The 72,089-nt window shown below is 42.0% G+C and overlaps 2 protein-coding genes and 1 long non-coding RNA gene across 4 annotated transcripts in view; 2 read left to right on the top strand and 1 right to left on the bottom strand.

Annotated features, from left to right (window-relative positions):
- LOC111962087 (neuronal acetylcholine receptor subunit alpha-7) overlaps nt 1-11,907 on the top strand; it is a 26,275-nt gene extending 14,368 nt beyond the window's left edge. For both annotated transcript variants that reach the window (XM_023984906.2, XM_023984905.3), the window contains 4 exons: nt 1,273-1,467; nt 6,991-7,077; nt 8,670-8,779; nt 11,265-11,907. In XM_023984906.2, coding sequence (XP_023840674.1) covers nt 1,273-1,467; nt 6,991-7,077; nt 8,670-8,779; nt 11,265-11,831 — 959 coding nt within the window. In that variant the 3' untranslated portion in view covers nt 11,832-11,907. The remainder of the gene's footprint in view (nt 1-1,272; nt 1,468-6,990; nt 7,078-8,669; nt 8,780-11,264) is intronic.
- Nucleotides 11,908-16,005: 4,098 nt separating this feature from the next.
- LOC111961143 (uncharacterized) lies at nt 16,006-19,902 on the top strand. Its single transcript, XR_002876950.1, has 4 exons — nt 16,006-16,092; nt 16,467-16,569; nt 19,007-19,124; nt 19,567-19,902. It is a non-coding gene; the product is annotated as an uncharacterized lncRNA (long non-coding RNA).
- si:ch211-284k5.2 (sperm axonemal maintenance protein CFAP97D1) lies at nt 16,299-36,813 on the bottom strand. The gene is made up of 5 exons (XM_023983246.2): nt 36,705-36,813; nt 36,350-36,430; nt 34,835-34,953; nt 32,442-32,625; nt 16,299-16,554 (listed from the first exon to the last, which is right to left on the bottom strand). The coding sequence occupies exons 1-5, from the start codon at nt 36,795-36,797 to the stop codon at nt 16,411-16,413; spliced, it is 621 nt and encodes a 206-aa protein (XP_023839014.1). The 5' UTR covers nt 36,798-36,813; the 3' UTR covers nt 16,299-16,410.
- Between the last annotated feature and the right edge of the window lie 35,276 nt (nt 36,814-72,089).

Raw genomic sequence — 72,089 nt, forward strand, 5'->3', positions numbered from 1 at the left:
ATCAAGCGCAACAAAGTGTGACGGGCAAGTGGCATTTCGYTTTCCCTGACTGCTGTAAGGAGCCTTACCCTGATGTTTCTTTCGCATGCAGAGCTCTATTCAGAWTGGGAATGACACGAAAACACATGAGGCTTTACCACCCCTGATGGAATGGTTCTATTAGGTTATGTTTGCCCCCGCCCTCACCCTCCYTAAATGGAATGTCTCCATTTTACATAGACGGAGGAGTCATGTTGGGGGCTAATGATTAACAAAGGCCTGTTCATCGCTCCCTGGGGAGCCAAAACATATCCATGTGCTTCCAAGAGACGGAAATGAAGAAATGGAGAGGGAGAGATAGAGAAACAAAGAGATGATGGAGAAAGAGAGTGAGGAATGTGTCCTTAGGAGACCAACCAATGGAGCATTGAGGCCCCACGTAATAGAAATCGCAGGAAGTAATCTGCCCATTTCACCATCAACATGCTCTATGATTCCCTCCTATATGGGCATATACACAATCCAAACCAATGTTCTAAAGATCATAAGAGTAGTGAAGCATGTAAGAGGAKTGTTCACAATATTCACTCCCTGATGTACTTTCTTGATAACAAGAGGCTAGTCGTTGAAGCCTGTTATTGGTGTGTTCTGGCAGTGATTATGTAAGAAATAATCTACGAGGGGCTATACGTTCTCTGGAAAATAATGCATGAGGTAGAAGGTGTGTTCCACGATGTGCTAGCGGAGTGGAATAAACCTTCCACGGAGTTGCATTATTTTCCAGAGAAAGCATAGAGCCCTGAGTTGATTATAACCCTTTCATACCATGGCTATAATTTATCATATTTGCCGCTATAAATATATTGCCAGTAGAAGTGTGGCAACATCCACTGAAGTAGCTAGCAAGTTTAATAGCTAGTTGGACAGCTAAAGTAGTTTATTTGGAAACCAAACAGACTTGCTACCTTAGCTAACCAAACCTTCATCCTGGCTTGCTATTATAAAAATCGAATTCAACAATGCCAGTAATGTTTTCAGCTCGACTTTTGCTTTCAAAGCAGCTCAAACATAGAACGTGTAAGAATGAACTTCATAGCTATTAAATTATACCGTGCAATTGTACCGTGCGTAATAGGGAAATAATGCACACTCTAGAATGCCCTTTAAGCCAATCAGAAACAAGTATTCAACAATGCCATGGTATAAGATAGTATAACAGTAAACATCTGTGTATACAATAAGGATGCATATGTGTGCATGTACTGTAATTCTCTGTCTGTGTGTGTGATGCAGAGGTCCCCGGACGGAGGAACGAGCGTTTCTATGACTGCTGTAAGGAGCCTTACCCTGACGTGACCTTCACGGTGGTGATGCGTAGACGCACCCTCTACTACGGCCTCAACCTGCTCATCCCCTGTGTCCTCATCTCCACCCTGGCCCTGCTCGTCTTCCTGCTGCCCGCGGACTCTGGAGAGAAGATCTCACTGGGTGAGACTGGGGAGGGTGTGTGTGCGTGAAACGGTTGTGTGTCTGTGTGTGTGTGAGCGATGTTTTTAAGGTACATGACTAAATACCATGAGGCAGAGCACAAAGGTATGCTTTTCTTCTTGTGATGAAATGGGGCATGTTAGACAGCAGTYTACCCTACTATTATGGTCCGCTCTGTTGCTTTCTATCACAAATGCGTGAATAACATACGGAACGTTTGTGTGCCGAATGTGTGGTGTCGCTGAATATTCATGTGTGTTTGTGTCCGTGGGTTTGTAAAGTGCACACTCTTGACTGGCATTCAATCTAGGCTAGCAGGACTGACACTCAGCCCAAAGGCCGTCTGTTGAATTCTAGGGCAACTAAACGCCATCCCTTCACTCACCGGACAAGCCACTCCGTCTACATGTCAGAAGAAAAATATTTATTTCACCCATAATTTATTATCTTTCTCTCTGCATGAATATACTGTTATTACAGAACCAAACTTTATATACATTAGAGATGTTTATGTATGTGAAGGTTTTTACATAAATGGCTCTGTATAATTCATCCTATGCCATTTTGACTGATGGGCATGTCTGCAGTTGACCTAAAACAAAAGCAAAAAGCAATTTTGAAAAGGTATGCCTAAATACATTATTCATGCCAGTTGACTTGGCTGCATCTGATTTCATTCATCCACTTTGATTCATTTAGGTGGACTGGCTTTACACAGAGCCCTACCTACAGTAATACACACACACAGGCATACACACGCTGCCAAGCTGAGTTAAAAGAGCATATGTTAACATCACACACATAGCTTGTGACATGCTTAAGCTGCATCTATAGGCTATAGGTAGTTACAGTACAGTACCTAGCCTGTAACCCCCCAAAAACGACAGTGCATAAAACACAACACATTTAGCCACTGCCTARGGGCACTGCCCAGACTAGCGCCCAATCTTCCCAGTGATGGTAGAGGGGGCCAGATATTTGCGGGGTGCATCTGTTAGAGCAGCGCTGCAGGGGCCAGTCCCCCAAGCCCTCTATGCTTCTGGCCTGCTTGCTTGCCTGTCTGCCTGTCTGCGTGCATGACTGGGCTTGAGCTTTGGCTGGAGCCTCAGACCAGATGAACTGGAAATGCCCTCTTGCCTGCCCAGAGAGACCTGGAGATGATTTTGTGTTTTGTTTTTTTGTGAGTCCGTGTGTGTGTATGAAGCAGCCTACTGCCAGAATGAGTTCAACTACGTAGGACCATAATAATATAATTAATATTCAAATMTCTATGCGTAGGATATAGGTGTTTAACATGGGTGTGTTTTTTTTCTTGTTGTATGCAACYAACCACATCTACAGTATGTTATCGTACAATTGATGACAGATACTTTTAGATGCTTCTAGTTTTCAGAGTAAGAAACGTGGCTGAGCAAACAATAMAAATGTTAGAAATTAGAAATGTTTGCTAATTTATTGAAAATGAAATCTAATTTACTTAAGTATTCACACCCCTAAATCAATACATTGTAGAAGCACCTTTGGCAGCGATTACATTTGTGAGACTTTCTGAGGTAYGTCTCTAAGAGCMTTCCAKACCTGGATTGTYCAACATTTGCCCATTAMTCTTTTCAAAATTCTTCAAGCTCTGTCAAATTGGTTGTTGATCATTGTTAGATAATCATTTTCATACATTTTCAAGAAGACTTAAGTCAAAACTGTAACTAGGAAATCATACTGAAACAGGTTTTCCTCTAGGATTTTGCCTCTCCTTAGCTCTATTCTATTTATTTTTTTAATCCTGAAAACACCCCAGTCATTAACGATTACAACCATACCCATAACATGATACAGCCACCACTATGCTTGAAAATATGGAGAGTGGTACTCCGTAATGTGTTGAYTTGGATTTTCCCCAAACATAACACTTTGTATTCAGGACAAAAAATGTTTTGCAGTATTACTTTAGTGCCTTGTTGACAACAGGATACATGTTTTGGAGAAATTGTTTTATTATAAACAGGCTTCCTTCTTTTCGCTCTGTCAATTATTGTGGAGTAAGTACAATGTTGATCCATCCTCCGTTTTCTCCTATCACAGCCATTAAATTACGTAACTTAAGCACATTTTTACTCCTGAACTTACTTGCCTTAACTCAGGCTCCCGGGTGGCGCAGGGGTCTAAGGCACTACATCTCAGTGCAAGAGCCGTCATTACAGTCCCTGGTTCGGGTCCAGGCTGTATCACATCCGGCCGTGATTGGGAGTCCCACTGGGCGGCGTACACATTGCTTTCCCCTAAACAATTTATTATGCTCATAGTTAATGTAGAGCATATTGAGACAGTATAATAGAAAACTACATTTTCAAGATACTTCAATTAACTACTTTCGCCACGTCTGCCCACTCTCCTCCTCCCACCTCCTGATTCACTGGATGGCTTATGGTCTGAAATCAATATCTGCTGGCAATGAACTGACTTGAAACTCGGAGTCAAACTGCAAGTAACATTTTCCCAAGTGATACCACAAGATAGTGTGTGTGTGTGTGTGTGCGTCTCTGTGTGTGTGCGTGCTGTGTGTGTTTCTGTGTGTCTGCATGCATGTGTGTGTTTCCATTTGTGTCTGTATAAAATGTATCGACTGGGTGCATTGAAGAATACAGTAGTGGTTAATGAGAGGAAAGCGCTCTATCCATCTTGATCCTTGGATCGCCTGGCTTTATTGATCCTCCGAGTTCATTAGAAAACTTTGGGAAGTGTGCTGCTGGTGAGTCATAGCCCACTGTACACTGAAAACAATAAGGTTCTTAAATGGTTCTTCTTCAGCTCTTAAGGTTCCTTGGAGAACTCTTGTCCAATAAAGAACCTTTGAGCTAAGTGGGGGGGGTTCTTAATGGTGCATCTACAGTCTTCAGAATTCAAAAAAGGTTCTTGAAATGTATGGAAGCCTGCAGATGTGTCCCTTTCATAGAACACAGAAAATTGGCCATTGTCAACTTGTGTTGAATTTCAGTGTAACATTTCTAGTGTTGATTCAGGAGTTAAATTAACACTCAGTGATGTAAAAGAACCCCAGTGTTGGTGTTAATAACCAGAGCTGAACCAAAACCATGCCCTTCATTATCTTATTTCCCAGCATGTTCTTTTGCAGGTTTGATTTTTGAATTGTTTGTTTCAATATCTATGTTTTTGCATGTGCATTGATTGATTAATTGATTTTAGACTACTGAAATATAAATAACATAAATTGTTCTAAAATATTCAAATCTGTTACTTGGACTTGTTACAAAAGTTACTGAAATGATTGTTCCAGTTTAGATGCTTTAGGTAGTCTGATATCTTAGTCTTCCCTACCCTGGCAATCATTCTGAATGCAGGTTGTGGGTGAATAAAAATGAAAATGTTGCATATCCCCACACTGGCTGGATTTCAACAGAKATTACACATCACTTTGCACGCCAACATAATGTAACTTGCAGGCCTAATGTGGCCTGTAAACCATGAGTTTCAGGCCACTGCGTTAGGGTAAAACTAGCCACTCAAAATAAGCCCTTGTGAAATGTGTATTGTATTGTKRTAAAGAATGTAATTMTAATGATAACATATTCATTTAGGATCTAATGGTGAAGGCCACAGGACTGAAAATGAATGAATYCAATAGCTATATCTCTGTCACTAGCAAACACAGTCATGGGTGGTACTGGTAACTCTAAAATTCAATTGAAAGGCACCCTGGGAAAGATGCAAAAATGGCTTAAAAACATACAGCAGGGCTACTCAATCCCGGACCTAGAGGGCTGAAACATTTCTGGTTCTTCAGAGACCCTAAAATGGTTCCATTATGACATCGCTCTCAATAACCTTATTTGGTTCCAACTTGCACCMTTTATTTTTAAGAGTGTTGGTTGAAGGGGTTTGCTTCTCTAGCTCTAGAACAGCGGTCACTAACCGGTCGATCATGAARTGGTTGATCTCCAAGGCATGCCTAGTCGATCGCCAAACATTTTTGTAATTTCTGTTTTTTATCTTTTATTCGCCACACGCTGTTGGCGGTAGTTGCACCCGATTCAGCTGCCCTACGTGCCGGGTAGGCAGCGTGTTCCAATGTTGAACCATTTCATATGTCTGAAGATGCAAACGATTTCATATGTCTGAAGATGCAAACGTCTTTCCCATTGGGCCCGGGAGAAGCAAATCAAGTACACTATAGGCCTACCACTTGCCAATCGGATGGCTCTGATTACCGTGTCTGCAATAAGGCAGCAGGTGTAAAATAAATCTACAGTAAAGTTGAGACTGTGAGATTTCGAAACTTTGAAAACCATGACTAGAGAGAGAATCTGTCAACGAATACAGCAAAGAGCTGCTGTTTTTACGAGTGAGTTCATGTTTAAGTTTTTACTCTAGCATTGTCAACACTTTATATTCAACACTTMTATAAGCCATAAAGTGTGTGTTCTCTCAACTTCCACTCAAGCTACAACCAACACTACAGCTGTAATGAATGAGTAGGAAKGTGTATCGATAGGCTTGCATTGTTATTATTAGCGGCTTGGGTCTTTTTTAATATTGAGGAATGTTTCACTTTCTCTGGTCATAGGACTAACAACATGAATTTGTGCATGAGGCAGAAATAATGTAGTGTGACTCGAGTTTCGCCATCAGCTGGAAGATGGTGTCCCTTTTTGGTCTGTGTCAGTGGAAGGACACTGAGAGGCAGACCCTCAGTCTGCTGCTCTCTCCCTCTGCTGAGACTGACCATCTGATGCAGGCTCCATCAGCCCAGTAAATTAAAAATTAAAAAGGAAATTATTTCAATATATGTTCACTCAGATTTATTACCGTTGTGAATATATAGTCTACCTCAAATGTTGAAATATAATTTTAAAACATATTCTGAGAAGAACAACAATGCATTGGCAGGGCAATTCAAGCAAGAGGCGTCATTACAGTCCATGGTTCGGATCCAGGCTGTATCACGTCCAGCTCTGATTGSGAGTCCCATCGGGCGGCGTACAATTGGCCCATCGTCGTCCGAGTTTGACCGGGGTAGGSCGTCATTGTAAATAAGACTTTGTTCTTAACTGATTTMCCTCGTTAAATAAATAAATTGTCTACAACAGAAGTTTCGGGAGATCAGGGAAGAGAAGTTGTTCGCTCGTGCATCTTTAACCGCAACAAGTTCTCATCAGATCCTTCATTATCTCGTAGAACACTTGAAGTTTACAGGCCTTCCATTTACATTCAGCCTTTCTAAGTTCACGTCTAATGAATGAGCTACCCTCTTCTTCTAATTTGTACATTGGTTGCKAAATGGTTGAAAATAACATTTCTCTCTCTTTTACAAAAACCACAATCATGACCATGATAACATGATAATAACTATAATACAGATAAGCACTATGATACCATGATAATCACTATGATACCATGATGATAGCACGATACGATAACATGATGACAGCATGCCTGGTGATGTACAGTAGYTTCTGTCTTCTAATGGTCGGTCTGTCTGTCTCTCCCTCGTTTTCTTCCTTTCTCCAGGTATCACTGTGCTGCTCTCTCTAACTGTCTTCATGCTCCTGGTAGCTGAAATCATGCCGGCCACCTCTGACTCTGTTCCTCTCATAGGTAGGTGCTCAGGGAGACCTTCATCCTCACCCTACTCCATCTATCCATTTTCTCATCTGTCCGTTTCTCCAGCCATCTGTTCTTCCCAGTCATCCATTCATGCCTTCCATCTATCCATCTGTCCCCTCTGTGTCACCACATTCGTAAGARGAACCGGCCCTCAATGACTGAGGTAGAAAGAGCTGATGAAACAGAAAAAGTGACACACGCTCCTTTTTAAAGCGAAAACTGGGTGGCACCTCCGAGCTCATTTGTCACATACAGTGACGCTACAGTATACAGTAGGTCATTAATCGGTTGGACTGATGAGATATAAGTGCAATCACTCACCCATGAAACCTGGGGTGTATTTATATGCACCAAATGGAGGGAAAACATACTGAAACAGCAAGGGACTACCTGAACTTGGTCATTAATAAATGATCGTTTTTGTTATCCGTTGCAAAATGTTTTACTACGCTGTGCCCTAATGAATAGAACAACCCTGACTACGTAGCATCTGAGACCTCCGCGCTCAAGTGGCAGGCAGTCAGTCTGGCAAGCAAATGGGTCAATGGATTAATTTGACAAGCAAATTAAAAAATAGAGACTTGGCGTTGATTGCAGACTTGGGAGTATAGTTTGCAGTTTCTTTTTATAATTTGATGAATATATATTGATATTGATATTGAGCAATGCTCAAAGCAATGGATGTTCGTGTGTAATCTTTTCCGCTAATGAATCTGCAGTTCAAGCCCAATTACTGTCATATTTTTACCAATGGCAGATATTTATATTCTTAAACATATTGATATCCTCATCTCAGCTATTTCCCTGCGTGCCACCCAGTTGCTTCCACAGTATCTTCAAGCTATCCAATAAAGAGAGGCCAGACCCCCCCCCCCTAACATGATATGATGGCCCATTTGGTCTCTGCCTTGAGGAACATATTCAGCTTGCCAGGGCTGGTTCTAACCATATCATACTATGTCTGTCATTGACTGACATATTTGAGGAAAATTTGCACTACCAAATTTCGAAATTGCACCCTGTGTTGCATAGTCTGCGTATAGGGCAAGTCGGCCCTGCAGCTTGCCGTAGCGTTAAGAGAGATTAGAGATAGACATGTTGTATTTTCTGCAGACATCCTTTATTAGCGACATTTTTATCTTCGACATTCTGAACATTGCGACCGACTGAACACCAGGCACGGTTCAGATGCTCATCTCTGAGAGGCTCTTTTTCGGGGCATATATCAGTATGCAGGACAGTATACCTCCTGCTGTGTGGCTCAGTCGGTAACAGCATGGCACAAGTAATGCCAGGGTGGCGGGTCCAATTCCCAAAGGGATCACATACACATACTATGTATGCACTCACTGTACTGTAAGTCGCTTTGGATAAAAGCATCTGCTCTGTGGCATATATTAACTGAATGTGCCCTTGGTCTCCAGCCATAGTATATAATCCCCTATGATTCCTCTGAGTTATGCCGTGCCTCTCTCTCTCTCTCTCTCTCTCGCTCTCGCTCTCGCTCTTGCTCTTGCTCTCGCTCTCGCTCTCGCTCTCGCTCTCGCTCTCTCTCGCTCTCTCTCTCTCTCTTTGTATTCCAGCCCAGTACTTTGCCACCACCATGGTCATCGTGGGCCTGTCCGTCATCGCCACTGTCCTGGTCCTCCAGTACCACCATCATGACCCGGACGGAGCCAAAATGCCAAAGTGGGTGAGTCCGTGTCCGTCTTTCCATTCCCGCGTTCTGCATTCACTTGGAACGCCGGATACACTCGGAATTCCGAATACTGACATTCCATTAAGGTAGAATTGGACCTGAAGGTTAAGGGTTCTACATCAGCGAACCAGCGGCTGCTCCTTGCTCTGAGGTGTGTGTGTGTGTGTGTTAGTCAGGGTTAGTGGGCAGTTTGAGCATTGGCGTGAGAGGAATGCCAATGTAGTTTGAAGAAGAGGGGAGGGGAGGAGAGACTGCTGGCCAGGCTTGAAGGGCAGATGGAAGTGAGTGGAGAGGGCACAGAACTTTGGAAACTGCCAAAAATGTGGATGATGCAATTATAAGCCATATTAAACTAGATAAAGATTCATACATGCTAATAACAAGATGTAAGCCATTATATCGGCAGGCTACCAGAGGTTATTACAACACTTTTTCTAGAGCAGGAATGTTAATTTATTATGTACTGTGTGTGTACAGTATGTGTGTCGTCATATGTTTTCTGTGATCTGAACTTGTGCTTGACATAGTAATCTGGTTCATTACGGAATAAGACTTATATACAGTTGAAGTCGGAAGTTTACATACACTTAGGTTGGAGTCATTAAAACCTGTTTTTCAACCCCTCCACAAATTTCTTGTTAACAAACTATAGTTTTGGCAAGTCGGTTAGGACATCTACTTTGTGCATGACACAAGTAGTTTTTCCAACAATTGTTTACAGACAGATTATTTCACTTATAATTCACTGTATCAGTCTCAGACCGCCACAACTCTGGTTCATCCTTCGGAGCAATTTCCAAACGCCTGAAGATACCACTTTCAACTGTACAAACAATAGTATGCAAGTATAAACACCATGGGACCACGCAGCCGTCATACCGCTCAGGAAGGAGACGTGTTCTGTCTCCTAGAGATGAATGTACTTTGGTGCGAAAAGTGCAAATCAATCCCAGAACAACAGCAAAGGACCTTGTGAAGATGCTGGAGGAAACAGGTACAAAAGTATCTATATCCACAGTAAAACGAGTCCTATATCGACATAACCTGAAAGGCCGCTCAGCAAGGAAGAAGCCACTGCTCCAAAACCGCCATAAAAAAGCCAGACTACGGTTTGCAACTGCACATGGGGACAAAGATCGTACTTTTTGGAGAAATGTCCTCTGGTCTGATGAAACAAAAATATAACTATTTGGCCATAATGACCATCGTTATGTTTGGAGGAAAAAGGGGGAGGCTTGCAAGCCGAAGAACACCATCCCCTGTCTCTTATACACATCTAGATGTGTATAAGAGACAGGTACAAAAGTATCTATATCCACAGTAAAACGAGTCGTATATCGAAATAACCTGAAAGGCTGCTCAGCAAGGAAGAAGCCACTGCTCCAAAACCGCATAAAAAAGCCAGACTATGGTTTGCAACTGCACATGGGGACAAAGATCGTACTTTTTGGAGAAATGTCCTCTGGTCTGATGAAACAAAAATAGAACTGTTTGGCCATAATGACCATCGTTATGTTTGGAGGAAAAAGGGGGAGGCTTGCAAGCCGAAGAACACCATCCCAACCGTGAAGCACAGGGGTGGCAGCATCATGTTGTGGGGGTGCTTTGCTGCAGGAGGATCTGGTGCACTTCACAAAATAGATGGCATCACGAGGTAGGAAAATTATGTGGATATATTGAAGCAACAAAGTCAAGGTATTGGAGTGGCCATCACAAAGCTCTGACCTCAATCCTATAGAAAATGTGTGGGCAGAACTGAAAAAGCGTGTGTGAGCAAGGAGGCCTACAAACCTGACTCAGTTACACCAGCTCTGTCAGGAGGAATGGGCCAAAATTCATCCAACTTATTGTGGGAAGCTTGTGGAAGGCTACCCGAAACGTTTGACCCAAGTTAAATAATTTAAAGGAAATGCAATCAAATACTAATTGAGTGTATGTAAACTTCTGACCCACTGGGAATGTGATGAAAGAAATAAAAGCTGAAATAAATAATTCTCTCTTCTATTATTATGAAATTTCACATTCTTAAAATATAGTGGTGTTAAAGACAGGGAATTTTTACTAGGATTAAATGTCAGGAATTGTGAAAACTGAGTTWAAATGTATTTGGCTGAGGTGTACGTAAACTTCCGACTTAAACTGTATTTTWTGGAGCAGATATGAAATTAAATCTATATGATTTGAAAGATTTTGTAAACTGATATTTTTTCTCTAAAACATGTATAGCTACAGRATACCAAGAGAACATAATCAGAGTGAAAAGCCATGTTAAAATTGTCAGCGTCTGTGTTAGAATTGGGAGCTAATGCACAATGCTTGCCTAGTGATCATCTCCTGTTCATGTTTCTCTCCTCTGGTGTTGATATTCTATTCTTGTCTCTCCTCCCCCTGGTGTACATAAACACACAAACACTGACACGCTTACACACACACACTTTCTCTCTCTCTCACTCTCTCACTCCCACACATRCCCACAAAGACACGTGTGGTGCTCCTGAACTGGTGCGCATGGTTCCTGCGTATGAAGCGGCCCGGCGAGGAGCGTGTGCGTCTGGCCTGCCACAACAAGCATCCGCGCAACAGCCTCTCCAGTGTGGAGCTCAGTATGAGCCAGGGGACCCTCCAGCCCACCAATGGCAACATGCTCTACATCGGCTTCCGGGGCATGGAGGGCATGCACTACACCACCACCCCCGACTCAGGCGTCATCTGCTCCAGGCTGGTGGGGGCAGGGGACGAGGAGGTGCTGCTACCCGGGGCCGGGCTGCCCAACTTGGGCAGCGTGGCAGGCGGCACCGGGGTGGGGGTGGCGAGCCCCGTGGACTCCGACATGTCCAAGATCCTGGAGGAGGTGCGCTACATCGCCAAGCGCTTCCGGGGCCAGGACGAGGACGAGTCGCTGTGCAATGAGTGGAAGTTTGCGGCGTCTGTGATTGACCGGCTGTGCCTGATGGCGTTCTCTGTGTTCACCATCCTCTGCACCATCGGCATCCTCATGTCAGCGCCAAACTTCGTGGAGGCCATCTCCAAAGACTTCTTCACCTGAGCGGGCTGTGTTGTGTTGGAGGATGGGAGGGATGGGGGTGTGTGTGGTGTGTGTGTGGTGTGTGTGTGTGTGTGTGTGTGTGTGTGTGTGTGTGTGTGTGTGTGTGTGTGGTGTGTGTGTGGTGTGTGTGTGTGTGTGTGTGTGTGTGGGGGAGGGGGTGTAGCAATATAACACCACACACACACACACACACAAAAGCACACACACGTACAGTCTCACACACAAGCTCACATATACACACACACACACACATTCCCACCTGCACTCACACACATGTATTGTACACTGTTTATATCCCAAACACATCTTTACCTATGACTTATATAAGCTGACTACCCCACTCTTCAGTATTTTCACATTTTTCATATACGTTACTGTATTTAGAGTGGCTATTATAATGGCACAACTTATAGCAATACAAATGTGTTCATCCTATGTGGTGTGAATCTGTGATCAATTGAGGTCTTCATCAACAATGACTGTGTATATATTAAGTAGCACATTGGGGATGTTCCAGAAAGCAGGATCATTGAGTTAACCATCTAGCTAACTGAAATCCATATTTTTGAGAAATATACACTTGAAATTGGCATAGTATATATTAATCAACAATCAAAAAACGCATATTCAAGCTGAGCTAAATTAAACAGAAATTCAAGAGATATATACGATTGTTAATATGTTAGCTAGATAACTTAAGGATTTATGTTATTTTATCACAGGCTATTGGAAGAATACATGGGTCAAAATGTTTGTTCCAAAAAAGATTGGTGTTTGTAGTGTTCATTCATGTACAGTACATGTAAAATGGAAAAAGTAGTTTCCATTGTTTATGCCTTTCAAAGGAAATCTCTGTAACGTTCATGCTGAGTTTCTCTCAATCTAAAGCTCGTTCCATAGATTTGCTCGAGTGAATTGAAGAGACTTTTTGCAATTGCAAAATGTAGATCATTTCTGTTTTCTTTCCTTCTGCATTATACGTTCAATTCCCAAGAGAACAGCCATGCCAGTAATACTTGTAACATAGTGTTTTGGACTTGTGATTTTTGTGCTATTTATTCTTTGTTTCACAATTGCTCTGCTTTGTGTCACTGACCCATTTGACATGCATGGAACCTATGACATTTGACGTAAGTGTTTGGACGAAAAGCGTATAATGAGGGAGTTCCGGTGCAGTGGAGTGCAGTGATCCCTAGTGTCACCCTGGAATGAAGGACAAGTTCTGCTCGAATACTTCAGGTGTGTATTCACCAGGAACCAAACGGGAAGGATCTAACTAAATGTGTCCAATAGAAACTCTTGTTTTCATTGGCAACCGTTTTTCCATTGCCAAACGTTTTGCAGCAGTTTTCTACGTTGTMCAGTAATGAATACACCCCCAGGTGATAGCTCAATCTCTTTCAAAATGTTTTCATTCCTTCTGAATATGACCCTGGCTTAGGTTTTCCATCGCCCTCTGTTCTCCTCAACTGTTCCTCTGTACTGTAAAAGCAATATGGGAGCCTACCGCTCTTCCCGTCCACCTTTATCATTTAACCCTTAACCTTTGTCATTTATGTGCACTTGRATCCATGCCCAGAATACATTTTGATCCATGCACAAAAATAAATGTATTTTTCTAGATGTGATGTGTATGAAGCCTGCGTTCAATTATTCATGTTTCTATGGATGAAGTGTCACAGGATGGAAGATTGAATTTTGTACATATATTTTTAGGATTCGTTTTTTATTGGAGGAGAAATAGACAGAGAGTGTGTCACGAAGGCAGTGGGCCGGATTCTAAACCACGACGATACTGGATGTAGGTGCTGGCACTAACCCACCGTTTTCCAAACTCGGTCCTCGGGACCCCAAGAGGTGCATGTTTTTTGCCCTAACACTACACAGCTATATTTGATTATTTGAATCAGCTGTGTAGTGCTAGGGCAAAAACCCCTTGGGGTCCCGAGGACCGAGTTAGAGAAACCCTGCATTAACCGCTAGTCCACCCAGGCCACAGTATACCTTTCTAATTCTACAGAATGCAATTTAGATCTATCTATCTGTGTGTGTGTGTGTGTGTGTGTGTGTGTGTGTGTGTGTGTGTGTGTGTGTGTGTGTGTGTGGTGTGTGTGTGTTGTGTGTGTGTGTGTGTGTGTGTGTGTGTGTGTGTGTGTGTGTGTGTGTGTGTGTGTGTGTGTGTGGGTGGGTGAATCGGACAGTGAGGGGTACTACACTCTCTGTAATGTCACCTCTTGAAACAGGGTCACTGCGAATCACTGCGCTCTCCTAATCCGCTCTTGTAAACCTGTTCCTTTTTTTATTACAGCCACGAAGCCTCACTAATGACTTGTTGGAGGAGACACTTTCCTGTGTAGCACACATTCTTACAGAGAACGGTTCTCTGCTGCTTAGACAGCCAGGTACAGTGAAGTACACGTTTGTGGGCCAAATGGCCACTATGTAGGGAATATGGTGGCATTTGGGACGTACGAGTTAATTCGCGCGTGCCTTGTTACTAACGCATTAGCGTTGCTGTCATGATGTGCATGTCCATCTGGAAACAAGAATTATCATTAAGCAAACTGGTGTGAGCAGGAAACTGGAAACTAACATGMCAACAAAAAAGAGAAAACCGTGGACTGAGAGAATAACTCGGTCAAGCACAGTACACAGACAGGCGAACAGTAAACATTGGTTTTAGCCCCACCAGCCAACTCACAGAATGGGTTGRAGTTGTAGCCTTCCCTTTTCACACTAAAAACCAACCCAAACCAAACTTCTGMCTCTGAACTTTTCTTTCCACATTGTCCTTTTGAGTTCCTGCAACTATGGTGGATGTGTAACCAACCCAGCCCAGTACAGGTTGGTTTGGCTCTGTTCAGTGTGGCTCTCTAGTGTACAGTATCAGCCCTAAAAACAAGTGAAGAAATATCCCCGGTAATTCTATCCTTTGGTTTGTAAAGTAAAAATAACAGTCCCTTGAACTTGAAAAATTCAAATTGAAACTGTTCTTTTGAATAGAGGCGTCCATAGGGTTTATTCAACTCAGTGGCTTATCGCTTGTGAACATAGGGAGCACACAAACACACACACATGCACACACTCTATACGAGGCCCCCTGAGGAGTGACTGTAAAATTTAGAAAGAAAAGCAAAAGTCTTGGCCGTTGGACCCATCTACTCTCGGAGGCTGACATCACACAGATGTGTTGGTTATTAATATCTTATTGTTAGTGAAAGAGAGCATGAATGGGCCAGATGGCAGAGCCTTGGGAGGAACCCTTAAGAGTAGAAAGGGAAAGCACACTAAACAATACGAGAACGGAAGCAGACATTTTGGCCCAAGAAGTATTGTCGGCGCACTGGCCTCTTTATGAAGCCCATTATTATTGTCGTGAAGATGATGCAGTGTGCGTGCGTGTCCATGTGTGTGCATGCAGCCAGCCCTGTGTGTGTATAGAGAAATATAGGAATCCACAAACCGGGAGACTGATCCGCCTTGTGTGTTGGACAGGAGAGCGGTGAAGCCCTGGCAGCTGCTGGGCGAGGTAAGAGTGTCATCCCGGGGTCACTGACTGGAGAAGCTGGTTCAAACATTGGCCATTCGCCCAGATGAGGAGCGCAGCACTTGGCCTTGTGAGCACGGCGCACTTCAACTGAATTGAACTCACTGTGGAAAAAGTATTAAACAACTAGAGGAAACCCATTGGCCCTYAAACATTTACGGTCAAGGCATCTTCCAATGCTTCCCTCACAAACAAATAGTTGTATATTTAGTATGATAATGCTACTGTTCCAAAAATACTTATTTTTAACAACAAAAAATAGAACAAGGAACAAAAAAAGGCAGATGTCCAAAAATGTTATCTTTCAAATAACACTGGATTTAAATCTTGGACCTAGACTTGAGAAAGCTCTTAAAAAGGAAAACATTGATAGAGAGAACCCTGATTCTAATCAATGAGTTTTGGCCCTGGGTCATTCTGTTACATATGGTACAAACCTCAGAGACCTTGTTGAAATTCTAGGATTAATAAGTAACTAGTAGGAGCCAAATGGGGTGAGATGCCCCCTTGTTTGTTACCCCCTTCGGATCTGGATGTTTCCTCTCCTGGCAAGAAGAGTAATTTGTCTTCAGAGAAGTAATATATGTTCTCTCTTCTCTCTCTCTTCACTCCCCTGTATAATTAACAGAGCCCTGCTTAAGGAAATACATATGGCCCTCTCATCAATACTCATGCATTTGCTGCCATCTAGTGGGAGAGAAGTGCAATGTCAAGGTAGGTGCATACCACCCACTAGCACTCCGGAGTGAAGTTTCTCTCAGGTACAGATCTAGGATAAGCTTCTGCTCCCCCAATCCTAACCTTAACCATTAGTGCCCATGGGGAAAATGCTAAACTTACCCAAGATGAGCATCTAGGGGCAACTTAGCACTACACCACCCACTAGCACACTAATTGACACAAAACATTTCTGCCATAGCACCTCTTTATTAAAACAGGAATTGATAGCATGAAAYAATACAACATCACAGACTTTTCATTAAAACTAAAAGTAATGCTTATTTCAATCGTTTTTTCCACTTCATCATTAATTTAGAGTATCTTTGTTTCCTTTTTCTCCTCCTCCTCCTCATCCACCTCCTGGTTAGTGTTGGTGTCACTGTAGCGGTTGCTTTCTGAAGACTTCTCACTTTGTCCCGAGTCACTGCCCGCAAACTTCACCCTCCGCTTGGATTTCTACTTACAGAAGAAGTAAGGGGACACGAGAACAAAGATATGCACGTCACTTCTTAGTTAGCCTGATGGCCCAGTCTGTTTGTACTTAAGTCAACCGCTCTGTGTTCCTTCATTGTCAAGCCAAACATTGCATGGCATGACAATAGTTTGCTACAGCACGTACAGAATGGGACCTGGCTAGTTCTTTGCTACCAATCATTATTAGACATTCCAAAGGCTTCTAAACAGCTTCTACCCCCAAGGCATAAGACTCCTGAACATCTAGTCAAATTGCTACCCAGACTATTCGCATTGCTCCCCCCTCCCCTCTCCACACCACTGCCACTCTCTGTTGTCATCTATGCATAGTCACTTTAATTAACTCTGTACATACTACCTCAACTAACCGGTGCCCCCTCACATTGAATCTGTACCGACACCCCCCCCACCCCCTGTATATATTGTTATTTTTTTACTGCTCCTCTTTAATTACTTGTTACTTTTATCTCTTATTCTTATCCGTATTTTTTGTAACTGCACTGTCGGTTAGGGGCTCCTAAGTAAGCATTTCACTGTTGTTCGGCGCATGTGACTAATACGATTTGATTTGATTTGAACCTGCAGGGCTTTCATCTCCCAGGTAGCTAGCTAGCACATTTTAGATTCCAAAAAGTGTTCCAGACTGCCACCTGAAATGCTTGTAAATTAATTGGAGTGTGTAAAAAGGTCTCTGCATAGTTCTGCACACAGTTTTATTTTACCAGGCAAGTCAGTTAAGAACAAATTCTTATTTTCAATGACAGCTTAGGAGCAGTGGGTTAACTGCCTTGTTCAGGGGCAGAACGACAGAARGACCTTGTCAGCTCGSGGATTCGATCTTGCAACCTTTCGGTTACTAGTCCAACGCTCTAACCACTAGGCTACCTGCCARCCCAGTACTATGAACCTTGAGTTTTTTTTATATATCCTTTGTATTCTTTAAAAAGGGAGGTCCATTCTGCCCTTCCTACATGCACAGACCTCCACTGACACAAAGAAGTACACCAAACATATGCTCTATAAGTATTTCACCTCCTGTACACTGAGTATCACAGCAGGTTGGTGGCACCTTAATTGGGGAGGACCGGCATGTGGTAATGGCTGGAGTGGAATGAGTGGAATGCTATCAAATATATCAAACACATGGTTTTCATCTGTTTGATGCATTCCCATTTGCTCRGTTCTAGACATTATTTTGAGCCGTCCTCCCCTCAGCAGCCGCCACTGATGAGTGTACRAAACGTTAGGAACACCTTCCTAAAATTAAGTTGCATAATTTTGCTATTTTCTTTCCTTCATTGCTCCTTTGCGTTTTCATTRCCGATGTGTGTTAGACCTGTCAATCAAACACAGTGGGCGGGTCTTTGGTAACGTGAGGTGGAAGAGGTTGTCTGTGCTTGCTGGCAACAGGGTCAGTGCTATCCCGGGATCCTTAGGACGTCCCTYCCCTAAACCCTAACCTTAATCATAACCCTTYCCTAACCAATTTAAATTTCAACTTCAATGGGGTAGGGAGGTCCCAAGGATACTGGATAGCATAGACTCTAGCAACAGTCACTTTTGGTTGTAGCTGTATCGATGAGGTGTGTTTTTAGGCTGTCCCGGCAACAACGGCCAGTGTCAAACCCCACAGAAGAAGAAGAACAACAGCCAGTGTGTGCGAGGAGTTTGCAGGAGCTCAGTGGAGGGGAGCTACTAGTAGCTAGCTAATATGGCTAATTGGCTATTATATGAAGCCAGCTACCACAGATAGAACAATGAGCCAGCTATTTCACTGGATGTGTCAATGTGAAACATCCGGTTGGRGCTTCCACTCACTACCAAATATGGTGATGAGAGGAAGCCCACTGGCAGGCAGCGGGAGGAGATGGATCAAGATGGATTTTGGCCGACATTCTGCAAATMTTTTATTAAACATTTGATCTCAAATACAGTTTCTTTTTTCCAAAACTAGATTCTCTAACAAACACATTTTGTAGACTTCACCCMTAYCCAAAGTTTCTAAAAATMGTGTTGTTTAGGAGTGCAAGGGTGAATTTAGTGATTTCACAACCGCATACACACAGAGCAGGCATTCCCTTACGGAAATATGCAAATAAATGCTAGAGCGTGCCAATAGGATCTCTATAGTTCGTGCTTGGCTCTGCCCACCTCCTTGCTTGTTCTGTCCACTTTTATTCATTTTCTCCCATGGAAACGACAGGCTCTGGACTATCTTGGGTTAGTTATAAAATCTTTGGTTACTGTCTAACATTCGCTAGCTAGCTCACTGGCTAGCCTAGCTAACTAGCTACTGTCACAACAAGACATCGTGGAACACATTTTGTCTGATTTGAAGGCTACCAAGTTTTTTGAAAGAAAATCCTTTTCTATGTTAGTTAATTTGCCCCAGACCTGACAGTGTTCCTTTCAACTTATCTATTTTGTGTTCCAGCTCTCAGGAAACTATGATGTCACTGCTGTGTATGGGCAACCCCAGCAGCTCCTCCAGCAGACACTGCCCCCTTCTGTCTTTCCAGATGCCACTGACCAAGCTGCCCACCATCAGACAGGTAAGGATGCTCTCCCATAGAAAGCAAGGGCTGGAGGGGCACCAAAATGGCTGAAAGATGCCTTGATACCCTCCCCTTCTTCCAATGGTCTGCACTCAGCTACTCCCTTTCATGGATTGAAGAGCAATGGATTTGTACAATTGGTTCGTTTAGTTCAGTGTTCCTTTCTCTTGCCTAACAGTGTGAACCTTGTCATCCCTACGTGTGCTATAACACCTCATTGGACTCAATAAGACCACACTTGGATAAATTGAGTGAATGATTGATTGGTTATGGCATGCACTGAACTGGAGCATACAGTTATTGTGAACAATAAAAAACAGTAMGATATGTGAATTGAATTGGGACTAGTGCACTTATCATGAGTTGTACATTGCTCATCTGTGTTTTAGGTTTCCATCCATGCTAACCTTTTTGCATAATTTGTGCTCCTTTTTCACAGGCAGTTCTGGCTGATGACCTGTCTCCGTCTATAGCTGATAGAAACCAACACGGAATATCATTCCAACTGATACCACTAATATTTCTAACTTTACTGATGAAGAATAAGAGGGCAGGCTTACCCAATCTCTCTGAACTGCCTGAAGTGTTCAGTCAAAATTACAATTACCACTAGTCACAGGTTCAATAAGATGTTCTGCAAAAACAATACAGAAATGTTATTGCTCTCCAATGAGGTTCTGCCAGTCATACAGTATGTTGAAAACCATTATCAAGGAAACCTACAGCATATGAACACTTTGTGTAGATCGTKACCTGTTTGTTGAACACCAGTGATTCTAAGAATAACTACTACCTGTAGGACAATGTCTCTATCTAATAAAATACTTTGTCATGGTTAATTGTGCATGGCTCTCATTTTCCAGMCGACATGGAACAACTTAATATGCAATATAGTTATACCTATGGCTTGCATAACCATCTACGTGCCCTTGTTGTTAGTGTCCTTACTGAGATTTGAAGGTTGGACAGTTTGATCCCTGTCTTATTCAGGGGGTGTACTTGCTGCCTCACACTACAGAAACAGGAGATAGGCTCTTGCTCCTATGAGCCGTTGTGGCTTGCACAAGCAAAGGCTTGTGCAAAGCTATCCTCTTACTTCCTTTGGCTTGKAGCTTGAACAGTGTTGAYTCAAGGAACAGCTTTACTGCTCAATAAAATATTGTGTCAGAGTACTGAAGGGGCAGAGCAGGCAGGTGGGCTTCCCATCTATTGTGGGGATACCGTGATGGTGCCATGACAAATGACAACCAGACGTTTTTGTAAAGACTAATGACCAAATGGGTCCCTCTTGCTCTCTCACACACACAATCACTATGTCAATATATATACAGTACCAGTGAAAAGTTTGGACACACCTAATCATTTAAGGGTTTTTCTTTATTTTTACTATTTTCTACATTGCCAAGAGTGTGCAAAGCTCTCATCAAGGCAAAGGGTGTCTACTTTGAAGAATATAAAAGTTGATTTTGATTTGTTTAACACTTTTGGTTACTACATGATTCCATATGTACTATTTCATAGTTTTGATGTCTTCACTAATATTCTACAATGTAAAATAAGGTTCTAACGTAACAAAATGTGGAAAAAGTCAAGGGGTCCGAATGGATTGAGCAGACCTTTCCATACAATTCTGATAGCTCCATGAAATACATAACTCTACCATTCCAATGTACAATGTCATTTAAAAATATAATACCCTTCTCAAACACCTTTTCCATAAATACAGGTATTTTAGAGAAACCAATTGAAATTGTAACCAGCTCTGCATTGCTTGTTTGAAAAAGAGAGATACTTTGAACAAGGTTTCATTTTCAATTAATGAAAAATAAAAAATGGCAATCTGCACACAGGCAAAAAAGCTATTTTTAAACAAGGGATAAGCTTTTCTTAGTAATCTACTTGAGAACCATTTAGGGTTCAAGTAAAACTTTTGAATAAGTGAAGCTTTTAGAGAGAGGCTTAGTGCTTTTATGTTTAATAATGTCAGCCCACCCAGTTCATATTCATTATATACATAGGCATGCTTTATCTTGTCTGGTTTACCATTCCAGATAAAGTMAAATATTTTTTGCTCATATGATTTGAAAAATGAATCATCAGGAGTAGGCAGCGCCATAAGTTTMTGAGTAAACTGAGATATGACTAAGGAGTTAATCAGTGTAATATTTCCATAAATAGACAGGTATTTACCTCTCCATGGTTGCAGGATCTTGTCTATTTTTACTTGTTTTCTATTGAAATTCATTGTGGAGGATTAATTTACTGTTTTTATTTTTGTGATATGAATACCAAGTATGTCTACWTCACTGTCAGACCATTTTTAGGTAAACTGCAGGGTAATGTAAAAGTTGTCTTTTAAAGATCCAATACGCAATATGGTACACTTCATAGTAATTAGGTTTTAGCCRAGAGAGGCCAGAAAAGTTATCTAGATCTTCAATGACACATTGCAGGGCTCTAGCTTGCGGACTTAACATAAAACTTGAGTCATCGGCATACATGGACAACATTGTTTTCAAGCCTTGCGTTTCTAATCCTCTAATATTGTTATTTGATCAGATTTTAATAGCTAGCATTTTGATGGRRGTAAAAAAATATATGGTGACAGCGGACACCCATGTTTAACTCTTTTTGACAGTTCAAAACTCTCTGAGAAGTAGCCYCTATTTACTATTTTACACCTGGGGTTGCTATACATTACTTCTACCCATTGAATAAGAGACTCACCAAAATGGAAAAAATCCAGGCATTTATATATAAAATCCAGTCTTACTTAATCAAAGGCCTTTTCAAAATCCACTATGAATACCAGGCCTGGCTTCTTGGATGTTTCATGTTCTATTATTTCTAGTAGTTGTCGTATATTATCTCCAATGTATCGTCCAAGTAAAAAACCTGTCTGATCAGGATGAACAATACCTGGTAAAACCTACTATGCACCTACTAAAACCTACTAACCTGCTATGCACTAAGTGTAAGAAGCCTCCAGATTTTTTGATGGATCTTTGTATTTTCCATCTGGGTATTGCTTTAATAATAGTGAATTCAGGCCTTCCTGCTGAGTACCTGACAGACTACCATGTATATAGGACTAGTTAAAACAAGCTGTATATCAAAAAAGGCTTGATATACCTCTACCGGTATGCCATCAAGCCCTTTTCCAGACTGAAAGGACTTAACAGCCTCAAAAAGTTATTCCTCTGTAATTTGGCCTCCCCATTTAATTGTAAAAAWATATATATATATATTTGGAAATAATTCCTTACAGTAATCTTCATTCAGAGGGTGAGGAAAATAAAACATCTGCTTATAATATTTAGCTTCCTCTTTTCAAATATAATTTGGAGAATCATCGATGACTCCGTCTATAGTAACGAGTTTCTGCAAATTATTTTGGTAGCGTTCCTTTGTTGAAGATTCAGGGAGAATTTGGTGCATTTTTCTCCATGTTCCATCCAGTTTGCTTTATTTTTGTAATAGTTAACATTTGATTGTTTTTGAATAAGTTCGTCCTTTTGTTTTTTTTCTCTAACTTGTTTTGTACCTCTGTAGTACTGTTTTATTGGTATCTACCTGTACTGTTAGTTCCTGTATTTCCCTTGGTAGTCTTGTCTCTTTAGACAAAAACAGCTTTTTCTTTACTGATGAATATTGCATTGAATGACCTCTGAAGGTACATTTAAAGGTATCCCAAACAATAAGGGGTTTGCTGAACCTATAATGTACTGGGAAAATTAAGTTATTAATTATTTTGTCTTAGTTAAYAACAAATTGTCCAACAGTAGACTTTGATTACATTTCCAATATCTCTGTCCAAGTGGGCATTCTGTAAGAGTTTTGTGAAGGTCAATTAGATGATGGTCCGATCTCATTCTGTCTTCTATCAATATTTGTTTAACCTTTGATGCTAGAGAGAAAGAGACAAGAAAGTAGTAAAGATAACTGGATTGATTAAGTCTCCTCCATCTATGTCTCACTAGGTCAGGGTTTTTTAGTCTCCAAATATCCACTATTTCTAATGTGTCCATAATATTTGTGATCTCCTTAAGGGCACGAGGATGATCGTTTGTAGAATGATTTCCTTTACGGTCTATTGAGGTACTTAGTACTGTGTTGTAGGATCCCACCATAATGATTTGATCAGTTGTTGCTTGTAAGTTTAATAGATTGTAATAAATATTTTCAAAAAAGTGTGCATCATCTTGATTTGGACCATATAGATTAATGAGTCAAATCTGTATTTCATCCACTTTCATATTTAAAAAGGGTCCAACTTCCTTGCGGATCATTCCTGACTGTTTGCACATTCGGATTGAAATTTTTGTTAATTAGTATCATCACACGTTTTGAGATCCTTTTTCCATGACAGATATTTATTTCACCGCCCCATTCCTTTATCCACACAACTTCATCTAAAGATGTAGAGTGTTTCCTGTCAACAGTCAGGGTTGGGTAGGTTACTTTCTAAATGTAATCTGTTACAGTTACTAGTTATCTGTCCAAAATTGTAATCAGTAACGTAACTTTTGTATTACCAAAACTCAGTAACGTAATCTGATTACATTCTATTACTTTTAGATTACTTTGCCCTTAAGAAGAAGACAAAAATGCATGTTACCAATTGAACAACATCTATTGCAGGATAAATCAATGTTAAAGTTTACATAGTTGGCCATATATAGTATGGATGTAAAATTTTATTTTATGGGTTGGTTATGTAGGCTTCTTCTAACCCATCGCTTTCTACTACATATAATAATACGATTAAATTATATCTTAACATTTAAATCCAAAGTCTATCAGAATTCCAGTCATTCCAATAAATGTTACACACCTTGATCTTCAAGAATAGGACTTGGAAATATGGAAGTACAGATTAGCCAAATTGTTTTACCTGAGCATGACCTCAAAACTAAGGACTTATTAGCCAGCCCTACTCTGTTTATGATTTTGTTGTCATGGAGGACTGATTGGGCTCATTGATTCGAGTTGAAAAATAAATGCCGTGTTCATGGCATGGCAGGCTTTGAGCACTACTGAAAAGTGCTATTTACATGTGAAAAATGAATGCCATATGCTGCATTTGCTATAGGACTATTGCTTACCTTATGTTGGTGACACTTTGATATCTTGATAATATGCAGCTGTTTAAAGGGCAAATCCACAGATGAAACAATAACAAAACGGTCGGCCAGCCTCTGTTTTGGTAAAATGCTGAGGGATGGGCCTGGAGAAATGTAACCACTCTCAGAATAATAGACAGAACTGTGGATGCAATTATTGTTTTAACCATGTAATGAGGCTATACAGTGTTTGTTTACATTTACAATGTTTACAAACATTGGAGTAAAACAAGCTTATATTTTGGGTTCTCATAGATAGTTGAACTAAGCTCATGAAGCATTTATAAGTTATTCAAGAATCAATGGCTATATATACAATGGGTTCTGATATCTTCCCATTGCTTGTTGTAAACATATACTGTGTAGACAAAGACATACAAAAGATGGACAAACAAGAAACATATTGAATTATAACAAGGTCTAGACAATAGAGGGGGAGAGGGAGAGAGAGAAGAGAGAGAAAGAGAGGGGAGAGCGATCAAGTGTGTATGTGTGTGTGCGTCCGTGTGTGTGTAAGCGAGTGTGTAATTGAGTGTGTGTGTGCGCGTTTATCAACTTCAGACTGTTAAGATATTTTACAATCCCCATGATTTTTTCCGTAAACTGGTGTCCCTGTAGAATTTAGTATAACCACGGTGTTATGGAGCTGTCTTGGAAAAAACTGTCCTTCTATAAAGAGTTTGTCCACAACGCTTACCCCTCTCCCTCTGTTGCTTCTGTACAGGATACAGTCTCTTGCAACGTTCGTTTATCTTCCGGTGAAATTGGTAATTGAGACTGAATTTGGCCCTTTATGTTCCCTTCCCCTATTTTAGGATGATAGGTTGGGGACCCTTGGTCTTGTCTCTCTGAGCTCCAAGCCTGTGCACTCGTTGGGAAACCYCCTTGTTTACAGTCTCTAGAGGAACTTTCAAGGTGGACTGCATGAACTRTCTCATTGCGCCCTCTGCATTTTTCGAAATCCAATTAAAATAAAATCACGCATGCTTTGGGTTTGTATGTCTGGTAGCGAATCTGTCATCCCCCTGTTTTCCCTGAGTAGACAATCCATATTGGATTCGAGGGTTTTTACCTTGGCTGTGAGTGACTTATCTCCTAGGAGTGTGAGAATTTCACTGTGACTAAACTCCAAGTTCCCCCTCAGCCCTGCTACCTCCTCACACAACTTMTRAAGTGTTGCATGGATTCCAGCAACAGCACTAMCCTCTACTTCAACGGTAAGTTAATTGTCCGTGTCTGTAGATTTATCTCTTTATTTTTTTGGTCGGGTTGGAGTTCTTTTGTGAGGTAGCTGGATCTATCCTCAATGGAGTATGTTGTTCCTCCATAGCATAAAGCTGCTGGTACTCGTCGATTTCCTTCAGGATCTTGTTGGTATCCAGGTTGGCTCAGAACTTCAAGCAGTTGTTAAAACCTTTTTTGTTGTTGATAATCTAGAGAATTTGGCAGTAAGTCCAACAGGCTCACAACCACAGACCACAGGTAACCACGCCAGCCCAGGACCTCCACATCCGGCTTATTCACGTGCAGGATCGTCTGAGACCAGCCACCCGGACAGCTACTGAAACTGTTGGTTTGTACAACAGAAGAAATTCTGCACAAACTGTCAGAAACAGTCACAGGGAAGCTCATCTGCGTGCTTGTTGTCCTCATCAGGGCCTAAACCTGACTGCAGTTCAGAGTCGTAATCGTACAATCGATGTCGTACATATACTAGCCATCATTGCTAGTAGCTTGCAGCAAGCACAATGCCTGATCTGTCTCCCTGTGTCTCCTCCCGCAAACTCCTTACTCACCGGCTGTCCTAGCCAGCATAGCAAAGATTATTCAGTATATAAAGAGTTATTCAGTATATAGTACAGCTTCGCCTCTCCTATCCAGAAATACTGTACTTCAAGAAATGAACCGGTATTTCTGTCTGAGAATAGCTAGCAAGCCCAGGCAACCTCTTACGCCTCACGTTACCAAAGCCCTGCCCACCGTGTTTGATTGACAGGTATAAATGCAAAGGTGCAATGAGGAAACTAAATAGCTAATTAATCATTGCGATTGATACAGTATCAGTCCAACATTTGGACACACCTACTCATTCACGGGTTTTTTCTTTATTTTTACATTTTATTCTACAAAACTATGAAATAACACATGTGGAATCATGTAGTAACCAAAAAAGTGTTAAACAAATCAAAATATATTTTATATTTGAGATTCTTCAATGTAGCCACCCTTTGCCTTGATGACAGCTTTGCACACTCTTGGCATTCTCGCAACTAGCTTTATGAGGTAGACACCTGGAATGCATTTCAATTAACAGGTGTGCCTTGTTAAAAGAACATTTTGGCATTTATTTCCTTCTTAATGCATTTGAGCCAATCAGTTGTGTTGTGACAAGGTAGGAGTCCTATATAGAAAATYGCCCRATTTGGTAAAAGACCAAGTCTATATTATGGCAAGAACAGCWCAAATAAGCAAAGAGAAACAGTCCACAATTACTATAAGACYTGAAGGTCAGAAATTCTGAAAATGTCAAGAACTTTGAAAGTTTCTTCAAGTGCAGTCGCAAAATCCATCAAGKGCTATGATGAAATTGGTTCWRYWGAYKKSCSKCASYYYAYYYYYASACAAAGTTACCTGWGCTGCAGAGGAAAAGTTAGAGTTAACTGCACCTCTGATTTCAGCCCAAATAAATGCACATCTCAACATAAACTGTTCAGATGTATAAGGGCARAAGGCGAGACCCAGATGCAGACACGGGAGGCAGATGGTTTGAGTCTCTGATATTTATTATAATCCAAGGGGTAGGCAAGAGAATGGCCGTGGACAGGCAAAAGATCAAAACCAGGTCAGAGTCCAGGAGGTACCGAGTGGCAGGCAGGCTCYAGGTCAGGGCAGGCAGAAATGGTCAGGCAGGCGGYTTTAGAGTCCAGACAGGCAAGGGTCACAACTGGGAGGACTAGCAAAACAGAGAGAAGGAAAAAGCAGGCGAACGGGAAAAACACGCTGGTTGACTTGACAAACAAGATGAACTGGCAACAGACAAGCAGGGAACACAGGAATAAGTACCCAYGGACTAATGAGGAAAACAGGTGACACCTGGAGGTGGGTGGAGACAATCACAAAGACAGGTGAAACAGATCAGGGCGTGACAAGAGGAGACTGCGTGAATCAGGCCTTCATGGGCAAAATAAACTTTCCAAGTCAAACCATGTCATAACCACTACACACAGCCTACATCGTTGTCCCCATATTAGCTAAAGTAAAGTCCTAGTCAACATAGCTAATAGAACTAATGCGTTAGCAAGCCTGCATCAATCATGCAGTAACGTTACAGTGTTTAGTCAGTAAGCAGTTACACCGGCGCAATGGCAATAAATTAATAAAACCAAAAGCTTACCTTGACTTGGAAGAGTTGCAGTGTTGTGTTGGATAGTCATAAACAGCTAGCTAACATAGCATCCCTGTTTGAGCTGGGTGTTTGAGTAGGCTAAACTAGCCAGCTGCATTTGCTAGCTAAGTAAGTGTAACTCTCTCTCTCTCTTGCTTCTCCTTCATTTTTSWAGAAATTAATTTGTTGAAAACTGTTCAACTATTGTCTTTCTCTCTCTTTGAGTCAATTACTCACSACATTTTATGCACTGCAGTGCTAGCTAGCTGTAGCTTATGCGTTCAATACTAAATTAATTATCTGATCCTTTAATTGGGTGGACAACTTATCTATTCATGCTGCAAAAGCTCTGATAGGTTGGAGGACGTCCTCCGGAAGTTGTCATAATTACTGTGTAAGTCTACGGAAGGGGTTGACAACCAAGAGCCTCCTAGGTTTTGTATTGAAGTCAATGTACCAAGAGAAGGACGGAAGCTAGCTGTTCTCCGGCTACACCATGGTGCTACCTTATAGAGTGCTGTTGAGGCTTCTGTAGACCTTCATTGCAAAACAGTGTMTTTTAATCAATTATTTGGTGAAATGTGAATATATTTAGTATAGTTTTATCTAAAAAGGATAACTTTTAAAATGTTTAAAATGTTTTATTTTTATGAAGTTCGCTGAGGAGGATGGTCCTCCCCTTCCTCCTCTGAGGAGCCTCCACTGCTACAGACCTGGGTTCATTCCCGGGCTGTGTCACAACCGGCCGTGGCCGGGAGTCCCATAGGACGGGGCACAATTGGCCCAGCGTCGTCCGGGTTAGGGGAGGGTTTGGCCGGTGGGGCTTTACTTGGCTCATCGGGCTCTAGCGACTCGTTGTGGKGGGCTGGGTGCCTGTGGGCTGACCCCGGTCGCCAGTTGAAATAGTGTAAATAGTTTCTGAAAAAAGTGTGGCCAGCTCAAATGCTGATTGTTGCGTCATTCGAAACTGACCTAAATAAGCTTTCTAAATAAGCGTTATAATCACATGGGTGTGATCGTACACTTCAGGGACCACTGTAGAATGATCACACCCATGTGATGGTACGTGTGAAAGGGTTGAGTCTTTACTGAAGACTCATCTCTTCAGTAGGTCCTATGATTGAGTGTATTCTGGCCCAGGGGTGCGAAGGTGAATGGCAAGGCACTGGCGCGATGAATCGCCATTGCTGTCTCTGCCTGGCCGGCTCCCCTCTCTCCACTGGGATTCTCTCCCTTTGACCCTATTACGGGTGCTGAGTCCCTGGCTTACTAGTGCTCTTCCATACCGACCCTAGGAGGGTTGTGTCACTTGAGTGGGTTGAGTCACTGACGTGATCTTCATGTCCGGTTTTGCGCAACTTCGGGTTTMTGCAGTGGAGAAGATCTTTGTGGGCTATACTCAGTCTTGTCTCACGGTAGTAAGCTGGTGGTCTGTTGAAATCCCACTAGTGGTGTGGGGSCTGTGCTTTGGCAAAGTGGGTGGGGTAATATCCTGCCTGGTTGTCCCTGTCCGGGGGTATCGTCGGACGGGGCCACAGTGTCCCCTGACCCACCCCTGTCTCAGCCTACAGTATCTATGCTGCAATAGTCTATGTGCCGGGGGGATAGGGTCAGTCTGTTATACTTAGTGTAATTATCCTGTCTTATCTAGTGTCCAGTGTGAATTTAACCTTTTTACACATACCATCAAACGGGTGTGATCGTTCAATAGTGGTCCCTGTTGCGTACAATCAAACGGTGTGATTAGAACACTTATTTAGAACACCCATTTTCGATTGACCCAACAATCAGCCTTTGAGCTGTCCACAATTTTTTTCCACAGAAACATTTTGCACAAACACAGTCCWTACAAAGTCATGTCCTGAATGTGACCAGTTATGGATGCAATGTTCAGACATTCACAGAAGAAACGACAGCATAACACAATCATCCAAACCGGAAAATGTAGGCTACATTTGTCCYAGCGCTAACTGAGGAAAGATTGACATAACACAAGCGGTCATATTTCTATGACTCTCGGCTGACAGAAACTACAATATGAATTAGCTCACAGCAATTGCTATTTATAATTAATCACATCACAGGTGAGCTCACCGTTGATCGAAATAATTTAAGTAATTTAAGTAATCCGACGATGGGTAGTTTGTGCGCGCCGGAATGTTCATTTTTTCGCATCAACCAAACATAATAAGAAGAGACAAGATGAGTTTGGTCTATTTACAGTATGCATGTTGAAGGGGGTGTGTCTTCTACGATCATCTACTTCCCTTCATTCACTTCCAGAAGTTCACGCAAAAGATGAGTGAACCATTCCTTCACCTCATTACAACATCTTCGGTTGACAGATTACTTGACACCCAGAATGCATTGTATAATGTCAACAAACATGGCGCCACACATAGCTGGCAAATAGCTTAGCTCATTATCATCAGTAKAACCTTCAAAAAAGTATTTTACACACATCCTAGGTGTCCATTACAATAGATGCAATAATCGGAATGCATTATTTGTCACAAGTACTTCAAAACATGTGAATTAAACTGTAAATACATTATGCTCCATACATACATACTACATACCGTATGCGCCTACAGTACTGTAGAAACGGCAACACGATATACAGAAAAMAAGGAACTTGCTATCAAAGTAACGCACACGTGTCCAAAGTTATTATTTGTAAGGAAAACAAAAAGGAAGGCAAAGCGAGCGCCAGCAAGAAAAGGTTCAAATTCTTGCAAGACAGCGCAAATATAAGCATACTTGATCTGCACAAACATCAGTGAAGTGTGGTAGGCTCTGAATGAGAGAAGTTTATCCAGCTCAGGAAAGCCTCAAACATAAATTGTCCGCAACGCTGAAATCGGCTAGTTCTATGTGAATTAATGAGGAGGCGGAAACACACCTTAATTCAAACTGTTGTTAGAAAATACAACTTGTTTGAAAATCTTTTGAAATTGACAAGTTGAAACATAGCCTATAGATAATTAGCAGGCAACACGGGTTAACTGTCCTGTTGCGTAATAATCACATTTTGGAACAGTGAGTGCATTCTGACATCACGTGCATAAAACAACTCACGCTGGGGCGACCAGTAGAGATATTTGGAACCTACATGTGAAAAGGTTATGTATGCTCCCTCTAATTTTGAATAGAATAATAGAATAGAATAAAACTTTATTGTCCATCCAGGATGGACATTTTCTTTGGCATCACCTTCCAGTAAAAGAATCACATACACACACGTTCTCACATCATACACATTTAAACCAGTCAATCCATCATGTTGCATACACTAACAACATAGACATTAATACATTCACTCACAAACGACCATGGTCCAAACTGCACTAGATAGATAAGTACATCATACCGATACAATTCACTTACATTTAGTAGTCCAACAGCACAAGGAACTAATTAATGTTTGAACARGTTSTTCTTGGCCATGGSCATTCTGAAGCGTTTTCTCTCTCTCCCTCTCTCCCTCTCCATCCACTCCCAGAGGACCTGGGCCCTAGGACCATGCCTCAGGACTACCTGGCTTAATGACTCCTGGCTGTCCCCAGTTCACCTGGTTGTGCTGCTGCTCCAGTTTCAATTGTTCTGCCTGCGGCTACGGAACCCTAACCTGTTCACCGGATGTGCTACCTTGTTTTCGACTGTCTCTCTCTCTCCCTCACTCTCTCTCTCTACCGCACCTGCTTTCTCAACCTCTGAATGCTTGGCTATGAAAAGCCAACTGACATTTATTCCTGAGGTACTGACCTGTTGCACCCTCTACAACCACTGTGATTATTATTTTACCCTGCTGGTCATCTATGAACATTTGAACATCTTGAAGAACAATCTGGCCTTAATGCACTCTTATAATGTTCACCCTGCACAGCCTGAAGAGGACTGGCCACCCCTCAGAGCCTGGTTCCTGTCTAGGTTTCTTCCTAGGTTCCTGCCTTTCTAGGGAGTTTTTCCTAGCCACTGTGCTTCTACATCTGTCACACCCTGATCTGTTTCACCTGTCTTTGTGATTCTCTCCACCCCCCTCCAGGTGTTGCCCATCTTCCCCACTATCCCCTGTGTATTTATACCTGTGTTCTCTGTTTGTCTGTTGCCAGTTCGTTTTGTTCGTTGATTTTTCCCTTGCTCCTGTCTTTGCTATAGTTCCTGTTTTCTTGTTTCCCGGTTTTGACCATTCCTACCTGCCCTGACCCTGAGCCTGCCTGCCGTCCTGGACATTTCCCCCACCTTTCGGGATTACTGACCTCTGCCTGCTCTTGACCTGTCCTTTTGCCTGCCCCTGTTCGAATAATACATTTTTGTTATTTCGAAACTGTCTACACCTGGGTCTTACCTTAAACGTGAAAACATCTGCATTGCTTGCTATTTGGAGTTTAAGGTTGGGTTTCTGTATAAGCACTTTGTAAAAAGTGCTTTATAAATACATTTTATTTTATTTGATCTGCACTGAACTWCCAGTTGAAAAACGGGYAGGGGTTGGGTTGTGGATTGGGGAACGCTGTCAGCATGGCCACTACCCTTTAAAACATTATTCATTGCTTCAAGCCACACCTCGCCACACCCACCAAACAGGATCAAACGTAGCTCAAAGTCTGTTCAAGTAAGTTTTGGMGAAACATGTCGTTCAGTACAAACCAAACTGCAATGTAGCAAACGTTCAAGAGAACTGAACGCACCTCAGTTTTACAAACAGGAATTCAGGTCAAATCAGTTTTGCCTGAATCAATTTCTCYCCTATCTCAGAGAGGAAAACAATGTTCCTATAATGGACTTGTATCACATTGATCGCACCTGTTTGTTGGCGACAGAACGAGGGTAACGAGCGATGTCATCACGTCTGCGCACCACCGTCTCCCAGTCGTCCAACCAGAGCTGGCGACGGTAGTCAGATTCACGGGCCGTGATTCGCTGGTAGATGGCCTGGTTCTGATTAGTCACCTGCAGCAGCTCATCCCTCCTCTTCTCAGCGTTCAGACTACAGCACCGAGAGAGAGAGACGCAGAATGTTTAGTTCTGTCTTCCACACATCACTATGTATGTTCAGTTTAACTTACTGTACCATCATCCAAGGTACTATGACTTTAGCCAAAGGGTCTGGGSCTTTATGGCACAGGTAGTAGTGCACTAGTCCTTGACACTATTTCCCATATAGCGTTTTGTATATGGCATTATAACACTTTTAAAGGTAGACTCAGCAGAATAGCGTGACCATGAGCAGCATCGAAGATATTGTGATAAGTGAGGTGCAAMACTTCGCTCTCACACAGTTACACAGCGTATCTGCACATGTGCATGGGTTCATTTCACGCTGTGACAGAGTGGTAGCAGCAGGTCCAAAACAGAGGAGAAGTTTAGCCTCGAGCAACAACGCTCTTAGTTGTTGTGGAAATTAAACCACTATACTGTTTACTTTGTGCATCTATGTCATATAGTTGAGTCTACCTTTAACCAACTCAGTGGTTAGACTGTCCGCCGTGAAATTGAAGAAGCAAAGAGAAACGAGAAACGACAGTAAATCATTACTTTAAGACATGGTCAGTCAATGCGGAAKATTTCAAGAACTTTGAAAGTGGGGGTGCCATAATCCTACAAGACTAGTCCAACAGGAAAAACTCCAGGAACCAGAAAAGACACACACAAATTTTGCCTCACCACTTTTGAACCTGTGGTTCTACCTCTGCCTTTTGTTAATAAAATACTTATTCTGCTAACAGATCCCTCTGTGCATTAAATTATAGTTMTTTGTCCCTGTGTCCTTGTGCTGAGTTAATGGGAGTTAATGTGTAGCGACTAATTGTATAGCTAATAGGCTATGTGTTTTTAGAGCGACTGAGGTGAATGAAGCTACAGTAACCAATGTACTTAAACAAATCTCTCTTTGCTCTTTTAACTTCTCCCCTGAATCTTAAAAGCCCTTAAAATATCCAGGGACTGGTGCAGTAAATCAATGTAAAGTAGGCCTAATGGTGGAGTTTACGTTTATCAAGTCCCTTGGTGTCCACATCACCAACAAACTATCATGCTCCAAACACACTAAGATGTGAAGGCACGACAAAGCCTATTCCCACTCAGGAGACTGAAAATATTTGGCATGGGTCCTCAGATCCTCAAAATGTTCTACAGCATCGAGAGCATCCTGACTGGTTGCATCACTGCCTGGTATGGCAACTGCTCGGCCTCCAACCGCAAGGCACTACAGAGGGTAGTGCGTATGGCCCAGTACATCACTGGGGCCAAGCTTCCTGCCATCCAGGACCTCTATACCAGGCGGTGTCAGAGGAAGGCCCTAAAAATTGTCAAAGACTCCAGKCACCCTAGTCATAGACTGTTCTCTCTGCTACCACACAACAAGTGGTAGCGGAGCGCCAWGTCAAGCTCCAAAAGGCTTCTTAACAGCTTCTACCCCCAAGCCATAAGACTCCTGAACAGCTAATSAAAGGGCTACACAGACCCCTCTTTTACGCTGCTACTAGTCTCTGTTTATAATCTATGCATAGTCACTTTAACTCAACCTACATGTACCTATTACCTCAATTACCTCAACTAACCGGTGCCCCCGCATATTGACTCTGTACCGATACCCCCTGTARATAGCCTCGCTTGTTATTTTACTGCTGCTGTTTAATTATTTGTTACTTTTTATTTTCTATTTTTTACCTAACACTCATTTATATATTTTTTCTTACCTTCTTAAATCATTATTGGTTAGAGCCTATAAGTAAGCATTTCACTGTTTTATTCGGCGCACGTGACAAATAAACTTTGATTTGATTTGATTTGACCTGTTGTATTCGGCGCATGTGACAAATAACATCTGATTTGATTTGACAGTTTATTATATGCGTCAGTATTGTAATTACAACTCTCCCAATCCAATAAACAGTTGAATAGTGAATGCAGAACTGAGTATCAGTACACCATTCTGTGAGGCATTATCTACAAAGAGGATTTGATGGATGGACAAGCCTTAAAAATCATTTAATATTCCACCATGTTTTCTTTTGACAAAGAATGTCCACAGTTAGTCGTCAAATACTTATTGATCCTATGAATAATGGACTGAACGTTATATAATATCACTGCAAAACACAAGAGTATTACATTTCCTATGGAGAGTATTGCCGTGACACAGTGCTGAGAGGTTTTTAACGGTGACTTAAACGTGAAACGTGAGTAGCCCTTACCTTCTCTCGGGATAATGGTTCCTGTGGTCGACCAGACCTTTGGACCGCACGATGTCAGACAGCTTGGAGGACAGGAGACGGTTGTCTCTCTCGATGGTGACCAGCCTCTCATCTTGTAACTGATCGATAAAAATAGACGTTGTAATGGCAGACATATCTCATTTGAAAAATGTCAGATATTGACATTTAACCAGTTATATGGCACTTCAGGTGACAGGTTATATTTCACTATATTTTGACATTCGAACCTTGTTGGRAATGACTGTGCTATCAGTAGACATTTATGACTGATACAGTCATACATTCTAATGTTTCAGATATTGAATGCCTATGTGAGACACATACACATTGTAGTTGTAAGGATACAGTAGCAGTTTTACAATTATTTTATACCCTTGTCTATGGCCATTTGTATGGCTATGCTAGATGAAAATATCTGTTTGTCTGTATACATGACTTCACTTTATCTACTGTGTTTCTTTCATATACAGTCTMCAATGAAACTAAATGTCCTACTGCAATACTTTTTAACCTATAGTAACAATAATGGTGTGATAGCACACTGAGTATACAAAACATTGCTCTTTCCACAAGATAGACTGCAGGTGAATCCAGTTCAAAGCTATGATCTCTTATTGATGTCACTTGTCATATCCACTTCAATCAGTGTAGATGAAGGGGAGGAGACCGGTTAGAGAAGGATTTTTAAGCCTTGAGACAATTAAGATATGGATTGTGTGTGTGCCATTCAGAGGGTGAATGGGCGAGACAAAAGATGTAACTGCCTTTGAACGGTGTATAGTAGTAGGTTCCAGGCGCACTGGTTTGTTTCAAGAACTGTAACGCTGCACAGTTTCCCTTGTGTATCAAGAATGGTCCACCACCTAAAGGACATGCAGCCGACTTGACACAACAGTGGAAAGCATTGGAGTCAACATGGGCCAGCATCCCTGTGGAACGCTTTCGACATGCTCCATGCTCCGATMAATCGAGTCTGTCCTGAGGGCAATAGGCCGAGTTTGCAACTCAATATTATGAAGGTTTTCCTAATGTTCGGTATATTCAGTGTATGTTTATTTCATTTTTCCAGATCCCAAGGGCACTTTCTTTTATAAACAAATATATATATATTTTCAACCACCACTGTAAGGTAACATCATCAGGCCATTTGTCACGTCTGCTCCTGCTCCTCCCCTCTGGCATACGACGTTGCCAGAGTAATAACCACCGGTCCTGGGATTCATCATTACGCACACCTGGCACTCATCATTACGCGCACCTGTGAATCATTATGATTCACACCTGGACTCCATTACCTTCATCATTTCCTCCCCTTTATATGTCACTCTCCCAGGTTCACTAGCCAGTTGGTGTTGTTCTTGTGTCTCGGTGTACTGCCTTATGTTAGTGTCGTGTTCTTGGTGTTGATGTTTTACTAAAACGTTTCACCTGCACCTGCTTCCGACTCACCGCCCCATCATTACACCATTGTAACCAGTGTGTGTGTCCACTGACCTGGAGTTTCTTGAGTTTCAGCTGAACATGTGCAGGTGTTCTAATGCCTTTAGTGTCCACAATGGGCCTGGCCGTACTCAGCTGGAGGTGATGTTAAGTTAATGTTAGGTTGTTATTGAAGTTAAATATGTAATCCATTGTTGATTTACTTCATTAATTTGGTGTGTGTAAGTAATGCTTCTGAAGATCATCCAGGAGGAAAATAAAATGCCTGATGATCAGGCATGTGACAATATGCTTTAATGAATTAACACCTTAATAAATATGCACATGTATCCACTTGTGTACTTGTCTACAGATATATATGTGTGCATGTATAAATACACAGGCACAAACAGACACATTTATCTCATACCTTATTCCTATGCTCCTCATATCTGGTCTGGTCCCATTTCTTCTGCAGGTACTTGTTCGTTGCAGGTTTCAGTGGTTGGTATGACTTGTGCATGTTTCAATTGTGTAGCTCTGGGCTTTCTGGCACTTTAGGGCACCTGCCAATAAACCCCCCACCGCCCCTCCTCCTCCCCACACACACACACACGCCCCATTCTCCAAGCAGGAGGTCCGGCTAAGGCTCGCTCGGCCTAAGGCAGTTACCATGGCGCCATGACTCACCTGTATCTCCCTCACTAATGCTACTGTTTCTAATGTGGGCAGATTGGATGTCAATGAATTATTAGTGGACTGACTTACTCCCCAGTGGCTTCAATAAAGAGCTGCTCTACTCCAAACACAGGCCGTGAAGGCAAAGGCTGCCACAAACATCAATGTCTGTTTACAAAAAAAAGAATGCACTCACTACTGCAAGTTTCTCTGGATAAGGGCGTCTGCTAAATGATTGAACGTTTCAATGTTTTACAAACTGGAGTCTAATTATTCAAAAACCTTAGTTAGAGAACTTAACACTTGACACATCCACATGACTATGGATGCTATATTTTGTTTAAAAAAGTAGATGTACCACAAAAGGCCAAATGGTGACAGTAATTCCCAATCTAGATTGTTTGAGCACATTTTCCCGAATCATTATTCTCTTTTTCAAAATAATTTCTGTAAGAAAATAGATTATGTTGCAGTTTTCGGTTGTTGAAAGAGCCAGATCTTAAACCATTAATACATTTTTATAGCTACGAATCGCTGTGCAACCATTTGTACACATATTGCATTAATATGAAAGCTGTACAGTTCTACTGTATGATGAGACTAGTATAGAAGTCCCATCAACCAACTCAGCCTCATAATATGCAGATATGTTATTTTCAGTGTTATTAGCTTGTTCATGTACAGTTTTAGGAAAAGGTAAGTGTTGTAGGCCAAAGTCAGACATTAAACTTCCACTATATACATCCCACACCTAGGTGGCAGCAGCCGGCGCCAACAGGTGCTTGGAGACCATCAGCAAGGCTTGAGAAGAAGTGAGTAATTACCATACGTACAAAAGCCGCTGCAGTGTTACAATTGTAAAAAGTTTGGACAAGTTGCAAGTGTTTGTTGAATGAATAAATATTTAGCAGCTGAAGAGTCAGATGAAGCATGTTGTGAAGATGGGAATCATGTTCCCGAGTTCCTGGAGTACCCTGTAAGGATGAAGGAGGTCGCAGTAGCTAGGATCAGGGCTATCCAGCAGGTCTCCTATGTGGAGGCAGTGAAAATAGCTGAAGGAGTGAGTAGAGATGAGATGGAAGTGAATGTCCCACAGTCTGCAGTGAATMCCATGCAGGAGAAGGATCCCGACACACTAACAGTGAAGAAGGTGGACTTTGTTGCGTTTATAGCGCAAGTGATAAATTGCACTAGTCAAACMAATAAAAAATCAAAGAAGTTAGACATCATTGTGAAYGCGGCAAATAGATACCTGGATCTCCAGGAKTTTACAGCCAAAATGTTACAGGGAGTACTGAATGAATAGGTTCCCCCCTCCCTGGTTTCTGAGCCTGTGTAGGGATCTGAATAGACAWTTAAAACCTGACTGAAGGAGTATGTCTTATTTTTTTATTCAGGGTAGTAGCGTGAATTTGTTCATCCAAAACACATTATGTTTTTGGGGTATTTTTTACTAGTCTGCCTACAAACKTCAAAGAAGAAGAAGAAGAACAAGTGAGTAATTGCTCACAGGTSTGAGTGAAATAGCGTGACGTGACAGTGTTTTAGTAAATCCAATGACATCTGTGTGGGGTGAAGGGAAGATGGTGGAAGTGGATGCTGAGTTCGAATTAAGCTTGTCAAGCAAATTTGYTGAAGACGAATGTTCTGAATMGACAACACTAGTATTGAAAACTGGAACAATAAAGGAAATGTCTACAATTGGAGTGGAAGATACGAGTGGGTACTGGCGCCTGTGTAGGGATCAGATCTGTTTTATTGATTCATTTTGAACAGTAAAATTGTTTGATTTAGTTTATTTTATAAATGTTTTGGTAGTTCAGGCTTTTGGGGGGAATTGTGTTTCCATCCCACATAGTAGGTGGCGTAATTTACATTAAACGGTGTGATCGCCAATATATTATAGAAGACGGTGTGAGTGATTGGCAGGTTATTGAAGAGTGACAGGTGAACCAAGTAGTTTCTCTTCCCGGTGGGGTCATCTGTGTTTGTTTGAAACCGTTTTGTTATGGGTGCATTCGAACCAAAACCCACAGCGGGGCAGGTGGCGTCGTCGCATCATTCTCTGATTGTCATCAAGTACAAAACGCAAAAACCGTACTCCAGTAGCTCAGAAATTGAACCTGACGAGAGTGAGAATGAATTACCTGCAGTGAGTGGCAGGTGCAGTGAAGACCGTCAAGTTCGAGCCTCACCCCGTTGATGACAAAGACGATTCTGAGCCTGTGGGAGTGAGATTTTTGGAGCGAATGGATCCTTACCTTCTGGCTGATCCATATGTGGTGTCAGGTTGGGTGGAGAAGAGGCTGGGGACTGTTGAATCAGTGAAAGTAACTAAAAGTGYACTTGTGGTGATTTTTGTTGTTTCCTCCGCCCAGAGGGAGCGGGTGTTCTGCACCACGCTCGTCCGGACAAGACCTGTGTCTTGCTTTACTCTCCAGAGCGGGGTGCCGTTGAAAGAAGTGAGAAATGGGGTGGAATTAAGTGTTGAGGAGGATCAACTGAAATGGAATATTCCCGGTATCTGTGACGCCCGCCGTTTGATGCAACATAGACCCGGTGGAGAGCATGGTGAAACAGAGAAGACACTGTCTGTGCTGCTGAGTTTTGAATCAGAGTKTTTACCTGACAAAGTCAAGTTAGGATGTGTCAGTTATCCTGTGAGAGCTTGTCTCGAACCKATTACGGTGTTTTAGGTGTCAAGCTTATGGTCATGTTGCAGCAATTTGAAGGAGGAAGATTCCTAGATGTGAGTGTGCAGGAGGGCATGAGACAAAGGAATGTGTAGTATAGGTGATAAAAGCTGTGTGTATTAAAGGCCCAAAGCAGCTGTTTTTATATCAATATAATTTCTGGGTAATAAAGAAGTGCCTTTCTGTAATAGCCGTATTAAAATTGGCAAAAATAGCTATTTATTAAGCAAGAATTTTGCTAGTATTGTCTGTTCTAAGTGGAGAGGGAAAAACTAGCTGTTTTTGGCAGAGGTTTGAAACTCTCTTTGTTATTGGTCTATTGACCAATTTGATGCATGGTGATGTCAGCATGGAAAGCCAAWCTCCCGCCCATGCAAACCAGCTGATTAGAAGATCCTGAGTAGATCACATTTCTTTACCAGCACGTTGACACTATTAGTTTCAGCAGCTGTTGTACAATATGATACAAAACACAGGAAATACTGAATTTGGACTGCATTGGGCCTTTAACTGTAGTGGTACCCATGTTGCTGGAGATCAAATGTGCCCAGTGAGAAAGAGGCAGGTTGAGGTTGCCAGGGTCAGAGTAGTAAAGAAGGTTTTGTATGCTGAGGCAGTGAAGAAAATAGAAGAGGACGATGGTTCCAGGATCCAAGAGGGTCCCTGTGAGTAGGCCGAGGCCAATAGCGGGATAGGAATAACTTACTTCAGTAAGGTGGCTATCAATTGTACCGCAGAAATTAAACCTAAATCACAGAAAATAGATGTYGTGGCATCTGCAGAGAAGTACTTGGGTGTACGGGATTTACTGCAGAAGAATTACAAGGTGTGTTACAGAGCGATTACATTATACAAGCAGCACTTGCCTAGCCACGCTAGCCTCGCCCTCATGTGGGTTCTAACAAGCAACCTAGGTAGTGCTATGTTCAGCTCCCTCCCACATGCTCGCATCTCTCAATGGCAGTGGTGGAAAAAGTACCCAATTGTCATACTTGAGTAAAAGCAAAGATACCTTCATAGAAAATGACTCAAGTAAAAGTTAAGTCACRCAGTAAAATACTACTTGAGTAAAAGTCTAAAAGTATTTGATTTTAAATATACTTAAGTATCAAAAGTAAATGTAATTGCTAAAATATACTTAAGTATTAAAAGTAAAAGTATAAATCGTTTCAAATTCCTTATATTAAGCAAACCAGACAGCACCATGTTATTTTTTATTTACGGATAGCCAGGGGCACACCAACTCTCAGACATAATTTACAAAWGAAGCATGTGTTTAGTGAGTCTGCCAGATCAGAGGCAGTAGGGATAACCAGGAATGTTATATTGATACATGTGTGAATTAGACTGTTGTCCTGTCCTGCTAAGCATTCAAAATGTAACGAGTACTTTTGGATGTCAGGGAAAATGTATGGAGTAAAACGTACATTATTTTCTTTAGGAATGTAGTGAAGTAAAACMAAAAGTTGTCAAAAATATAAATATTAAAGTACAGATGTTTTATTTAACTAGGCAAGTCATTTAAGAACAAATTCTTGTTAACAAAGACAGCCTAGGAACAGGGGGTTAACTGCCTTGTTCAGCGGCAGAACGAGAGATTTTTACCTTGTCAGCTRGGGGATTCAACCTAGCAACCTTTCGGTTACTGGCCCAATACTCTAACCACTAGGCTACCTGCTACCAGATACCCTAAATAACTACTTAAGTAGTACTTTCAAGTATTTTACACCACTGATCAACGGTCTTCCCACCCGATGTTTCACCACGCGATGTGGCTGCATCGTGTGAACGCAATGTAAATGCACACATTCCTCCAATTCTAATGTTGTGGTCATCTGACAATGACTTGACAATGTGCATGAAGGTACCATCGAAAGTGTGTTCCCTCAGTCACATTTGAGATTAACTTAACTATGTATAACAGTAATAAATATTTCAGCTGAAGGTGATGCTGATAGAGTGTTTTCTGTAATCGCTTCTGACAAATTATCATCAGCTAGCAACACCCTCACAGCGATGTGTGTGTTTACAGTAGATCCCAGCTGACAGGCAACGGAAAATCTCTCAGCAGGCAGCTGTCTGAGGAAGTCTCAGGACAAATAATTATTCTACTTCAGACACCTCGCAGTTAAGTGTGTGTGTGTGTGTGTGTGTGTGTGTGTGTGTGTGTGTGTGTGTGTGTGTGTGTGTGTGTGTGTGTGTGTGTGTGTGTGTGTGTGTGTGTGTGTGTGTGTGTGTGTGTGTGCGTGCGTGTGTGTGTTCTCACAAAACAGCAGCAGTGAAGCGGTAAATTAGTTTTGGCTCATGCTTAGATGGAAACTGGTTCATATATTTTAGTCAGATTTTGACAGATGTCGACTATGTTTCGCTGTGTTTTTGCCTTGCGGTTTAGGGTGGAGCAGTTGCCACACTAGGATGTGATACAGCCTGACAGGATGCTCTCGATTATGGATCTGTAAAAGTTAGTCAGGGTTTTGGGTGACAAGCCAAATTTCTTCAGCCTATTGCGCCTTCTTCACCACACTGTCTGTGTGGTTGGACCATTTCAGTTTGTCGTTGATGTGTACGCCGAGGAACTTAAAACGTTCCACCTTCTCCGCTGCTGTCCCTTTGATGTGGATAGGCGGGTMCTCCCTCTGCTGTTTCCTGAAGTCCACAATCATCTCCTTTGTTTTGTTGATGTAGAGTGAGCGGTAGTTTTCCTGACACCACACTCCGAGTGCCCTCAACTACTCCCCGTAGGCTGTCTCATCGATGTTGATGATCAGGCCCACTACTGTTGTGCCGTCAGAAAACTTGATGATTGAGTTGGAGGCGTGCATGCCACGCAGTCGAGGGTGAACAGAGAGTACAGGAGGGGGCTGAACACGCACCCTTGTGGGGCCCCAGTGTTGAGGGTCAGCGAGGTGGAGATGTTGTTTCCTACCTTCACCACCTGGGGGCGGCTCGTCAGAAAGTCCAGGACCTAATTGCACAGCGCGGGGTTGAGGCCTTGGGSCTCCASRTTGATGATGAGCTTGGAGGGTACTATGGTGTTGAATGCTGAGCTGTAGTCCATGAACAGTATTCTTACAATAGGTTTTCCTCTTGTCCAGATGGGATAAGGCAGTGTGCAGTGTGATGGCGATTGCGTCATCTGTGGACCTGTTAGGGCGGTATGSAACTGAAGTGCGTCTAGGGTGGCCGGTAAGGTGGAGGTGATATGATCRTTGACTAGCCTCTCAAAGCACTTCATGACGACAGAAGTGAGTGCTATGGGGCGGTAGTCATTTAGTTCAGTTATCTTTGCCTTCTTGGGTACAGGATCAATGGTGGCCATCTTGAAGCATGTGGGGACAGGCAGACTGGGATAGGGGGCGATTGAATATGTCCGTAAAAACACACTAGCCAGCTGGTTGCGCGTGCTCTGAGGATGCGGCTAGGATGCCGTCTGGGTCAGCAGCCTGGAGGGTTAACCCGTTTAAATGCTTTACTCACGTCAGCCTCAGAGAAGAGGGGGGGGGGGGGGGGGGGGCGCAGTTCTTGTTAGCGGGCCGCGACGGAGGCACTGTATTATCATCAAAGCAAGATGCGGCGGTGGTCGGTTTGCGAAGAGAGGCAGAGGAGGGCTTTATGCATCGCGGAAGTTAGAGTAGCAGTGGTCGATTGTAATACCCCCGTGCATGTGCAATCAATATGCTGCTAGAATTTAGGTAGCCTTGTTATCAAATTTGCTTGTGTTAAAATCCCCAGCTACAATAAATGCCGCCTCAGGAATATGGTTTCCAGTTACATAGAATCCAGTGAAGTTCCTTTAGGGCCATCTTGGTGTCTGCTTGAGGGGGAATGTACACAGCTGTGATGATAAATGACGACAATTGTCTTGGAAGGTAATATGGCCGGCATTGATTGTGAGGAATTCTAGGTCGGCGTGAGCAGAAGGACTTGAGTTCCTGTAATCATAACATACACCATGAGTCGTTAATCATGAAGCATACAACCCCGCCCTTCCTCTTCCCAGAGAGGTGTTTATCTCTGTCAGCGTGATGCATGGAGAAGCCCGGTGGTTGAACCGATTCCGACAACATATCCCGAGAGAGCCATGATGTTACATTGCTCGATGTCTCTCTGGAAGGCAACCCTTGCTCGAATTTCGTCTACCATGTTGTCAAGAGACTAGACATTGGCGAGTAGTATACTCGGGAGCGGTGGGCGATGTGCAAGTCTACAGAGCCTGCTCAGGAGCCGCTCCATCTGGCCCCTATTGCGGCGCCTTTGTCTTGGGTCGGCTTCTGGATTAGATCCATTGTCCTGGGTTGGGTGGTGGTCCAAACAGAGGATCCACTTCGGGAAAGTCGTGATTCCTGGTCGTAATGTTGGTAAGTTTGAGGTCGCTCTTATATCCAATAGTTATTCCCGGCTGTATGTAATAAGACTTCCTGGGGTAACAATGTAAGAAATAATACATTAAAAAAATTTAAATACTGCATAGTTTCCTAAAGACTCGCGAGGCGATTATCTCTGTCGACGCCATCTTCCAATGCCTTGATGTCTTCACTATTGTTCACAATGTAGAAAATAGTCAAAATAAAGAAAAACCCTTAATGAGTAGGTGTGTCCAAACTTTTGACTGGTACTGTATGTAAGTATTTTGTCTGTATGTATTTTTCGCTATGTGTCGGACACCAGTAAGACTAGCTGTTGCCATTGGTGTCGCTAATGGGGATCCCAATAAATCTAATCAGATCAAAATTGGACTTCCCGAATTTAGTATGTTCACTGTTACAGAAGTCTACATTTTCGTAGGGTTGTGTTATTCCACAAAGATCTATCTAGCGCTGCAGTGAGTTGGGGGGCTGTATAACTCTGTGCGTAGCTCCCGCTCTAGTCTCTCTGAGTGAGAGAGGTGCGCACTTTGACAGACAGTCCAACAGCGAGTCAGAGGGGAACAGACACATTTTCCAAATTTGCCATTATTCCCCTTTAGCACGCTGTAAATCTTACTCAAGTTTGACCACGGAGATCGAGAGGCCATCTTATGTGTAATTTTGGCTAATCAACATACCTTTAAAGTTAATTATAGTTGGACATTTCACAAAGGAACCTTTAGTCAATCAACATCCATATTCCTAATTGTGGGCACATTACAGTACACCTCTTGCATTTCCTTTCATGGCCCATAGAGGGTGTACTCCACCATCACTTTCAGTTGAAGCACAAGGCAGCCATGTTTTGCAGCRGAGTGAATAGGAAAGCCTTTGGCAGATTCTCCCAGCGCAAACCAACCACTAAACAACACTAACAAACTATCAGTCAACGATCTGGTGCTGCTTCGGTTCCTTAAGGTTTATCTCTCGAGACTTGTCTTGTCTCGAGGTATCTACTTATGTTATTCTGGACTTAGCAGATAAAAGAGCAAGGCAAAACCATAGCATCTGAGYGAGAGAAAGAGACAGAGCGAGAGCACTCATTGTCGGTCCTTGATTCCTTATTAATCATTGAGGTTAAGCTCCCTGTGGCTTCGATCTGTGTTTGGTTCTTTCTGCGATAGAACACCTGCACATACACACAAGCTTTTCCCAACATATCTCATACAGCTACTGTACATCTCCAATAAGTCGTAAATCTTTAATAAGGATGAATGTTTTATTGGCTCATTTCCTGTCTCATTTCCTTCTCGGTTTGCTTTGAAAAAGAGAGAGGAGAAAATGTGGTCATCCTGACAGTTCAGACATCTGCTACAACCACATAAAACCCTGCCCATCCCCAAGCCACCCACATCCTCTCCCTACATATTTTGCTCTTTCCCTACAGCTCTCTTTTCGCCTACCCCCTCTCTCTGTCTCTCTCTACCCTCTCGCTACCTCTCCACCACTTCACTCTCTCAATAAATAAAATAAAATAAATGCTTTATTAGCATGAATAAGTGGTTGCCACGGTTGCCAAAGCAATGTACACTGAGTGCACAAAACATTAGGAACACCTCCCTAATATTGAGTTGCACCACTTTTTGCCCTCGGAACAGCCTCAATTCGTCGGGATATGGACTATACAAGGTTTCAAAAGCATTCCACAGGGATGCTGGCGCCAATGGTTCCCACAGCTGTGTCAAGTTGGCTGGATGTCCTTTTGGGTGGTGGACCATTCTTGACACACACAAGAAACTGTGCAGCACTGCAGTTCTTGAATAAAACCGGTGTGCTTGGCACCTACTACCATATCCCAGTTCAAAGGCACTTCAATATMTTTGTCTTACCCATTCACCCTATGAATAGCACACATAAAAAATACATGTCTCAATTGTCTCAAGGCTTAAAAATCTTTTTTTCTCTCCTGTTCATCTACATTGATTTAAATGGATAGAACAGGTGACCTCAATAACAAATCATAGCTTTCACCTGGTCAGTCTATGTCATGGAAAGAAAATGTTTTGTACACTCAGTATATATGAAGAATTACTTAAAGGAACAATATGTTTGACCAACAATATTAAGCTATTGTCTCTCTTATATTATGACAAGCCAGGACATAATCTGCAGCAAGATCTACAGTCTGTTTTTCCCCCCAAAAATGCTAATTTTCTCCACAACACGAAATCCTACAAATCTTAAATACCTCTGATTAGCTAGGTTGCCATCCAATTTACAACAGATTTTCATGCGAATATTCGCATGTCTGCCAAAAAACAATATGCGTGTTTTTCCAGCAGAGATGTCTCCATCAAACTGACTTTTTGCCAATAACAGGCTGTGCGTGATCAGGTAGTACACATACAAATAACTTTTGCTGTTAAAATCCCATGTAACAGATGAAAAATACAAGTTAAATGGGTTTCCATTGCGTTTTCAACTCTACTGATGGTTTTGTCACAAAAACTGTTGCGTTATATTGAAAATTTGCCCACTCTGGTCTAGGCACGTGCTCTCTAGCCAACAGCTCACAGATACAGTGCAGGTAGGCTATCTACATTATGAGATTATTATGAATAAGAGAGCTATTATTTGTATTTGTCAAAGGCAGCCAAGCATTGATCATCATGTCACCAGAATAAGACCCTCGATATTTAATGGAAAGGTGCATCAAGCTCATTAACTAGCACATTCACCATCCTGTGAAGTTAATCATTTATTTCATCTGTAGCCTAATAAACAGCATGGTTTCTCAAGTCGTAGTGGGAGGACCACACAACATATCATCGCTGACTTCAAGTTTACTTCAATATGATCGTTATTATATCAATATTTGCGCATGAAGGCGTGGTTATTGAGTCGTATTTGGAGCAGGGGAATAGGAAGGGATGCTCATTCTCTACTTCAACCGACCCACAGTGCTTAGATAGTCTTTGTGCTCTGGCCTTTCATGTTTTTCTATGGCTGTAACGGCAGCCTTCCTCCTCTTCACGAGAAGAGAAGGTGTAGCAAGGATCGGACCAACACGCAGCGTAGCCAGTGCTCAACATGTTTAATTACAAAACTGTGAACACTTACAAATAACAAAATAATAAATGTGGCAAACCGATACAGTCCTAGCTGGTGCAGAGAAACACAAAGACAGGAAACAACCACCCACAATCCCCAACACAAAACAAGCCACCTAAATATGATTCCCAATCAGAGACAACACAAAACACCTGCCTCTGATTGGGAACCATATTAGGCCAAACATAGAAACAGACAAACTAGACACACAACATAGAATGCCCACCCAGCTCACGTCCTGACCAACACTAAAACAAGCAAAACACACAAGAACTATGGTCAGAACGTGACAATGGCGTCCTGTCTCTATTGCCAGGCTATGGTGACTGAGTCTGTACTTTGTTTGAATTCTGTGATTTTGACAAGGTGTTCTGCTAATCTCTATTTAGAAATTGGTAACATTGAAGTTTGATTAAATAGAATTTCATTTCGGCAATAATTAGGGTATATACAGTTGAAGTCGGAAGTTTACATACACCTTAGCCAAATACATTTAAAGTTTTTCACAATTCCTGACATTTAATCCCAGTAAAAATTCCCTGTTTTAGGTCAGTTAGGATCACCACTTTATTTTAAGAATGTGAAATGTCAGAATAATAGTAGAGAGAATGATTTATTTTTCTGCTTTTATTTCTTTCATCACATTCCCAGTGGGTCAGAAGTTTACATACACTCAATTAGTATTTGGTAGCATTGCCTTTAAATTGTTTAACTTGGGTCAAACGTTTCCGGTACCTTCCACAAGCTTCCCGCAATAAGTTGGGTGAATTTTGGCTCATTCCTCCTGACAGAGCTGGTGTAACTGAGTCAGGTTTGTAGGCCTCCTTCCTCGCACACGCTGTTTCAGATCTGCCCACAAATTTTCTATGGAATGAGATGACCACTCCAATACCTTGACTTTGTTGTTCTTAAGCCATTTTGCCACAACTTTGGAAGTATGCTTGGGGTCATTGTCCATTTGGAAGACCCATTTGCGACCAAGCTGTAACTTCCTGACTGATGTCTTGAGATGTTGCTTCAATATATCCACATCATTTTCCTCCCTCATGATGCCATCTATTTGTGAAGTGCATCAGTCCCTCCTGCAGCAAAGCACCCCCACAGCATCGTACTGCCACCCCCGTGCTTCACGGTCGGGATGGTGTTCTTCAGCTTGCAAGCCTCCCCCTTTTTCCTCAACATAATGATGGTCATGATGGTCAAACAGTTCTGTTTTTCATCAGACCAGAGGACATTCTCCAAAACATACAATCTTGCCCCATGTGCAGTTGCAAACCGTAGTCTGCGTTTTTATGGTAGTTTTGGAGCAGTGGCTTCTCCTTGCTGACCGGCCTTTCAGGTTATGTCGATAAGGACTCGTTTTATTGTGGATATAGATACTTTTTGTACCTGTTTCTCCAGCATCTCACAAGGTTCTTGCTGTTGTTCTGGGATTGATTTTCACTTTTTGCACCAAAGTATGTTCATCTCTAGGAGACAGAACGCGTCTCCTTCCTGAGCAGTATGACGGCTGCGTGGTCCCATGGTGTTTATACTTGCGTACTGTTGTTTGTACAGATGAACGTGGTACCTACAGGCATTTGAAATTGCTCCCAAGGATGAACCAAACTTGTGGAGGTCTACAATTTTTTTCTGAGGTCTTGGCTAATTTCTTTTGATTTCCCGATGATGTCAAGCAGAGGCACTGAGTTTGAAGGTAGGCCTTGAAATACATCCACAGGTACACCTCCAATTGACTCAAATGATGTCAATTATCAGAAGCTTCTAAAGCCATGACATAATTTTCTGGAATTTTCCAAGCTGTTTAAAGGCACAGTCAACTTAGTGTATGTAAACTTCTGACCCACTGGAATTGTGATACAGTGAATTATAAGTGAAATAATATGTCTTCAAACAACTGTTGGAAAAATTACTTGTGTCATGCACAAAGTAGATATCTCACCGACTTGCCAAACTATAGTTTAACTTCTCTAGGATATGTCAAAATTCAGAAAAAATGTAGCACGCCAAATTCAAATATATTACTATAAAAATCAATCTTTCATGAAATCACACATGAAAGACACCAAATTAAAGCCAAACATGTTTGTGAATCCAGACAATATGTCTGATTTCAAAAAGGATTTACGGGGAAAGCACACCAAACAATTATGTTAGCTCAGTACATAGCCACAGAAAAACACAAAAAGCAGAAATAGAGAAAAATTAACACTAACCTTTGAACATCTTCATCAGATGACACTCATATGACATCGTGTTACACAATACATTATGTGTTCGATAATGTGCATATTTATATCCACAAATCTCGGTTTACATTGGCTCCATGTTCAGACATGCCTCCAAAATATCCGGAGTAATTACAGAGAGCCACGTCAAATAACAGAATAACTCATCATAAACTTTGATGAAAGATACATGTTTTACATATAATTAAAGATACACTTGTTCTTAATGCAACCGCTGTGTCAGATTTTTAAAAAAAACTTTACGTAAAAACCACACCATGCAATAATCTGAGACGGCGCTCAGATTTAACAACATTTCTCCGCCATGTTGGAGTCAACAGAAATACGAAATTACATCATAAATATTCCCTTACCTTTGATTACTTCATCAGAATGCAGTGCCAGGAATCCTAGTTCAACAATAAATCGTTGTTTGTTCGATAATGTCCATTACTTATGTCCAATTAGCTAATTTTGCTAGCATGTGTAGTACACATCAGTGCCATTCAGGCAAACGTCGGACGAAAACTTCAAAAAGTTATATTACAAGTCGAACAAACTGGTCAAACTTAGTAGAGAATCAATCTTCAGGATGTTGTTATCATATATATCCAATAACATTCCAACCGGAGCATTCTTTTCAGTCTCTATAAGTAATGGAACGCATGACGATATCATGAGGAAAGTGCGTGACCAAGAACTGGCACTCTGCCAGACCACTGACTCAAACTCCTCCCATTCGGTCCCACAACACGGCATAAGCTTCATTCCACGTTCTACTGACTGTTGACATCTAGTGGAAGGCGTAGGAAGTGCAAACAGATCCATATATGACAGGGAATTGAATAGGCGATGACTTCAATATCGACCACTCTCAGAATTCTCACTTCCTGTTTGGATTTTTTCTCAGGTTTTTGCCTGCCATATGAGTTCTGTTATACTCACAGACATCATTCAAACAGTTTTAGAAACTTCAGAGTGTTTTCTATCCAATAATAATAATACTAATACATAATAATAATACTATGCATATATTAGCATCTGGGACAGAGTAGGAGGCAGTTCACTATGGGCACGCAATTCATCCAAAGTGAAAATGCTGCCCCCTATATCAAAGAAGTTAACAAGAAATGTGTGGAGTGGTTGGAAAACGAGTTTTAATGACTTCAACCTAAGTGTATGGAAACRTCCGACTTCAACTGTATATTGGTTCGAGATTTCTATTTGTTCGAATTTTGTGACTTGTGGTTGCATGGTTGAGTTTCTCTCTCTCTAGCTCTCGCTCTCTACATATTGACCCAGACTAAGGTATTTAAATACTGCACAGTGATATTCTGCCTGGGGTAAATAGGTCCTGTTTCAGTGTTACTCTTCTTTACATAGCGGCCACAATGATTCAGAGGGTGGAAAGACATCTCGCTCTCTCAAGCTAGCATAACGCCGCTCATACATAGTTACTGCCCATCAGGCAAACCTGTATGCAACATCCTTATGACGTCTTGTATGACACCATGGTCACATTGATACTGATTATATAACGATGTTTTGTTAATGTCTTTTTAGCAACAAGAATGGTTGTGTTTTTTTATTCACAGGCATAAAATCAATTGTTCAGATGTAACTCCAGCTGTTGTATTGTGTGTGTGTGTGTGTGTGTGTGTGTGTGTGTGTGTGTGTGTGTGTGTGTGTGCGCATGTGCACATGAGTGCGTGACATACGTGATCGCTTTCATGTTCTTGGTTTTTCATTGTATCATGCATATTTTTTATCATTTTGGTAGCCTACAGTATGTGTTGATTGTGGTCGGACTTAGAGTATTTGAATGGGCTTTCTGGCCATGCTTTCAATGTGTATAAGTGTGTATTCAATATGCACATGCCTGCTCCAAAGTACAAGCACAAATTTGTATTTTTTTTCTTTTTTTCTATTTATTTAACCAGGTTGTCACGTCTGTCGTCCTCTTCTTCTGAAGAGGTGTAGCAAGGATCGGACCAATACGCAGCGTGGTAGGTGTCCATGTTTTAATAGGGAAAACTGAACATGAACACAAATACAAAAACAATGAACGTGAACAAACCGAAACAGTCCCGTGTGGCACAAACACTGACACAGGAAACAATCACCCACAAAATACCCAAAGAACATGGCTGCRTAAATATGGTTCCCAATCAGAGACAACGATAAACACCTGCCTCTAATTGAGAACCAATCTAGGCAACCATAGACTTACATAAACACCTAGAATGAACACAACCCCATAAATCTGCAAAAAAAAACCTAGACAGTACACACACCCTAGACGAGACAAAAACACACAAACCACCCTCGTCACACCCTGACCTAACCAAAATAATAAAGAGAACAAAGATAACTAAGGCCAGGGCGTGACACAGGTGAACTGACTGAGAATACATTCTCATTTACAGCAACGACCTGGGGAAAATTACAAAATATAGTTAAGATACAAAAAAATTAGCAATCAAAAAACACAAACAAATAATAAAAAAATAGATAAATCATAGAATCCTAAAAACAAAAACAATATTCCCTAAAAAGGACCTAACATAGCTGTCTGAACTGCTTTAGAGGCACCCACCCATTCAGCCTCAGCTCATTCTGACTTGCCTAGTTAAATAAAGGTTCAATTAAAAAATGTAAAATATTCTGTACACCATTCCACAAACAAGGTGCAAAATAGCTAAAGGCAGATTTACCTAAATCTGTCGAGATCAAAGGGAACTTTAGAATGAGTCATTCCTGAGATTGTGTCTGATAGCTTGTATTTCTGTAGGTTAACAGAGAAGTGAGTGAGTGGTAGTTTATGTAAGAGGGCTTTATATATACAAAAAGCATGGAATGCATTGATCGACGAGATGTCAAAGAGAAATAGCCTACTTTCGGACACAGTGATGTGTGCCGAAACAATCACCCGAAATAAAGTGTAATGCACTATGATAAACTGCGTCCAGAGGCAGATGCATTCATGTATGTACATGATATTGTCATAGTCTAAAACCGTCAAGTAATCTAACAAATTCACAACAACTACCTTATACACACAAATGTAAAGGGATGAATAAGAATATGTGCATATAAATATATGGATGAGCGATGGCCGTGCGGCATAGGCAAGATGCAGTAGATGGTATAGAATACAGTATATACATATGAGATGAGTAATGTTGGATATGTAAACATTATTAAAGTGCCGTTATTTAAAGTGASTAGTGATACCTTAAGTCGAGTTATGTAAGTTGCCAGAGATTTGAGTCTGTATGTTGGCAGCAGCCTCTCCATGTTAGTGATGGCTGTTTAACAGTCTGATGGCCTTGAGATAGAAGCTGTTTTTCAGTCTCTCGGTCCCCAGCTTTGATGCACCTGTACTGACCTCGCCTTCTGAATGATAGCGGGGTGAACAGGCAGTGGCTCGGGTGGTTGTTGTCTTGATGATCTTTTTGGTCTTCCTGTGACATCGGGTGCTGTAGGTGTCCTGGAGGGCAGGCAGTTTGCCCTCTGTGAAGCTTTGTGCAGACCGCACTACCCTCTGGAGAGTCTTGCGGTTGAGTCTTGCGGTGCAGTTGCCGTACCAGGCGGTGATACACCCCGACAGGATGCTCTCGATTGTGTGCCTGTAAAGGTTTGTGAGTGTTTTAGGTGACAAGCCAAATTTCTTCAGCCTCCTGAGGTTGTACCATCCAATGTACCATCCAATGTACGTATGAATAAAATCTTCAGATATATTTTTACAAGATTTAGATAATAACATATATTTGGTTTAACCTGCATTAAGTACTAATTCAAGTTCAACAAAGGCTTTCTGCAAGGCTCCAAAATGGCCTGATCAGACATGGGGGCAAGTGTCATCTGCATACAGGGAATTATATAATTTTTTTGACAGATAAACCAATATTGCTCATGTAAATAGTAAAAAGAACCGGACCAAGAATCAATCCCTGTGTGACACCCTTTGTTACAGTGCATTCTGAAAATATTCAGACCCCTTGAATTTTTCCACATTTTGTCACGTTACAGCCTTATTCTAAAATTCATTAAATCATTTTTTCCCCTCAATCTACCTATAATGACAAAGTGAAAACAGGTTAAGACATTTTTGCAAATGTATTGAAAATAAAAAAGATACCTTATTTACATAAGTATTCAGACCCTTTGCTATGAGACTCAAAATTGACCTGAGATGTTTATACAACTTGATTGGAGTCCACCTGTGGTAAATTCAATTGATTGGACATGATTTGGAAAAACACACACCTGTCGATATAAGGTCCCACAGTTGATAGTGCATGTCAGAGCAAAAACCAAGCTATGAGGTCGAAGGAATTGTCCAAACAAGTCAGTTRGTAACATTTCTGCCCTGCAAGAGCTGTCCCGGTCAACTGTAACTGCTGTTATTGTGAAGTGGAAATGTCTAGGCGCAACAACGGCTCAGCAGCGAAGTGGTAGGCCACACAAGCTCACAGAATGGAACCACCGAGTGCTGAAGCGCGTTGCGTGTAAAAATMTGTCTGTCCTCGGTTGCAACACTCACTACCGAGTTCCAAACTGTCTCTGCAAGCAAAGTCAGGGCAAGAATTGTTTGTCGCGATCTTCATGAATTTGGTTTCCATMGCCGAGCAGCCTAAAATCACCATGTGAAATGCCAAGCGTCGGCTGGAGCGGTGTAAAGTTCACCACCACTAGACTCTGGAGCAGTGGAAACGTCTTCTCTGGAGTGATGAATCACGCTTATACCATATAGCAGTCAAAATCTGAGCTTGGAGGATGCCAGGAGAACGCTACCTGCCCGAATGTATAGTGCCAACTGTAAAGTTTTATGTTGTAAAGTTAAAACCGATGGTATCGCACCACTTCTCAGCTGTCATCTAAATGGATTCACCATCAGTCTGGAAATCCTTCTTAGGGCGTCCGGTGAAATAATCATAACTAGGCAAGTCAAATTCTTATTTTCAATGACGGCCTAGGAACAGTGTGTTAACTGCCTTGTTCAGGGGCAGAACGACAGATTTGTKCCATGTCAGCTCGGGGATTTGATCTTGCAACCTTTCAGTTACTAGTCCAATGCTCTAACTACTAGGCTACGCTGCCGCCCCATGTTCAATAGGAAACCGATTTTAGCAGGTGCGTAATGTCTTCATCAACACAAATTTCCAATACTGTGTCCCTCTACTAAAACTGATATTTGTTATTCGTTTTTGAAGTTACAAGCCTGGAACCTTGAACATAGACTGCTGACACCCTGTGGAAGCCATAGGAATTGTATCCAGAGAGCTAATTTTCAATATGACCTTTCTCTTGCATTTCTAAGAGGATGGTATCTCAAAAAAACCTTCTGGTTGGTTTTTCTTTGAATTTTCTCCTACCATATCTATTGTGTTATATTCTACTACATTATTTTACCAGTTCTACAAACTTKAAATTGTTTTCCTTCCAATGGTACCAATTATACGCATATCCTGGCTTCAGGGCCTGAGCTACAYGCAGTTTACTTTTGGCACATCATTCAGACAGGAAGTGGAGAAAAAAGGGGCCTAGCCCTAAGAAGCTTTGGTCAGCGTAAGCATCATTCTTGATAGCCACAAGCCACTGGCAGCATCGGGGGGAATCTCTGGTAGGTAGAATGGTTAAAGAACTCATTTTCGTGCTTGTTTGTAATTAGCACAGCCTTCACAGAACACCACACGGGCATGATGACGAATGTTAATGAAAAACAAATGTTTTCAAATAAATCTTGCCTGTAGAAGTTTTGAGATTACTTTGTGTTGGTTGTTCCAAGTAAACAACGTTATCAAGTTTGTGGGCACACCCCATCTAACGGGGCGGTATCTGCATTCACTGTGAATTCTGGACTTTGTGGTTGACTGTGAGCAGACTAATACACAGGAAGTCGAAATGAAAATGCGCTCGTTCTAGCTTGTGATTTGGATAATTCTGATGTTTATGACAAAAACATTATGTTAATATAGCAGTGCCAGGATGAAATCTCCCTTAAAACCTTTTAATTGTTTTTGTTTTGTTTAATATGTTTTGTTATCTTGTTTTTCTCACTTGCTTTGGCAATGTAAACACGTATCCCATGCCAATAAATCCCCTTTTTGAATTGAGAAAGASAGGGTGAGAGAGAGATCCCCCATCTGTTTTTGGTGAATTGAACAATCCCGCTACTCATATGGCCTGCCGAGTTATCGATCCAAATACCCTGCACCAGCAGATTAATGAGAAAGGGCCCATTACACACACACACATACACACACACACCACATCACAGATGAAGATAAGATACTTAACCAAGATAGAGTTGGAGAGCGAGGGTGTTAAATTTAAAAAAGCAACTAGAAAGAGAGAAGGGATAGTAGATAGGGGAGGACAAATTAAAAGAGGCATGAGAAAATAGATAAATTAGGCAAATGACAGAGATCAGAGAAGAAAACGTATACCATTCCCAGACCTCACTGTGGGACCAGCATAGATTAAGAGCTGAGATCTTACATTGGGAAAATCACTGATCTCAAATCAGTTTTAGGAATTGCTGGTTAAAAGTTTGTATCCAGATCACACTACTTATGTTTGAATTCAGTCATGGCCGCTAGCGTTTCTTAATGAACCAAATCTAAAACGAGTCCAAATCAGGAAGCGCAMTCGCCCTTTAACAACAGTAGTCTTCCTAAACAGGGAGAATCACTGATCTTGGATCATTTTTAACAGTAGGAATCCAGATCACCCCTCTCTACCTGCACTAACCATTCAGTCACAATCACCATCTCCATGTTTCCCTGCACATTGTACACAGCTCACCCACAGTGAAGAACATGACAAAGTCGCAGCCATTTCCATTTGGCCTCTTATTGCAGTACTGGAGTATCATTCATAATGACTTTCTCCACGATAAAGAAAAATGTAATTATAGCCCATAGCTCCGGCACACTGTGCGGCAACTGATAATTAACACGAATAATTATGGGGGGGGAAATAAATATATTTGAGCTCTGGGAGAGAGGATGGCTTCTCCAGCTACTGTAATGTATGTTTGTTTCAGTGTGTGTTTGTTGGAATAGGCTACCTCAGATGTATAGAGAATATACATACATAAGTGTGTGCACATTTGTGTATACTGTATATTCTCTATACATTTGAGGTACTCCAACACACACACGCATGCACGCACYCATGCAGTCTGTTGCAGTGGGAGGCTTACATTGATCCAAGCAAGGCTGAATGCAGGCCAATGCCCCTGAGTTACAAGAGAACTGATATTCACTCACAGTCTCACAGAAGGCTGCACACAAGGCTATGTCACCCTCTACAGCTGGGAGAATGCTCATGTGCCTCTATGGCTCTGTCTCTCGTTCTCTTTCCGTCTCTCTCTCTCTGTGTCTTTCTCTTTATCTCTGTCTGTCTCTCTCTCTCTCTCTCTCTTTTCACCAAAGATCATTAAAGATTAGTCTAATTCAATGAATTGAAAATGTAATGTTGAAAAAACAATAAGAGGAAACTAATATGTAATTGTTGGTAGCAAGTAAAACATATAGACTATTGGGATATCTGCATTATTACCTTATATGGACAGATTTTAATGCTAGACACCTAATTAGCTTAATATTCTCACCTGTCGTCAGCCACATGTGATCTAGAACAACCACTCAGAAACACATCTTTGGACCATTAACAGTGAGGTTAATACTAAAGGTTATTGACAATTAGGGCCAGTTGGATCAAATACAGACAAATATGATCTACTATTTGTACATGAGAAATATATTTTTTTAAGATTTTGATTTATCAATCAACGTGTTTTCAGGTAATTCAGTTGGATAAGGTTTCAACACTCCCTGTATTTGTGACCTACACACCAACCCTCTCTCTCTGGTCATTGTTTTCACAGAGCTGGAGGCATATGCTGCAGACAAAGCGGGGAACCTCCTCTCCCTCTCCCTCTCAGTGTGCTGTCCCTGTGTTGATCAGCAGAGAGAGACTAATGATGGGCAGGTTATCCCCCCACGTGTGCAGACCCAGGATTCAAAGGTCATATCACCCCCACCCCCCAAGCCACCGAACTCCGCCATACCTCTGCCGATATTGAAAACCAATCAGGGCCTGCCTTCAGGCAATTTGTCGTGGTGGTCAGAAGGGGTGGAAGGGGGAGTATAAGTGGGATAGGAATAGGAAACAGGCTGAGGGGGAATGTGTTTGTGTGTAGGGGGGGTTTGGGTGGTGGGTGGCAGTGGGGAGGGGGACACTGATGATTCTCCATCTGTCCGACGAGGACCTTAGGGAGGCAATCTGTTATTTTTGAAAAGCCCTTGTCGATGGTGAGAAGTTATAGAGGCTCTTTCCGGCCGTTTACTGCTGGATGTTGTTCATTTATAAACATGAAAAGTCTCCTTTCCTCGGGTAAACAGTTTGACCCTGCGGACGGCAGGTCACTGTTATTATGTGATAAGGATTTGAGAAGGTGATGTGTAGTCTACCTCTCTCAGCAGTTTGGTGTCAGTGCTGGATCATGCTACGGCAGGGCTTTTTTTACACAAAACGGAAGAAAAAAGCTTCCTGGATTTGTTCATTACATTTTTTTTCATTTTCATTTTCTGTTTTTAAACATTTGCCATTGCGTTCCCTAACATGAACCCGGCATCACAGCCTTCTCAAACTAAGGCAGTGATTCCCAAATCTCTCCTTGAGTACAACCAGCCATTCCACTTATTTCAGTGTATTCCGGTTCTAGCACACCTCATTAAATTGATCAACTAAACACCAAGCCCTTCATTTGTTGAAATCAGGTATGCTAGCACTGGAACACATCAAATACGTGGAATGTGGGGGTACTCCAGGGGATGTTTGGGAAACACTGATCTACAGAACGACCTGTGATGATGTTTTTGACACCACTAACTAGTCACCTTTTGCATAATATTAGCTGCCTGTTGTGTGGTGCACTATGCCATTGATACTGACACAGTTTTGAGGCATCGGTAGAGATTGTGATAAACAGTTCAAATTAGATGACAATGGTATGTACGTATCTCTGTAGCACAAGACACACACACTGAAAAGTAGAGTCCTCCCTGTGATCTGTTACCTGAGAGATCCTGGGGCGGAGGAGTCTAATCCAGGTGTGATGTTATTCTGCTGAGCACGCACGCACGCACGCACACACACACACACACACACTCACACACATACAGTACACACACCATCTATTTTTGTGAAGGGTCTGGTAGTCATCGTCTCTCGCTGATGAGTCTGCTATTTCCTTATGTGGTAATGTGGGTATTTATATGTAGAGAAGATATCCACCATCGAGAGAGAGAGGTACAGTGAGAGAGAGAGGGAGAGAGAGGCTACTGCCTTTACAGGTTTGAGGCCACAGACTACGCTGTTTCCTCCCCCTCCCTTTCTCTCCCGTTCCTCTTTCCTTTCCTCTATCCCCGGCATTGCTTCATCCTTCTCTCCCCMCCTCTCTCTCGTAGACATTATCTAGGTTTCCATGAACTTTTCCAGCAATTTTGGGGGGGGACATTTTAGAAAGTTCACATAGAAAACAGATGTGACAATTGCCTGCTACAATGTGTTTCCATTGAACTATCTAGTGTCGATAAAACAGCTGGATGTAATGAAGTCACACCTAAAAAAAATTACTTCATTTCGCAAAAACCTACAGTGTCGACTAAAAATGAACTTGAAGTGTTTCCATTACCCATTTAGGCAAAATGCACATTAATAAATTGGGCTTAGGTGCATTTTTCCCCATGTTCCATCCAGTTCGCTTTATTTTTTACAATATATTACACTGGATATTTCTAGAATAAGTTTCTCCATTTCTTTTTGTTTTTCCTCTAACTTACTCTGAGCTTCTATGGTACAGTTTTTAATGCTATCAATCTGTACTGTTAGTCCTTCTTCAATTACCTTTGTTAATATGGACTCTTTTGACCTAAATTGCTTTTGTTTTATAGATGAGTACTGAATTGCAAAGCCTCTAAAGGCACATTTAAAAGTGTTCCATAAAATAAGGGGATCTGCTGTACCTATGTTATGTCGGAAAAAGTCAGTTATAAATTATTCTGTCCGAGTTAAAAACAAGTTATCATCAAGTAGGCTTTGATTAAATTTCCAATATCCTCTCCCACGTGGAAATTCTGTAAGAGTAATATATATGCCAATTATGTGATGGTCCGACGGAATTCTGTCCCCTATCAACACTTGTTAAACTTTTGGTGCCAGAGAGAATGACGTAAGAAAGTAATCAAGACGACTTGCACTCATGTAGATCTGAAATAATTGGATGGTGATACTTTCATCCAGCCAACCAGAAAAGCAAGGCAAAGCAATAGTCATCATTTATTTGAAAAAATTACGTTTCCATCATCATTCGCAATAAAGAAAGTTAGACAAAAGGYAAATCCATCCCAGTCGAACGGATAAAAATGTTGTCTGTCTCCTATATCTGCTGTTTCCATTACACATGTCACAAAGATTTTTGTTTCAACATTACTTTTGTCGAATAAACCCGGGGCAATGGAAACCTGCCTAGTGTTTCTCCTCCTGCCGTTCCAGTGCTGTGCGGCCCAGATGCCATTTTCAGAGGAATTGATTTCCCCTTCGGTTGGCTTCATTATCTGCTGTGTGCAGCAGCAAACCCCCTCCTTCTCCTTCCCTCCATCGTTTTTTTCCATGCCAGGCATCCTGCCATCAAGGAGAGGTCACCCAGCTTGTGACTGCAGCACAGGGGAGGGTACAGTGAGCCATGGCTGCAGAGCTCCAAGGCTCCAGGGCTGCAGGCTGGAGAGGGGGAGGGACAGGCTGAGCCCAACTGCAGACTCATACAGCGTGAAATAAGGAGATAGGCTCTCTATCTGCCACTACCAATGACTCAATCCCTTCTTTCATGCAGCCCCCTAGAATCTACAGTAACTGCCGTTTTATGAAACGGCCATGGCCCCTGTTGTAAATTCTCATGTCCTTGTTTCACAGGCTTCATTGTCTTTAGTAGCTGTGGTTCCGGGGATACACTGGTTTTAGTGTAAGGGAAAGGTGTGTGTGTGTGTGTGTGTGTGTGCCCTATTGTCCCAAATGCCATCCTATTCCCTATTATAGTGCAGCACTTTTGACAAGGGCCTATAGGGCATTGGTCAAAATTAGTGCACTATGTAGAGTGTAGTGTGCCATTTGTGATTAACCTATGTGCAGATAATTAATTGAGCATGTAGTTCTGCCAAGCGATTAGTTAGTGAGGAGGGGTCTTTACTGCCAGCTTAGGCTTCGTCCCAAATGGCACCCTATTCCTTAGTAGTGCACTACTTTTGACCAGGTCCCTATGTAGTGCATTATGTAGAGTGCCATTTGGGACACAAAATCTGAAACAGTGCAACACTGAATAATAGTTAACGTAGACTGCATATTGCAACATAAATGCATCAACTTTAAGTAGCTCATTTCTCTAATACGCTGTCCAACATTTCTTTCTCCTCTCTTTCTCCTCTCAGAGTACAAAGTTGTATTCTGTGTCCCAAATTGCACCCTATTTCCTATAGTGCGCTACTATCAACCAGGGCCTGTCATGCCAAATAATGTCCCCCGGCCAAATAGTGTCCCACTCTACYTTACAATGGGATTTGATAAACTATTAGCGTCCGTTGCTATATCAACGGTGTGATGACCTAATGATTCAAATTTTGGAGATCATTACAGCCTAAATTACATTCTTTTCATCATCGCTATGCAAACAAGGCTGATTTCCACGACAATTTCGCTGTTTAACAAGTTTTGTTTAGCTAATAAAATGAAAACATGAAATTCATGTCTTAAACATTGCTATGTTTCAGAAATGGCAAAGCAAAAGAGTAATCTGCTTGACACATTAAAGTTACTTACCTTACAGATCACGAAGTCAGCTAATTTTCATTCCATTCATATGCAAATCCGTTGCAGTGTTATAAATGGYAYATATGTACTTTTCAACACTTTTGGAAGGTATGGCCTACCTGAAGCTGTTCCCCTTCAGACTCAGAACACAGCGAATCAGACTGATCCGAACTCACTGGTTCTGGTGGATGGGATACCTCCTGGGGGCTTGGACAGTCAATGGTCCGAAAGTCATTTAGAGAGYTAAATTGAAGAGGTACGTTTTTATAAGCTTAGCATAACTACCATTTTCTTGCTTTCTCAAATGTCAACCAAAGCTTAACATACTTTGTCTATTGGGCTTCACTGAAGTGTAGGGTGTCAGGGCTTTCAGTGGTCGACCGTCCAACTGCTCCAACTGGAGAAGATTGTTGGCTTCCACTGAAGTAAACCTAGGAAGACAAAGAATTTTTTAAATATTCGCTTTAACAGATGGTGACCCCACCTAGGAGCGAAAGAGCAGCGAGGTTTCCCAGGTTTCGCCTTCCTTTCGGCCTTCTTCCAAACCAGGTAATTCGCCCGGATATCGTAGCACTTGTTCCCCTTCTTGATTCTGCTCCGGTAGCTCTCCTTCTGTTTCTCCTGAGCCTTGTCCATGTTCAGTCTCACCTTGATTGATGACAGGAATGAATGCAATTGTATTTCATATTACAAATACATTTCTTACATATCTCTTGGAGGGCCACAAAATAAATTAACAACTGACAATKATTTTTACCTGGTCAAAAAACTCCACATCTTAGTCCGTGCCTGAAGGTAGTACTCAAAGGCGTTCTGATCTTGTTCGACAACCTCCAGCACATCAGGTGAGGTTTCAGTGATCGGAAAGTACGTTATACCTTGTTCCAGCGTTCATGACCTCGGTCACTCAAGATGACCTCCTTATTAAAAATCACACTCCRCTGTGGCGGGCCATCCTTCCCCCGTATTTAGATATGATTGCTTAACAAGTTGGAAGAMAAGAGTTGTTGGAATACTCAAGTCCAAGTCACCTAGTTAAGGGCGTTTGGAATTACCATGATTGCTTACACCTATCCATTTGATTGATCAGGTATAACTTATAGCTAGACTCCTCAATATGACAGACATATCCCAGCTAGCACAGTGAATCTGGGCCGATTCCGGTGATAGTTATCTGGCCCAAATGTTTTACTTGGGGCTCGGGCCGATAGGGGCTACTCTCTGGCAGATGATTACACAGGCTGCTTTATATAATTAACATTTCATAATTTTTTTCTCTKRATATTTTCTCATTGTTTCTGTGATTAAAAAAATACAATTAACATTTAAATGAAATACTTTAAGAGTCCTGTGTCGTATTTTGATACTTTGTGCAAGCCAATTGATAAGCATTAAAAACTTTGTGGAAGGAGCCTCCCGAGTACCGCGGTCTAAGACACTGCATCGCAGCGCAAACTGCGTTGCTACAGATGCTGGTTCGAGACCTGCGCCGGCCGCGCCCAGGAGACCCATGAGGCGACGCACAATTGGCCCAGCGTCGTCCGAGTTAGGGGAGGGTTTGGCCGGCCTGGATGTCCTTGTCCCATCGCGCTGTAGCGACTCCWGTGGCGGGCRAGGCGCATGCACGCTGACACGGCCACCAGGTGTATGGTGTTTCCTCTGACACAAAATGTTTTTTTGTGGATGGATATAATTTGTATGTATAAAATGTATAATAGTAATATTTAAAATTACTAAATAGAGGAATTTTGTATACATTTATTTAAATTTGCATCTGGTCGCTTCTGGGGATTCTGGTAAGATGCCGGGAAAGTCTCCTGAATTCCGMTAGACGGAAACGGCCCGATGTACTTGGCCGGTTCTGGGCAMTCATTCATTTTGATTCCGGGCCGATTCAATCAGTTCCTGCCCCCTTGGAAGAGGGCTGCTTCTGTGCCGATTCCTCATTGCTAGCTGGGATAACTATATGTATAGCTAGTAACTAGCTAACGTTTGATGGAAAATGTTTTTGGGAAAATGGTTGTACATAGCTAAATCCGTCCAGTTATCTAATTGAAGTTAACTGCTTAACGTTACCCTGAATTGTGAATTTCTCTGAATGTTGCGCCTCTTGTCGAGATCAGTGGTGTCTTCATAGAACTTCGTCTGGTTGGAAAGATAKAAGAACCTCTCCTCAAGGGATGCCATTGAAATGCAAGCTACATACAAACAGAAAGCTGCAATAACAGTTACAGTAGCTTGCTTGCTAACTAGCTAACGTTAGTTTTATTTAGCTGTCTGGCTAGCTAGCTGACTAGGCAGGCTGAGGTATATAAGTACAGTAGCTAGCAATATCAATCTAAAAACAGCTTAAATGATGTATTCCCATTTAACAATATGTACTTATATAAAGACAAATACATGGTAAAGAAAGGGTTCTRTTTCCAGTCTTTTCGGTCCTTTGAAGCGGCAGGTTGTCCCCGTCAAAAACATTGTCCTTGGAGAGCAATTCTGAGGTAATCATTTTGCTCGGGCTGAGCGAGCATTTATGTGGTGAAATAGAACAAGAACTGCCCGCATCTTCCTTCCTTTGCGACCGCTATGAGGTAAAATAGAACCAAGCAACCAGCATAGCAATGGACGCTTTGGTTCATAATCCAAAGCATAGCAACTCATAGAACTCATCAAATTCCATTGTGACGTAGAGGGGGACAGTATTTGGCATTACAGGCCCATATGGCTCTGATCAAAAGTAGTGCACTATTTAGAGATTAGGGTGCCATTTGGGACGCACACCACAGCGAGGGTTAGAGATGACAAAACTGTAACCCCCATCTTGTTTTTCGTATAGACAGAGCCAGTCAGATTCGACCCTCCCTTCTCACTCTGTGACGGATGACTGGAAGTGTTTTCCTCTGCATTGTATAGACAGATGGAACACCCAGTCAGATTCAGCCCTCCCTTCTCCCTCTGTGACAGATGACTGGAAGTGTTTTCCTCTGCATTGTTCTCTCCATCTCTCCACTGGTGTCAGCAGGGGTCCACTGAGGGACTGACTGTGTGGCTGGATGGTTATTGATGGCCACAACTCAGCCTCTGAGATCTTAACAAGAACAGCTAGCAGCCATTGGAGACAGAGATCAAAGTATATTTTTTGCCTTCGGAAAGATTTCACAACCCTTGACTTTTTCCATATTTTGTTACGTTACAGCCTTATTCTAAAATTGATGAAATAAAGTACAATTTAATCCATCTACACACAATAACCCATAATGAGAAAGTAAAGACAGGTTTTTAGAAAAAACTGCAATCACATTTACATAAGTATTCAGACACTTTCCCCAGCACTTTGTTGAAGCACCTTTGGCAGTGATTACAGCCTTGAGTCTTCTTGGGTATGACGCTACAAGCTTGGCACKCCTGTATTTGGGGAGTTTCTCCCATTCTTCTCTGAAGATCCTCTCAAGCTCTGTCAGGTTGGATGGGGAGTGTCGCTGCACAGCTATTTTCAGGTCTCTCCAGAGATGTTTGATCGGGTTGAAGTCCGGGCTCTGGCTGGGCCACTCAACGACATTCAGAGACTGTCCCGAAGCCACTCCTTCGTTGTCTTGGCTGTGCTTAAGGTCATTGTCCTGTTGGAAGGTGAACCTTCGCCCCAGTCTGAGGTCATGAGTGCTCTGGAGCAGGTTTTCATCTAGAATCTCTCTGTGCTTTGCTCCGTTCATCTTTCCCTCGATCCTGACTAGTCTACCAGTCTCTGACGCTGAAAAACATCCCCACAGCATGATGCTGCCACCACCATGCTTCATCGCAGGAAAGGTGCCAGGTTTCCTCCAGACGGGATGCTTGGCATTCAGGCCAAAGAGTTCAATCTTGGTTTCATCAGACCAGAGAATATTGTTTCTCATGATCTGAGAATCTTTAGGTGCCTTTTGGCAAAATCCAGCAAGCTGTCATGTCCCTTTTACCGAAGAGTGGTTTCTGTCTGGCCACTCTACCATAAAGGTCTGATTGGTYGAGTGCTGCAGAGATTGTTGTCCTTCTGGAAGGTTCTCCTATCTCCACAGAGGAACTCTAGAGCTCTGTCAGAGTGACCATCGAGTTCTTGGTCACCTCCCTGKCCAAAGCCCTTCTCCCCCGATTGCTCAGTTTGGCTGGACGGTCAGCTCTAGGAAGAGTTTTGCTGGTTCCAAACTTCTTCCATTTTAAGAATGATGGAGGCCACTGTGTTCCTGGGGACCGTTAATGCTGCAGATTTCTTTTTGTACCCTTCCCCAGATCTGTGCCTCGACACAGTCCTGCATTGGAGCTCTACGAACTATTCCTTCGACCTCATGGCTTGGTTTTTGCTCTGACATGCACTGTCAACTGTGGGACCTTATATAGACAGGTGTGTGCCGTTCCAAATCATGTCCAATCAATTGAATTTACCGCAGGTAAAGGATGCACCTGAGCTCAACTTCGAGTCTCATAGCAAAGTGTCTGAATACTTATGTAAACAAGGTTTTTCTGTTTTCTATTTTTAATACATTTCAAACATTTCTAATAATATATTTTTGTTTTGTCATTATGGTGTTTTGTGTGTAGATGATTATTTTTTTTAAACTATTTAATCCATTTTAGAATAAGGCTGTAATATAACAAAATGTGGAAAAAGTCAAGGGGTCTGAATACTTTCTTTTAATAAGGCACTGTAATAAGGCACTGTAAATATATATAAGTATTTTATTCGTACTCCCGTTGAGGTGAGGTATGTGTGCTGCATGCTCCAGTGTTACCCACTAGACCATATTCAGGCATGCAGAGTGCATGGTTTACTGCATTCAAATAATATGGGTGCCACATTTTGTTACCCAAATATGGATGAACATGTTATGTTAATGTGTTTGGTAACAGTAGTGTAAATGTCTGTAACTGCAATGTAACTACATTTGTAAAGTGYAATAGGATATGGAWTCTGCAAGGGGACAAGATTTTGTCCTGCTGACAATGCCAGATGTAACGGTGTAGGGTGAAGTTGCCCCTATACACTGATCTTGGTTCAGTTTTGCATTTCCCCCGCTAATGGTTAAGGTTAGGATTGGGGGAGGGGAAGCTGATTCTAGATCTTTACCTCAGGGAAACTTCACCCATGGGCAGATGTAATGGACCACTGGTCCAGTAAAACTCCAATAAAACCGTTAACTTGGTTCAATATAATTTAAGAGCTTACAAGAAAGGCATGTCAATGTACTTGTGRATGTGACATTAAAACTTGAAYCTTAACTGTAAACCATCCGAAACACACATTCTAGGCAGGAGTTTGCCCCACACAATAATCTTGACATGTTACAGGTGCTGTTTGAAATCCTAATTGATGTTGTTGGAGACAATGATTATTTTATGCAACAGTGCTGAAGTTTTTGGACATTTTAAAGGGCAAAGAGATATACCACAAGGAACTCAGTTGTCTGTCTGCGTCCCAAAGGGCCTGTTCAAAAGTCTAAATAGGAAATAGGGTGCCATTTGGATGCATCCCAAATGGCACCCCATGTAACTCCAACAAGTATAATATCCAAGGGTAATAAATCAACATCCACCCCGTGTTCTGGCCCTGTGGCCTCTATCGGAGAATTATATTATTATACTCACTACCTACAGACTATTGAAGTTGTTGAACAAGGTACTGATGGTGCAGAACAGCAATTGGACTTGTGGAACACTTTATAAGGCAACAATGAACTGTGAAATAGAGTACTTGTTTGACTTCCACACAATCTTCTCTTGCCAAGAAACACAGCGTGTCCTGATTCTCTGTGGTGGAAGGCATGTGGCGGTTTGCCATTCGCTGCAGCAGAGAGAGATTGAAAGAGACAGGAAAAGAGAAAGATAGAGGGAGCAATTTCCTCCTCAAGTCTGCTTTCAAATGAATTCGACCTGATAGCTTAAAAAGAAGAATGTGAATTCTCGGCGAGCTCCTCTTTAGCTTGATATAACTTACTGCTGAAAGGGCTCATCTAGGTCCAGATATGCTTTCTAATTGTCTGCAGACTCCAGATGGTGGAGCTCAGGCCAGCACTGAAAGGTTTTGGGAAGGTTGCCATAAGGTTTTGGGAGGTTTGCCATGGGCAAAAGCTTTCACAAGCAATCAGAATGATACTCTTCGAGCATGACCCGTTAGTTGCTTTTATCTTTCCCCTCAGGCTTTCTGCGCCCATTTGGTGGTAAATTTGAGTAAAAGTATGTGGGTGTTTCTGATAAAACCTGTTTTAAACATGTCTGTAGCAAATTGAGTTGCAAAACCATGATGCATCTGCAAAAATCAACTATCTRTCTGAAGACTAAGATGTCTAGTTTTTGTGTGTTTACTTTTAATTAATGTCACATTTTCACCAGAATTTGCTACATTTTTACCCCAAATTCTCATTACCGAAATGCATCCGGATTAAATTCTTGGGTCATTATATTGTAGAAAAACATTTTTGAAGAAAACACAAAATATGTTGCTTTAGTTTTTCCATAAATCATAAAAATGGTATACTAGTTGACGTTTATATTAAACTATAATATTTGTTACGTAAWATTTATGTCTGTGGTCATGTCCTTTTACGTAACACTTTTTCAAGTTTCTGTAAAAACTCCAATCAGTTATCAAATAAGTTTTATTCATCCATGATGCATCATCTAGAGGAGTAGTCTTTAGARGAGCACAAGTTAAGTTAACTTATTTGCTTATATMCCTTCAGAATGAGGTTCTTATTCTCAAATAACCCCTTTACACCACTTGGCCTTCTCAATACCGGAAGGCAAGAAATCTAAAATTGGGAAGAAGGCTGAGAACCATTACTTTACCAACATGGYGGCATGAATGAATATAGTTTTAGTGATGTGGTAAATTGTTTGCTGACTCAATAATCTGTTTCCTATTATTTGCAGATTGAGCATTTAGGTTCATTTCGGTAATAAGAACCTTAACTTTGGTAATGATAATAAGCTAATTCTAATGTATTGTAATGACCTGACGGGTCGCTACAGTATAGTAAATGGGTGTGCTGTGCTGGTAACTTTATTTGTTTACTAGGACCACTCTTTAAACCTATTGTATGGATCTTTAAAAACAACACTTATTTGATTAAGAAGATGGCGCCGACAGACATGGCAGCTCTGCTTCTAGCTCCTAAGCAACTTTGCAGATTTTCGTTTTTTTGTGTGTTATTTCTTACATTATTAGCCCAGAATGTTTTTTTTGTTGGTGTTATTACATACAACCGGTAATAACTTTTGGATATCAGAGCGGCGGTATCTCACCTGCATTACGACCAGGAATACGACATTCCCAATTTGGATCCTTTGTTTTTCCCTCCAGGGCAATTMAACTTATTACATAAGTTGCTCCAAGACGCATCCGGCGGACAGTGGACTTCTAGTTCAACTCAGGAGGCATGCACACAATGCACCGCTTCCAAGTATATTACTCGCTAATGTTCAGTCTCTGGACAATAAAATAGARGATCTCAGGGCAAGGATCTCTTTCCAGAGATACATCAGGGACTGTAACATACTCTGTTTCACAGAAACATGTCTCTCTCCWGATATACTGTCCCCGTCCATACAGCCAGCTGGGTTCTCAGTACATCGTGCAGACAGGTGTAAAGAACTCTCCGGGAAGAAGAAAGGCGGTGGTGTATGTTTCATGATTAGCTCATGGTGTGATTGTGATAACGTACAGAAACTCAAGTCCTTTTGTTCACCTGAACTAGAATACCTCAATCAAATGCCGACCGTATTACCTCTCAAGATAATTATCTTTGGTTATAGTTACAGCCGTGTATATTCCCCCGCAAGCCAGTACCATGGCAGCCCTCAAAGAACTACACTGGACTTTATGCAAACTGGAAACCATATACCCTAAGGCCACATTTATTGTAGCTGGGAATTTTAACAAAGCAAATTTGAGGAAAATCCTACCGAAGTTCTATGAACACATTGACTGTAGTACTCGTGCTGGAAAAACACTCGACCACTGCTACTCCCCCTTTCGGGATGACTATAAGACCCTCCCCCACCCTCCCTTTGGAAAATCAGATCACAAATTKATTTTTCTCCTCCCTTCCTATAGGCAGAAACTCAAACAGGAAGTACCCGTGCTAAGGTCTATTCAATGCTGGTCTGACCAATRGGAATCCATGCTTCAAGATTTTTTGATCACGGGGACTGGGATATGTTGGGGGTAGCCTCTAAGAATAACATTGACGTATACACGGACACGGTGACTGAGTTAATAAGGAAGTGTATAGGGGATGTTGTTCCGACCGTGACTATTAAAACCTACRCAAACCAGAAACCGTGTATAGATGGCAGCATTCAAACAAAACTAAAAGCGCGAACCACCACATTTAACKATGGCAAAGTGAATGGGAATATGGCCGAATACAAACAGTGTAGTGTCACAGGCCYGCTCATAGCCAGTGGCAAAAGTGAGGGGACACGAACAACAGGTATAGGCCAATCAAAAATGTTCTTTATTATAAACCAAAAACTATTAACTTTCAACACAAGAAAAAGGGATGAGGTGTGAAAGTATCATAATGTAGGGTGTATGTAAAGTGCAGGGATGCGTGAATCTGTGTGTGTGAATATGACTGAGTGAAAACTACGTAAAACTACAAAGGAACAAACTAAACAGGATCATACCTGGAGGAGCAGAGAGAGACAAAAGTGGTTAGTGAAGCAGCTTAAATACCCTGAGCCCAGGTGGCTCCAATCACTAACGACCCTCCTCTGCCTGCAGGAGGAACCGCCCCTAAAATGCAGAGGAGGGGCCGTGACAGTAGTTATTCCCTCCGTAAGGCAATCAAACAGCCAAAACGCCAGTACAGAGACAAAGTGGAGTCGCAATTCAACGGCTCAGACACGAGACGTATGTGGCAGGGTCTACAGACAATCACGTGTTACAAAGGGAAAACCAGCCACGTCACGGACACCGACGGCTTGCTCCCGGACAAGCAAAACACCTTCTTCGCCTGCTTTGAGGATAACACAGTGCCACTGATGCGGCCCGCTCCCAAGGACTGTGGGCTCTCGTTCGCCGTGGCCGACGTGAGTAAGACATTTTAAGCGCGTTAACCCTCGCTAGGCTGCCGGCCCAGACGGCATCCCTAGCCACGTCCTCAGAGCATGCACAGACCAGCTGGCTAGTGTGTTGACGGATATACAGTGGGGAGAACAAGTATTTGATACACTGCCCTATCCCATCTGGACAAGAGGAATACCTATGTAAGAATGCTGTTCATTGACTATAGCTCAGCGTTCAACACCATAGTACCCTCCAAGTTTGTCATTAAGCTTGGGCCCTAGGTCTAAACCCCGCCCTGTGGAACGCCTGACTGGCCGCCCCCAGGTGGTGAAGGTAGGAAACAACACCTCCACTTCGCTGATCTTCAAAACAGGGGCCCCACAAGGGTGTGTGRTCAGCCCCTCCTGTCCTCCCTCTTCACTCATTACTGCATGGCCACGCACGCCTCCATCTCAATCATCAAGTTTGCAGACGACACAACAGTAGTAGMCCTGATTACCAACAATGACGAGACAGTCTACAGGGAGGAGGTGAGGGCCCTGGCGAGTGGTGCCAGGGAAATAACCTCACACTTAACATCAACAAAATGAAGGAGCTGTTGGTGGACTTCAGGAAACAGCAGAGGGAGCACACCCCTATCCACATCGACGGGACCGCCTTGGAGAAGGTGAAAAGCTTCAAGTTCATTGGCATACACATCACTGGCAATCTGAAATGGTCCACCCACACAGACAGTGTGGTYAAGAAGGCGCAACAGTGCCTCTTCAACCTCAGGAGGCTGAAYAAATTTGGCTTGGCCCTCACAAACTTTTACAGATTCACCATTGAAAGCATACTGTCGGGCTGTATCACCGCCTGGTACGGCAACTGCACCGCCCGCAACCGCAGGGCTCTCCAGAGGGTAGTGCGTGCTGCCCAACGCATCACCGGTGGCACAATGCTTGCCCTCCAGGATAGCTACAGCACCCGATGTCACAGGAAGGCCAAAAAGATCATCATGTACATCAACTACCCGCTATCATCCAGAAGGCTAGGTCAGTACAGGTGCATCAACGCTGGGACGAGAGACTGAAAAACAGCTTCTATCTCAAGGCCATCAGACTATTAAAATAGCCATCCCTAGCCGGCTACCACCCGGTTACTCAATCCTGCACCTCAGAGAATGCTGRGCTATATTCATAGACATGGAATCACTGGTCACTTTAATAATGGAACACTAGTCACTTTAAWAATGTTTACATACTGCTTTACTCATTTCATATGTATATACTGTATTCTATTCTACTGTATTTTAGTCAATGCCACTCTGACATTGCTCATCCTAATATTTATATATTTCTAAATTCCATTATTTTACTTTTAGATGTGTGTGTTGTTGTGAATTGTTTGTTTTTMAATTGAATTTGATTTGATGTACGGTTTGTCAAGAAATATGGGGTGTGTAAACCCCATTTAACTTTCTTGAAGCCACAATTGACTGTTTGTGTTTCAGCGAAGATCAACCCCACTAGTTAAAAGAGTATATCCTCCATTTTTACATATTTACTTGTTTTCACACACACCTACAGTGTTGATTGATATCCCAAGACAGTTTTTGGTCCATATCTCACATATTTAGATATTTTATAGGCATATTGTGTTATGCCGTTTGCCCYTGGTATCCCATTTAACCCAGAAATACACCAATATTACATTTAAAATGTGATAAATTATGTTTACGTCCACTTTTGACTTTTGAAAATACATGTACAGTGGGGAGAACAAGTATTTGAAACACTGCCGATTTTGCAGGTTTTCCTACTTACAAAGCATGTAGAGGTCTGTCATTTTTATCATAGGTGCACTTCA

The sequence above is a fragment of the Salvelinus sp. IW2-2015 genome, linkage group LG4q.1:29 (assembly GCF_002910315.2).
Source record: "Salvelinus sp. IW2-2015 linkage group LG4q.1:29, ASM291031v2, whole genome shotgun sequence".
Taxonomy (NCBI): Eukaryota; Metazoa; Chordata; class Actinopteri; order Salmoniformes; family Salmonidae; genus Salvelinus; species Salvelinus sp. IW2-2015.

Bases quoted from the DNA above. Each gene is read 5' to 3' on its own strand.
- si:ch211-284k5.2 (XM_023983246.2), bottom strand. From the start codon at position 36,797: ATGCACAAGTCATACCAACCACTGAAACCTGCAACGAACAAGTACCTG. The intron at 36,431-36,704 runs GTATGAGATAAA...CATCACCTCCAG, and splicing joins ATGAGGAGCATAGGAATAAG to CTGAGTACGGCCAGGCCCAT. The intron at 32,626-34,834 runs GTAAGGGCTACT...TCGGTGCTGTAG, and splicing joins AACCATTATCCCGAGAGAAG to TCTGAACGCTGAGAAGAGGA.